Below are 68457 nucleotides of genomic sequence, written 5' to 3'. Positions count from 1 at the left end.
CATCCCAAAGTGCTGGGATTACAGGGATGAGCTACCATGCCTGAATCTCTTCCTTCAGTGGCGGATAATTGACCAGGCTGGAAACACTAGCCAGAGATACTGGTAAGAATTACTTCGGTTTAGTGTGGGAAGTTAAAAAATATTATTTCACAGACTCCCCCAAAGCCAGTGGCTGCACTCTTACCTTCTACATGAAATACATCCCCGCCTGAACAAAGGCACAGGACAGGAGGAGGGGAATAGGACTCCGCAAACTGGACACAGCATCATTCAGATCTGGACTCTGCTAAAATACAGACATCCCCACACAGTAGGCTCGTGTCATTCCTCCTACCACTTCTCCGTCCCCCTCCAGAAGGACTGCCACCTCTTTACAACAACCTCTGTCTTCCTTTCCTTTGGGCTTAGAGAAAGATCCAACCTTCCCCATCACTGTAAGGAGTTCTTTCTTCTGTGCCTTTTAGCTATCCCTGACCATACCAGGGAGGCCAATTCAATTCAATTATTTCTATTTTGTATCTATTATATGCATGATACTATGCTAGTCACTGTGCTAGGTGCTACAGAGAGGGACATAAATATGAATAAGACAAGATTCCTGTCCTCAAGGAATTTACAATCTAAAGAGCGTCTACTATATACTTTATTTATTTATTTATTATTTTTTGAGACATAGTTTTGCTCCATCGCCAGGCTGGAATGCAGTGGTGCAATCTCAGCTCGCTGTAACCTCCACCTCCAGGGTTCAAGCAATTCTCCTGCCTCAGCCTCCCAAGTAGCTGGGATTACAGGCGCCTGCTACCATGCCTGGCTAATTTTTGTATTTTTAATAGAGATGGGGTTTTGCCATGTTGGCCAAGCTGGTCTCAAACTCCTGACCTCAGGTGATCTGCCCACCTCAGCCTCCCAAAGTGCTGGGATTACAGGCGCCTGCCACCACGCCTGGCTAATTTTTGTATTTTTAGTAGAGACGGGGTTTTGCCATGTTGTCCAGGCTGGTCTCTAACTCCTGACCTCAGGTGATCCGCCCACCTCAGCCTCCCAAAGTGCTGGGATTACAGGCATGAGCCACCGTACCCAGCCTACTATATGCTTCATAAAGAATTAACTGCCCTTATTGTCAATCTTTCACTTCCATTCTTACTGGCTTCTTTGATCTGTGCTCAACTATGTGCAGACTGCTCTTTGGTCCTCTTCCGCTTTCCAGCTGTTGCTTCTCTTTTTCATTACCAGATTTTTTAGATGGTTGGTCTGTACTCGCCTTCCTTTCCTCATAATGTACTCCCTCTTTAACTCCACAAAAATCTAGCTTTTCTGCAAGTACTCAATTAAAACTATTTTCTTGAGAGTTACCAGTGACCTCCTCCTCCTTAGCCTCTTGGTAACTTTTGATGGATTATATTAAACTTTCTCTTTTAGACTCTATAATACAAACTTGGCTATTTGCCTACTTCTGCAGTCAAATCCTCCATTCCATTCATTAATTTCTCTTCCTCCCACTCACTACAGGCACAGTCACTGGCCTTCTGAGCTTGTGTGTACTGGCTTTGTTGAGCTCATTTACTTTCATAACTGTGACTTTGCACTTAGAACTCTAGCCCTGATCTAGTTCAGTGACCTTTAGGACACCCTCATAGAGCGGTTACCATAAACTCAGCTTGGCCATTACCAAATTAATAACTTCTGTCCTAAACCACTCTGGCCTCCCATAGTTCCCACTTTGGTCAACCATTTTCCCAGATATCCATGTGTAAAACCCATGAGTTATTTTAACTCTCTCCTCATTTATACCTAATATAAAATTATCACTGAAGCAAGGTATTTTTTTCATATTTATTTTTCTCCTCTCCATTCATAATGCCAGAATACAGATTGTTTCTGGAACAACGCAAATCTCATGAGTTGCTCTCCACTAAATTATTTATATCCTGCATACAACCTGATGAGTGGTTTATCTTTTTTTTTTTTTGAGACGGAGTCTCGCTCTGTCGCCCAGGCTGGAGTGCAGTGGCCGGATCTCAGCTCACTGCAAGCTCCGCCTCCCGGGTTTACGCCATTCTCCTGGCTCAGCCTCCCGAGTAGCTGGGACTACAGGTGCCCGCCACCTCGCCCGGCTAATTTTATTTTTTAGTAGAGACGGGGTTTCACCGGGTTAGCCAGGATGGTCTCGATCTCCTGACCTCGTGATCCGCCCGTCTCGGCCTCCCAAAGTGCTGGGATTACAGGCGTGAGCCACCGCGCCCGGCCGAGTGGTTTATCTTTTATGCTTTTTTTTTTTTTTTTTTTGAGACGGAGTTTCGCTCTTGTTGCCCAGGCTGGAGTGCAATGGTGCGATCTCGGCTCACTGCAACCTCCGCCTCCCAGGTTCAAGCAATTCTCCTGCCTCAGCCTCCCAAGTAGCTGGGATTACAGGCATGCGCCACCACACCCAGCTAATTCTGTATTTTTACTAGAGATAGGGTTTCTCCATGTTGGTCAGGGTGGTCTTGAACTCTCGACTTAAGGTGATCAGCTTGCCTCAGCCTCCAAAAGTGCTTGGATTACAGTTGTTAGCCACCACACCTGGCCAGTTTTTCCAAAATATCACTTTTCATCGTGTTTTTACTATAATGAAGAACTTACTAGGCTCCTTGTTGATTATGAGTCCAGACTTCAGCCTGACACTTGAGACGCTCTGAAATTTGACCCTATGTTGCCACATGTGAAATTACCAAGCAAATATTAGGAGCCTGGTAAATTTTTTATTTTTCTTAATTCCCACTGTTCCCTTCCATATACCCTCTCCTTCAATCATACCCTATTTGCTAAACATATTATGCTTATTCTATTCCCCACTCCTGTGCAGCTCTTTCACTCTTCTTTTTTTTTTAGAGTCTCGCTCTGTCGCCCAGGCTGGAGTGGAGTGGCGTGATCTCAGTTCACTGCAACCTCTGCCTCCCGGGTTCAAGCGATTCTCATGCCTCAGCTTCCCAAGTAGCTGGGATTATAGGCAGGCACCACCACACCTGGCTAACTTTTGTATTTTTAGTAGAGATGGGTGGTTTCACCATGTTGGCCCTTGAACTAGCCTTGAACTGCTGACCTCAAGTGATCCTACCACCTTGGCCTCCCAAAGGATTATAGGCGTAAGCCACTGCACCTGGCCTCTTTCACTCTTGGAATAACTATTCTTCCTCCTAATTGCTTCTGTCCTTTCATAACTACCCACCAATCAAAAGCTCATCTATTCTTCAAGGTGTATCTCAACCACAAATGCCTCTTGAAAGCTTTTCAGACAACTCTAGCCTGTACTAATCTCTCTCCTTACACTGGCTAAAGCACTGCCAGTATCTTCTGCTTTCAAATTTATATATAATTTAACATTGTAACATACCTTTTCATTTTGTTCTAAGTGTTTCGTAAATGTAAACTTGAATTTTATAAGTTCCTTGAGGATAGGAACATCATAGATTTCTTTTTGATCAGCATCAGTTACCTTAGCAGCCTTAGGCATAGATTACATACATATTGAATACTACTGAACTGAAATTTAACTGCACCGTATCTTCCCAGTGTTCTGTATACAGGGTTAGTATTAAGTCTCAGTGAAATATGGCCAAGTTGAGATGAACACCTACATTGAAGTACTAATTATTTGGTTCCCCCATCCACCAAAGCCTGGTATTCCAGGCCTCTGTTTACTCCACGTCACTAGGGATATCCTGTCTCCCCCCAGCCCCCAATCCCCAATCAACTCACTGGTTCCGTTGTTACTGGTTTCACAGTTACAGGCTTCGGATGGTCTGCACGTGCTGTTTCAAGACTAATGGTAGTCCCTACTGCCTCTGTTGTGTCCTTATCCAACCTGTTCTACCCTCAGTAGGATTTGGGAAACACAGAGTTATCATTTTTTCCATCCAACATCTTCATAGATTCTCTATTTAAAGTTCTCCCCTTCACCACCTCCACCCAGCCCAAGGACTTAAGCTCAGGGATTCCCCCCTCCCCTATACTTGCATAGATTTGTACCCATCTCATTCAAAAGTCCCTTGATGCCCCTCCTCAGTGTCTTAGCAAACTTACTGAGGACAATTTATAAAGTTCTGGCTTTTTTCTCCTCCCCAGATAGGTTAACAAATCTGTTTTGGGCCTACTACTTAGTTTCTCTTCATCAAACTCATTTTTATTTTTACTAATCAGATACATTTCAACATTGCCCAGTTTCTTTTCTTTTCTTTTCTTTTCTTTTTTTTTTCTTTTTTGAGATGGAGTCTGGCTCTGTTGCCCAGGCTGGAGTGCAGTGGAACAATCTTGGCTCACTGCATCCTCCATCTCCTGGTTTCAAGTGATTCTCCTACCTCACCCTTCTGAGTAGCTGGGATTATAGGTGTATGCTACCATGTCCAACTAATGTTTTTGTATTTTTAGTAGAGATGGGGTTTCACCATGTTGGCCAGGCTGGTCTCAAACTCTTGATCTCAAATGATTCACTTGCCTTGGCCTCCCAAAGTGCTGGGATTACAGGCGTCAGCCACCACGCCTGGCCAGTTTCTTTTTAATTGTTACTTATCCTAAACCTTTTAGATGTAGAGGTCACTCACCAGCCTGTCCTCTGACTCAAATATGGAGTAATCAATGGTGAAATCTGCACTAAAGTCATCTGCAGAGGAGAAAGAAAATCAGTAATAATTAGAGAAAAAGGTAACTCTAGATCTGGAAATGAAAAAGGAAGAAATTGCTCAGAATAGTTTAAGTTGTAACATTTATTGGTATAATCCAATTTTATTTAACTGTAATGTTAAAAATGACTGTGAGTATATGTATTTATATTTTCAATCTAGGTATCTAAAATAATTTACAAATTTGAAAAATTTTCAAGTTCTTCTTTTTTTAGAGTCAAGGTCTCACTCTGTTAACAGGCTAGAGTACAGTTAGTTCAATCATAGCTCACTGCCACCTCCAGCTCCTGAGCTCAAGTGATCCTCCCACCTCAGCCTCCAGAGTAGCTGGGACTACAGCCATGTGCCATCATGCCCAGCTAATTGAAAAAAAAAAAATTTTTTTTTTCTATAATGACAAGGTCTTGCTATGATTTCTAGGCTGGTCTTGAACTCCTGGGCTGAAGCAATCCTCCCATCTAAAAATCAGTCTTTTTTTTTTTTTTTTTTTTGAGATGGAGTCTCATTCTGTCACCCAGGCTGGAATACAGTGGCATGATCTCGGCTTACTACAACGTCCGGCCTCCCGGGTTCAAGTGATTCTCCTGCCTCAGCCTCTTGAATAACTGGGACTACAGGCAGGCGCCACCATGCCTGGCTAACTTTTGTATTTTTAGTAGAGACAGCGTTTCACCCTGTTGGTCAGGCTGGTCTTGAACTTCTGACCTCAGGTGATCCACCTGCCTCAGCCTCCCAAAGTGCTGGGATTACAGGCATGAGTCACTGTGCCCGGCCCATCATGAGCCTTGATAGGTTTTGTTCATAGCCAGATTTTTCTCTGACCCCATTGCTCTGCTGCAAAGTGAAGAGCAAAGTCTCAGAACTAAATATCCTGAAGCCTCTCTCCAGTTGGCTAAGAGCAAGAGCCTTTCACGTACTCACCATAACTGGGGGTGACTGTATAATAATAGACCACCTGATAATATTCCTCCTCTCCCACTCTTTCTTCATCCTCATATTCTTGTCCTATGGGGACAAGGACTATAGGTCAAGGGACATCTGGAACACCTTACTAACAAAAGGACACCTGGAATTGACCTCAGCACTCCCAACTTTCTCGCTTTCTCTCTCTTTCTTTCTTTCTTTCTTTCTCTCTCTCTCTCTCTCTCTTTCTTTCTTTCTTTCTTTCTCTTCCCCTCCAATAATCATACTCCCTTCCTGCCTGTGCACCCTTACACCCCTCTCAGTCTTCTGGGCTCCATATCTGTAATGAGGCCTGTTACTCTGTGCCCTTTCTTTTTTTTTTTGAGACGGAGTCTCACTCTGTTGCCCAGGCTGGAGTGCAGTGGCGCGATCTCGGCTCACTGCTCCACCTCCTGGGTTCACACCATTCTCCTGCCTCAGCCTCCCAAGTAGCTGGGACTACAGGCGTGCACCACTACGCCCGGCTAATTTTTTTGTATTTTTAGTAGAGACGGGGTTTCATCGTGTTGGCCAGGATAGTCTCCATCTCCTGACCTCGTGATCTACCCGCCTCGGCCTCCCAAAGTGCTGGGATTACAGGCGTGAGCCACTGCACCCGGCCACTCTGTGCCCTTTCAATCCAGGAACTCCTAATACAGAAAACGGTCCCCTTCACATACTATAAACCCAAAGGGAGAACCAAACCTAAAAAAGGTAGGAAGAGTAGAGACCAGGAATTAAAAACGCCAAATCTCCTATTTAGTATGTTCCAGATCTTATTGTATTTGTGAGAGATCTTTTCTTATCAGTATCTCTTACAAATAACACACACCCTTAGGCTTTGGATTTGAGCTTTAGTTCCAGCTTCACTGCTAACGGAATAACCCTGAACAATCCACTTAACATCCGCTTTCTTAAAATGAGTCAGCTGGACTAAATGACCCATCTCCTTTAGTTTTTCTTCCCTTTCAGAACTAAAAATATGTGGCTTTGATATGACTGGATCAAGAACTCCAGGCCTCCTGCTAAACACTTCCCTGAGCTCCTTGAATGCTTTCCCTTCAACTCCAAGCTAATGACACAAGAATCTAGAGGAAAAGGAAACAATGAGAGACACACCTGGCAGACTGGGGAACAAAGGAGGGAAGGAGCCAAGCTACTGTTGGGACCCTGTCCCTGAAGACAGCCAGTTTTCCACTACCCTAAAGGTCACCCCACTTCTGTGTCTTTACTAATAGCAGTTTTTTTTCCTCCAATTATCTGGGAAAGGAGATACCCTAACTACTAGTTTCAGACTGTGACACCTTCCAGTAATTCCTCCTTCACCCTTACTTTAGCCCCTCTCATCTTGTTCAACTTCCATGGAGATGGAGAACTGAGCTCAGTGTTGCTAGGGCCTCCTTGTATCTGGAGCTCCATCCTCCTTCTTTGACAAGACTCTGCTTTTTTTGCCCTTTCCTGGCTCTGCCTTCCAGATCTCCCCATTCTGCCCTCAACACCGGATCCTAGCACGATGAGAAAACTCTATTGCTTCCTATTGAAATGCACCTCTTACCCACTCCTCATTTTTTTTTCTCCCACCCCATTTATGGTAGAAGACCTGGCACAAAAGCTCACTGAGAGGAGTGGACTTACCCAGGATAAGTGGCACAGCAAGGATGGCTGCAAAGAGGACATCCATTCTGGATTCTGCACTATTGCTGTGAAAGTAAAAAAGGAAATTACAGAGTTTCCCACCAAACTTACCCCGCCTCCCCTCCTCCTCCAAAGCAGGGAAGGAGCTGCAGCAACTCTTCTCCTCCCAGGGGGCAGAACTCCCCGCCTACTGGCTGACTGACTAGATCTCCAGTTACTGCCGGTACCCCGCCAGAGCTGCCCAGATTGAGATGCAAAAGGGGTTTTGATACAAACATGTTTCTTAAGCTCCCCCTGCCCTAGATTAGATCCATTCAGGACTCCCACTGCCATTACCAAAAAATAAAAAAATAAAAATAAGCCTACCAAGAAGTTTCCCCTCTCCTGGCTTTCCTTCCTTCCTCCAAGGCCTCATAAAAAGCTCACCCTCCCTCTCACTGTCCCTGACTTACCATCACCACCCAGAGTTGCGTTTCTCTCTGAGGCTTCATCAGTCTTTTTTCATCACAGTGGAAATGTTCTGAGGAAGGAGTGAGCATTTTTCTAGACTTAAAAGAGTCCCTTTCTTCTGTCTGTCTTGAGCTATGGAGAATAGGAACAATATTTCCCCATCATTTTCTGATTTAAAGCACCTGCTGCATGGCTTCAGCTAAAAGTCTCTCAGCCCACGGTCAATTATTTCCTCTCTGGTAATACTGACCTCTTTGTTTTCTTTTGAGACAGAGTCTCGCTTTGTCACCCAGGTTGGAGTGCAGTGGCACGATCTCGGCTCACTGCAACCTCTGCCTCCCAGGTTCAAGTGATTCTCCTGCCTCAGCCTCCCCAGTAGCTGGGACTACACATGCATGCCACCATGTCCAGCTAAATTTTGTATTTTTAGTAGAGACAAAGTTTCACCATGTTGGCCCAGGCTGGTCTCGAACTCCTGACCTCAGGTGATCCACCCGTCTCAGCCTCCCAAAGTGGAATTATAGGCATGAGCCACCGTGCCCAGCCTCACCTCATCTCTTTCTCAACTTCCAGGATGCAAGTTGGGAGAAGGGAGGAAGCAGATAGTCTCTTTCCCTGCTACAGGTGCCACACCCTCCCTCCCACATTCGGTCACTTGGTGTGTTCCCTTCATTCAGTCCTACAGGAGTAGAGTTTTTATCCTTTCCTCTGCTTTTATGTTTCCCATGTTCATTCAATTCAGAAACCCTTAGCAACGTATGTGCTAGGCACAGTGTGCTAGGCCTAGTCTGATAGGCACTGAGAGCTTACAGGCAAGGGAATAAGAAAAGACAGTTTTGCTTTGTTCTTAAGGGAAGTTAATAAGTATCTGCTCAACATCTACTATGAGTCAGGCACTGTGCAAGTGTCTGTGGAACCACCCATGAACAAGATAGGTTTAGAGCCTGGTCAGAAGATGCTGTGATAACACACAATGGAGAGATGAAGCTGGTCACAGTGGCTCATGCCTGTAATCCCAGCACTTTGGGAGGCCTAGGCGGACGGATCACCTGAGGTCAGGAGATCAGGAGATCAGCCTGGCCAACATGGTGAAACCTTGTCTCTCCTAAAAATACAAAAATTAGCTGGGTGTGGTGGCGGGCGCCAGTAATCCCAGGTACTAGGGAGGCTGAGGCAAGAGAATCACTTGAACCTTGGAGGCAGAGGTTGCAGTGAGCCGAGATCATACCACTGTACTCCAGTCTGAGTGACAGAGTGAGATTCCATCTCAAAAAAAAGACATGAGAAGAATTGTCTCATTGTTATCGACCTGACTCTGCCTGCTGGGCTCAGAAGCAGGACATACTGGAATCTTGAACACAGGCCATGATAATGCTACCCTCTTAATCTTATTAGGGAATAATTTGCCTTGTGACTTTCCATGTAAATCTTTTCCTTCTTTTTTTTCAGAGACAGAGTCTTGCTCTTTCGCCCAGGTTTGAGTGCAGTGGTGTGATCTCAGCTCACTGTAATCTCCACCTCCCAGGTTCGAGCTACTCTCATGGCTCAGCTTCCTGAGTAGCTGGGACTACAGATGCACACCACCACTCCTGGCTAATTTTTTGTATTTTTATTAGAGACGGGGTTCCACCATGCTGGCCAGGCTAGTCTCAAACTCCTGACCTCAAGTGATCCAGCCGCCTTGGCCTCCAAAAGTGCTGGAATTACAGGCATGAGCCACTGTGACCAGCCTCTGTGTAAATCTATACAATCTATTCCTCAGCTCCTTTCCAGAATTTCCTGGAAGACATGTAAAACACGTATGTGAGTGTGCACATATGGATTAAATCATAAATCACTTCCAGGAAGGAAAGCAAGTTTGGTTATCTTTAAACAATTTCTGTGGGGTTTTTTTTTGTACTTTGGTTATGCTTTCAAAAACGATATTCCAGATTCCTTCCCTCTTTTCCATCCTCAGATTCCTTTGCCTAACATCTTCCCTAAGGACTAACGTCTACCCATTCAAATGAGATTACAATACTCTCCTCTCCTACTTTAACTTTCTTTTTCTTTCTTGAGACAGAACCTCACTCCATTGTCCAGGCTGTAGTGCAGTGGCGCAGTCGCAGCTCACTGCCACCTCTGCCTCTCCGGTTCAAGCTATTCTTGTCCCGCAGCCTCCCGAGTAGTTGGGATTACAGGCACGCGCCACCACACCTGGCTAATTTTTGCATTTTTAGGAGAAATGGGGTTTCGCCATGTTGGCCAGGCTGGTCTCAAACTCCTGGCCTCCCAAAGTGCTGGGATTACAGGGGTGAGGCACCGCGCCCAGCCTACTTTAACATTCATTCACTCTAATATACAACCCCTCTCTCCAACCTGAGGAAAACGCACCACTGAGGTTCATTTTTCAGAAAATAAACAGAGGAAGTATGACATAAAAGGAACTTGGGGCGGGGGTGGGGCGGGGGTGTCGTTTTCCTTCAACCCCATCGCTCTAATTGCTTTTAAACTCCCGGACTCTTTCAAAATGCCTTCCTAACATTTCTCTCCAGGCTCCTTTTGCTTCTCTCCGATTCTCTTGTCATTACAGATGAAGGCTTCATTACAGATGAAGGATATACTGTATTCCATGTTTATTATACTAGCCTGTTCGAAGAGCTCTACTTTTTAATGTAATCTTCATCCCTTAGGCAGCAGCTCTAGCCCATTTCCTCTCATTCAAGTAAGAACAATACCCGTCCCTATCTCCCTGCGCCCCATCCTGTGCTCTCTTTGTATTTGTCCCTTAGATTCAAACAGGATCTACCCCCGCTGCAGCCCTTCAAGAAGAGGTATGATTGCTACCACTTTTCCCCACAAAGTGACGAAAAGAAACAGCGACGGAGGCGCAACCGAACCCAGGAATCTGTGTCTTTACTGGTCCATTCCCGGCCCACCCCCATTAACCGGCTCGAGCCACTCCCAGGACGAAGTCAAGGCCTCGGAAGACGACTACAACTCCCAGCAGGTCGAGCTGCTCCGCCCGCGCCGATTCTCCATTGGCCTTCCGGGGGTGGGGATTAGATGGGAGGTGGCCGTGGGGCTGCGACAGGGATTTGTCCCCTCTTCGGCTTCCGTAGAGGAAGTCCCGCGGACCTTCATTTGGGGTTTTGGTTCCCCCCCCTTCCCCTTCCCTGGGGTCCGGGGGTGACATTGCACCGCGCCCCTCGTGGGGTCGCGTTGCCACCCCACGCGGACTCCCCAGCTGGCACGCCTCTCCCATTTGCCTGTCCTGGTCAGGCCCCCACCCCCCTCCCACCTGCCCAGCCATGGGGGCTGCGGTGTTTTTCGGCTGCACTTTCGTCGCGTTCGGCCCGGCCTTCGCGCTTTTCTTGATCACTGTGGCTGGGGATCCACTTCGCGTTATCATCCTGGTCGCAGGGTGAGTAGGGGGTCCGGGAGACGCGGAAGAGCGTCGAAGAGAGAGGTGCGGAAAGGGCTGGAGGAACTGGGGCGAGCCTGGGAGTCTGAATTGGGGACAATAAATCGGAGGTGAAGTTTGGGCGGAGGTGAAGGGTTGGGTCTGGGAGATTTGCCTTTTCCCGCAGTTGGTTTCCACCTTCCAAGGATCTCACAGATTCTTCCTATATTCCTCCCAGCGACGTCAGAGAAGGCCCAAGGCCGAGACTCGTGAAGGGGCTGTGCTGACCTAGGCTGGCCGAGTCAGGTGCCTTAGGGGAGGATCCAGGAATGGATACCTCGCCCTTCTGTGCTCGCACACTCTGGCTCTCATCGCTCTGAAGACTCTTTAATTAGATTTCTCCCCTTTCCTCTGCGTTCACGTTTCTACAGATGAGTCTCTTGGTGGAAACAGTTACCCTACCTGGTCCATGTCTCCCTAACCATCCGGAAGGCTAACTTCCACCCTTCAAGCACCTTGGCTGGTTTGCCTCCTTGATTTCTCTGGCAACCCTTACCATTGCTTGTCTCACTGTCCCTGTCTTTTCTCAGGGCATTTTTCTGGCTGGTCTCCCTGCTCCTGGCCTCTGTGGTCTGGTTCATCTTGGTCCATGTGACCGACCGGTCAGATGCCCGGCTCCAATACGGCCTCCTGATTTTTGGTGCTGCTGTCTCTGTCCTTCTACAGGAGGTGTTCCGCTTTGCCTACTACAAGCTGCTTAAGTAAGATGATGGAGTGGTCTGGAGGGGAGAGGGGCAGAGAACTGCACTGTGGGAAGTGGGGCAGCCCCTGGGTGCTGGTTTGGAAGAGGAGGCACTAAGGGAGGACATTAGAGGGAAAGGAGCATCCCTGCCCTCCCTCATGTTTCCCCTACCCCACCTCACCCCAGGAAGGCAGATGAGGGGTTAGCATCGCTGAGTGAGGACGGAAGATCACCCATCTCCATCCGCCAGATGGCCTATGGTGAGCCAAGGGAGAGGGACTGGAGGAGGGAGTTGGACAGCCCCCTCCTCTAGGGAAGTCTCTACCCACATGTTCTACGTGGCTTCTTATTTTCCTTCATCCATCACTTCCAAAGAAGTTGGTCTGGAGGGAGAGTAGGCATGAAAGAATTGTAACCGGGAATGGGGAGGCATCAGTGGTGAACAGGCGATAGTGTGATCTCTGACATTGATGAGATCCTCCCTTCCCCCAGTTTCTGGTCTCTCCTTCGGTATCATCAGTGGTGTCTTCTCTGTTATCAATATTTTGGCTGATGCACTTGGGCCAGGTGTGGTTGGGATCCATGGAGACTCACCCTATTACTTCCTGACTTCAGGTAAGATCCAGCTTCTATCTAGCCTTCACCCCCCATCCATCCTTGTCCCTGATCTGATTTATTGGCCTTCCCTGGGAGACTTCTTTGGCTCAACATCTCAGGAGGCTGGGAGAAGATCAGGGATGTATCTCCTCCCCGTCTCCCTCCCTGCAGCCTTTCTGACAGCAGCCATTATCCTGCTCCATACCTTTTGGGGAGTTGTGTTCTTTGATGCCTGTGAGAGGAGACGGTACTGGGCTTTGGGCCTGGTGGTTGGGAGTCACCTACTGACATCGGGACTGGTGAGTTGGAGACGGGCTTAAGTTAGGGAGAAAAGCATTGAATGGTGAGTGGGATGTCGGAGAAAGGGTATCCTCACTTCTAAACATTTTTAACTTACCTGGGAGGAGGCGGAAAGGTGAGTCTTTTGAGGTCTCTCACCTCAGCATCAGTTCTAGCACCTGCTCTGGGGAGGAGGTTGAATGCATTAGTCAAACTGTAATGCAGAGGGCCTGAGGTGATCAGGAGCGGCAGAAACCTTTGAGTTTCTGAGGAGCTGAAAATCAAAAGTCCCCTTAACCACAAGATGTTGGTGCTCTGAAGGGAAAGACTGGGGAATTTGAGAGAGATGTCTGGGAGTCAAAGGTACAGAGAGAATATGGGGATTAGGTCAGGGGAGAATCTAATCTCTTTCCTACTCTTACCCTCCTTCCTAGACATTCCTGAACCCCTGGTATGAGGCCAGCCTGCTGCCAATCTATGCAGTCACTGTTTCCATGGGGCTCTGGGCCTTCATCACAGCTGGAGGGTCCCTCCGAAGTATTCAGCGCAGCCTCTTGTGTAAGGACTGACTACCTGGACTGATCGCCTGACAGATCCCACCTGCCTGTCCACTGCCCATGACTGAGCCCAGCCCCAGCCCGGGTCCATTGCCCACGTTCTCTGTCTCCTTCTCGTCGGTCTACCCCACCACCTCCAGGGTTTTGCTTTGTCCTTTTGTGACCGTTAGTCTCTCAGCTTTACCAGGAGCAGCCTGGGTTCAGCCAGTCAGTGACTGGTGGGTTTGAATCTGCACTTATCCCCACCACCTGGGGACCCCCTTGTTGTCCAGGACTCCCCCTGTGTCAGTGCTCTGCTCTCACCCTGCCCAAGACTCACCTCCCTTCCCCTCTGCAGGCCGACGGCAGGAGGACAGTCGGGTGATGGTGTATTCTGCCCTGCGCATCCCACCCGAGGACTGAGGGAACCTAGGGGGGACCCCTGGGCCTGGGGTGCCCTCCTGATGTCCTCGCCCTGTATTTCTCCATCTCCAGTTCTGGACAGTGCAGGTTGCCAAGAAAAGGGACCTAGTTTAGCCATTGCCCTGGAGATGAAATTAATGGAGGCTCAAGGGTAGATGAGCTCTGAGTTTCTCAGTACTCCCTCCCCAGACTGGACATCTTGGTCTTTTTCTCAGGCCTGAGGGGAACCATTTTTGGTGTGATCAAATACCCTAAACTGCCTTTTTTTCTTTTTTGAGGTGGGGGAAGGGAGGAGGTATGTTGGAACTCTTCTAACCTCCTTGAGCTAAATTTTCTCTCCTCGAGTTGCTCCTTATTCCTGGGCTCATTTCTGTACCTTTCTCCTTGGTCCCAGACCTTGAGGGAAAGGAAGGAAGTGCATGTTTGGGAACTGGCATTACTGGAACTAATGGTTTTAACCTCCTTAACCACCAGCATCCCTCCTCTCCCCAAGGTGAAGTGGAGGGTGCTGTGGTGAGCTGACCGCTCCAGAGCTGCAGTGCCACTGGAGGAGTCAGAATACCATAACATCGTAGGGAAGGAGGGCAGATTTTTTTGTAGTTTTTAATTGGGGTGTGGGAGGCATGGGGAGGTTTTCTATAAACTGTATCATTTTCTGCTGAGGGTGGAGTGTCCCATCCTTTTAATCAAGGTGATTGTGATTTTTGACTAATAAAAAAGAATTTGTAATTGTGGGGGAACTTGGCTTTTAAGGGAGGGGATAGCATGTTAATTGAGATTTCTGCCCTCTCAGATCTCTTGTCCAGCCACTTTCCTAACCTGTCAACCACTGATCTCCAAGCATAGCCTTGGTGCAAGGGCAGAAATCTGGGCTAGTGGTTTAACATGTCTGAAACTTTGGGTTAAGTGTTTTCCCAGAAGCTAATCTTTCCGTCCAGGGGTGGGATAAAAGGAGTTAATCACCCATGCTTCTTTTCCCCATCCTTTGCCCATCTTTACCACCTGAGGGATTCAGGAACTTGCCCACCCTCAAGAGCCTCAAAGGATAGGCCAGAATTAAAGTCAGAAACTTTAATTTCCAAATATATTGATCAAAAATATACAACTTCAGCAGCAACTCTTTATCCTAAGGAGAGATCCTGCAGTATATCTAGGGAAAGGGCCATAAAAGTGAGGGGGTAGCGGACTTTGGGATATATCCCTGCAACTAAACAGAGTTTGTTCTCTGCATTAACAACACAGGGATTTCCTCATTTCCTACATGTTTGGAGAGGCTGAAGGCTCTGCAGTTCTTCCTCGAATGACAGCCTGGGTCCATTCCTCTCTGTAGGAGATGTCCAGGGGAAGGAGGACGTCTGCCTACTACTTCTACAGTGTTTCTGGCCAGACCCTACACTCCGTTTTAGAGACTTCCCGATAGGCATTAGGGGAAGTCATCCACATCCACGGTATCTGAGAGGGAATTTATGCCTCAGTCGTGGCTCGTGCTGAGGTGAAGACCACAGTCTTTCGGTTTTCCAGCCTCTTCTTCCTGGAAAGGGGAATGGCTCGTGAGAATGACTGCTATCTAAGTGAAGCAGATTAGAGGTGGAATAGGAGAATGATTTTTAATAGAAAAGAGGGCTGGGCGAGGTGTTTCACGCCTGTAATCCCAGCGCTTTGGGAGGCTGAGGCAGGCGAATCACTTGAGGTCAGGAGTTGGAGACCAGCCTGGGCAACATAGTGAAAACCCGTCTCTGCTAAAAATACAAAAATTAGCCGAGCATGGTGGCACATGCCAGTAGTCCCAGCTACTCAGGAGGCTAAGGTGGGAGGACCACTTGAGTCCAGTAGGTGGAGGTTGCAGTGAGCTGTGATAAAGCCATGCACTCCAGCCTGGACAACACTGAGAACCTGTCTCAAAAATTGGGTGACTCACGCCTGTGATCCCAGTACTTGGGGAGGCCGAGGCAGGCGGATCACCTGAGGTCAGGAGTTTGAGACCACCCTGGCCAATATGGTGAAACCTTGTCTCTACTAAAAATACAAAAATGAGCTGGGTGTGATGGTGCGTGCCTTTAGTCCCAGCTACTCAAGAGGCTGAGGCAGGAGAACTGCTTGAACCCAGGAGGCAGAGGTTGCAGTGAGCTGAGATTGCACACCACTGCACTCCAGACTGGGTAACAGAGCAAGACTCCATCTCCCAAAAAAAGGAAGAAAGAAAGGACTGGAGGAATGGAAAGTAGGACCTCACCGAATCTTTCTAGCAATGAAATAAACAGCCAGGAGAAGGCAGAGACAGCCAACCAAGATTCCTACACCTAGACTCAGCATTTCACCTGGGGGAGATAAAGGTAAAAGGTGTCAGCCTAGGACTAACAGAGATTCTGACCCTTTCCCCCACTCGGTGAGGATGCCTCCCCTCCCCCCAATATCTTATAAGGCTGCCTTACCTGTGGTATACAAGGATCCCGCTGTAAGAGAAGAAAGTGGGTCAGTGGGACTTCAGATCCCCATCCCAGCTGGGAGCAGCACTCTCTGCTGCTATGCCTGGGAGAATCACCCAGGCACCCTGGGGTGGGGGTTGGTTCCCAGTCCAAGCAAGTCCCGGAAACCCCTCTCCTATTAGCCTTTTCTTCCCATTGGCTCCCTAGTTCCTGCCATTGTGTTCCCCTCAGTTTCCCATCTCTTCGGAGCCGTGCAGAATCACCTTGGCTGAAAGAAGCAAAGACCATGCGCTGATTGAGAGGCTGAGGGGCTCGGTAGTTCTGTACCAGAAGCTTAGAGGGCTCCTCTTCCGTGGAGAACAATGTCCCCTGAAGCTTTTCCAGCTGAGGAGCAGAAGCGTGGGAGAGGTGTCACTTTGGGGAGTGGGAAGGGGTCTGAAGTTACAACTGTGTCTCGCTTCACCTCATTTCTCTACCACTTACCTGTTCCATTGAAATTTGGGACCTTCTATAGAAGACTGTCCAGAGCACACTCTGGTAGCAAGGGGGAGTTGTGAGCGAGCCATTGTAGCGGAAGTACTGCCCCAGCTGTGGGGGGAGCAGCTCTCTTAGGTTGAAGGGAGGCACCGAGGTCTTCTGATCTGGGGAGAACAGACTGGGACTCATCTTCCTTGTAGTGTGTCCTAGCTTACCTAGATAGGGCTCCCAGATGCAGAATTCCTTGGCTGTAAGTAATTCCCTCATCCCAAGGCTTTTTAGGATATTTTTTGAAAGTTTTTTGAAAGTCTAATCTTACTTCCTGCTATAGGTTTTTAAGGCTCACCTTTATGACTGATTTCATGCAAGTGACTCAGAATGTGTTCATAAGCTATATTCTTAGTCTCACCCACCTGGAAGAGGAGGAAAGGGAGAGAGTTTGGAATGAGTCCATGTTTGGAATAAGAAATTTATGTACAGAATAAATGGTCAGGGTGGGCTGCTGCCTGCCATAGGAGGGAGGCCAGCAACAGAAATAGGTGTGAGGGTTGCAGAGGAAGTGGAGAGAAACCTGGAAGGGACTGGGGGCTACTGACCTCAATTAGGATGCCCAGGACAGCCAGGCCCTGAGGCCTCTGAGCAGCCTCACTCAAGCTGTCATAGGAATCAGAGTCATAATGTACAATGTGGAGCTGAAGGAATCAAGAGGGAATTGAATCATGGGATGTCCCCACCCCCTTCAAGGCCTTGATACTAGCTGCCACCGTTCCCCTGCTGTCCCCGGCAGGCACTAAGTCTGTCCCTCAAAGATTGGCCTTATCCCCCCAGCATGACTTTTCCTAAGGTCCAGATCCTTTCCCCAGGACCAACCATCCCTGTTACTTTGAGTCCCAGCTCTTTGTTCCCTGGTACCTCTGCAACTGTGGCTTCACTGTTGATCTGGTGTTCTGACCCCCCTGGGGATCCTTTCTGACCCCAGTGCAGGTGGAGCTGGGCAGCTACGTATTTTCGGGGAAGTCCACCCAGATACAGGGTAGAGGGCAGAGAGAGTTGCACTGTGAGGAAAAGAGCAAACTAGGATTGGTGGAGGAATGTGGATACATTCCCACTCCTGGGTTGCTACCACTTCTTGGGAGACTTGGCCCTCTTCCAGTTTTCTCCCCCAGTAGCACCCAGTTCCTCCCACAGGCCAGTGCTTTTCTAGCATATCTTCCTTTTTCTTGGTTCAAGTCAGTGCAATGATACTAACCTACCTATTGAGCTTGATTGTAAACATTTTGATTCCCGCCTTGGCTACAGGATCCTGATCCCTATTCTCATATCTCCAAATTCATGGACAAAGGTTTTTGAGAATTTGCAGGTTAGGAGAATGCTGCTTTCCTCTGAGTCCTGAGCTTATTTGTTTGTTTATTTATGTCAGATGGGTAATGTGCCGACATCATAACAAGGTTCGAGGGTGGCACATCTTACGCATGCTCATGAACACCCCATCATCACGCTCATGAACTACAAAAGGATCTGACTCTTAAGATCTGAGCTGGAGCCTACAACTCCTTGGAGCCTGTGCTTTTACCTGTGTGGCCATTGTTGTGCAGGTCCAAAGGCTCGGTGCCAGGCTGGTCATATCCGTGGGGCTGCAGAGCAGGCAACTCAGGGTCAAATGTCACACTGTCTGTCTGAATATCGATAGGCGACTGGGCATTGTTTCCACACTCAGGGTAAGAGGCTGACCAATGGTCCTGACCGTGTGGGCCTGGTGGGGGTTACCAAAGACATTGGTCCTGTCCTCCAGCTGTAGCCACCCTTCAGCACCCCCCCGTCTTTGACCCTTCCCCTAACCAAGCCATACATCTGGGTGGAGGTAGAAATGGACTTCCCTCCACTCAGGTTAAGACCCCAGTTGTACAGGGATGGGTGAGGTAGGAGTCCCGTTGAATCTCACGCTGCAGTTCCCCTTCCCTATCCAGAGGCAGTGATGATTCCCCAACTATCCTGATGAATGGGGAGTGGTAGCTCTTTTACTTACCTGTATTTTGAGGACAAGAAAGCTGAATGGGGGGAGAGAGGATGCATAGAAAACCTGAATGCCCTGAGAGATGGGATTAGAGAGTAGGAGTAGAAAAATGGGAGAAATAAAATGATCCTAGGTAGGCCAGGCACAGTGGCTCATGTCTGTAAGCCCAGCACTTTGGGAGGCCGAGGCAGGTGGATCGCTTGAGGTCAGGAGTTTGAGACCAGCCTGGCCAACATGGTGAAACCCTGTCTGTACTAAAAATACAAAAATTAGCCAAACATGGTGGCGGGCACTTGTAATTCCAGCTACTCGAGAGGCTGAGGCAGGAGAATAACTTAAACCCGGGAGGTGGAGTTTGCAGTGAGCCCAGATTGCACCACTGCACTCCAGCCTGGGCAACACAGCAAGACTCTGTCTCAAAAAAAAAAAAAAAAAAAAAAGATCTTAGAGAGATAGGGTCTCCTGGAGGCCCCCTATCAAGTGGCCGTGGGATTCAGATATCTTGACTTTTCATCATTCATTTCTTGCTCTCACACTGACCGTTTATCACGGACTCTGGAGTTCACTTAAGTCATTAATCAGTAGTTCATAGGAACTGAGTTCCACCTCCCCCAGGGTCACAAACTATCCTGCCAGCCTCTTCCTTACCCCTGATCTCCAACTGTGTCCCAATTTCAGAGGCAGGTTAGGGGTAGGATGGATTAGGATAGACAGAGCCAGAAGGAGACCTGGCAGCTAAGCTCAGAGTTCCCACCCAGCTTCCTTTCCACCCCAGCTCCCTCCCTCCTACATGATTTACTGAGGACTTAACTAGCTTTTCTGCCAAATCAGGAGATGTAGGATTTGATGATTAGAGCAGGATCTAGGAGCCATATATGCGAAACTCAAGGCAGGAGGAGATCCAGAAGGGAGGAGCTAGGGTGAGAAGCTAAAGGAAGTCTCCTCCCACCCGCACAGTGTGTCTTCTTGCCAGGTGAGGTCCCAGTGTGAAGGGGTTGTCGGGAGGCCGCAAGATCTGCTCACCCTCATATGTCCAGTGTTGACCTGCAAGGCAGAATAGTTTGGGTTACAGCCAGCGCAGCCTGAGGCGGAGCCTTGTCCTCCACGCTGCCCTCCCTCCAGCATTCTGTACTGCTCCACCTCCCTCTCTGCTGTCTCTCCTCCCTCTGCTTCAGCACTCTCCAAAGGAAGCCCTGAAACTGGACACCTCTGTGGAAAGGTCGGGGGGGGGGGGGGGCTATTTAAAATCACTAGCCAGTCTGTGCTGGTGCCCGCCGAGTAAAAGGGGAGGAGGAAGGAAAAGAGGTAAAGCCCAGAGACTAAAATTAACCTGGATCCAAATGTACGATTGGCCCAACCCTTACTTTTCTCTAACCTGTGCCAAGTCAATCTAACACTTAGAAGATTGGGATGGGTGGGGTGAGGGTGTGGGCAGAGGTTTTGAAGGATAGGGACTAGAAAGTGGGGAGGGGAAAGGAGTTCAGAGTGTGTGTTGGGGGGTGCTACTGAGGGGAGAAGGGGGGATTATTCCTTTGCTTTGCAAAATTGCGTGAATAAAGGCACTGAGCTGTAAAATCATATGTAAATTATTCCCTTCTGGTCCCATTAGCTCTAGAGGAAACTCCTCATCACCAGGAGGCTCTGCTCCCTACATTCCGAGATGGTTAGGGAAGGGCAGGAGTCAGGGCAGGGTCTACTGTAGATTGAGGGTGGTGGGTGGGCACAGGCGGCCAGGCTGGCAGGGACAGGATGAAAGTGAAGCATTGTGTGTAGAGACGAGAGCTGCCAGCTGGGTCACATGCCAGGTCTCGTGCAGCCCTGTCTGACTCAAAGGCTGAGGGTCTGCAGGTCCAGCCCCTCCATACAGCCAAACTGCCTCAAGAAGAAAACGAAGGCCTTCATGGTTTATGCTGCAATATTCATACTACTAGAAACTCTGGAGAAAAATCCTAAATTCCTTCCTCTTTCTCTCTCTCTTATTCCCTTAAATTTCTCAAACTTGTGAGTTGTCCTGCTCTTATCCTCGACCTATTCTGCTGGCCCAAGGGAGAGCTGGAGGCAGCCTCTCATTTACCGTCTTTGTAGGACTCCCCAACAACTCGAACTCCCTGGTCTGTAAGGTGCCTGTCCACCTCTGGTCAGAGCCTCAACCACTTATTATGTCTCTTCCTCCTCTTTCTCTATTTTTTTCTTTCTCCTCAGATGAGATTTGTGACTCTCCATTTGGCTGCCCACCTGCCCCCATCCTCTCTGCATTTGCCTTCTGCTCTCTGGACACCCCCTCACCCTGCTCTTTCCACAAACCTCAGTTACACACCTAGTATGTGCTGGATACTGTGCTAGGCACAGGAAACACAAGAATGAGGTCTAGGAGTTCCTGGGGACACTCCTGGAGGCTTCGGCCTGTTCTCCCAAGAATCCCTCCTCATCTCCTGGGAGCTCCTGAAAGTCCTTTGTAAAGCGTCAAACAAATGTTGACTCTTACTGCCACTTTCAGAGGATAACCGGGGAGTTAGTCGCTCCACAGAATGAAGAGGGAATCTTGGCCAAAAGGGGATGAATTGGAGATCAGGGTCTGAGTTGGGCAGGAAGTATTCTTCCCCCTACCCCCATCTATCCTCTTTTCACTCCAGGCCTCTTTGACTCCCTATTTGGAGGAGTTTGTAAATCAAGAAGTCCAGGAGTCCTGCCTGGGATCAGGGCAGTGGGGGAAAGAGCTCTGGAGAAAATCCGTAGCCTGCAAGAAATTCCAGCACTTGCGTATGTACACACCTAGTTCTCCCCGACCTCCAATAACAGCAAGGCTGGAGAGACAAAAGGTAAAGAAGGAAAGTGGTCTCCTCCACACCCCGCTCTTTTTTCCTCATCTCTGAGCCTATTATTCCTGCTTCTAGCCTTCCTTTCACACCTCTCCTCCCTGCATTCGGCACACCTGGCGACATGTGAACATCAGTACAAATCCACACACAGACATTTAGTTGTACCTACCCCCATCTGCAGCCAGGATCCAAATCACCTCCAGCAGGAGGGCGGAGAACAACATAGTGTCCCAGGAAGGGGTGCAGGGGACTGGGAATTTGAGGACTAGAGGACTAGGACAGGCAGAGAGAGAGGGAGAGAGAGAGAGAGCGCTCCTGGCGTGAGTGTATTTATCTCTGCTTCTCTTGCTGTTTCTGTCTCTGTGGGCTTCCAGGGGATTTGGTGTTCAGTAGGGTACCATGGGTTTCTGGATCCCCAGGACAAATCTCTTGCTGCCTCTTTCTCTGCCCTCTCTCTTTATCTCCCTCTGCGGTCTCCACTCCACTAGCTGGCCAGCGACTTTACAACTGCCTCCTGCTTTTAAGGTGGCTCTGGACGGGTGTATGTGGGGAAAGGGGGGCTGTCTGGGCTGCTGGTGAACAGCTCCTTAAATAGCCAATTAGGCATGCAGGATGGCCCCACTCGGAGCTGGAGCGCGGCAAGTTTCACCGGAGCCCTTGCCCTGGCTCAGGAGCCCAGCTAGGGTGAGCTCTTTCTTCCTCTGCTAGTCACAGATGCTGCTTAGACAGGTGTTCCCTGGAGCAGGCGGGGTCAAGGAAGGGGTTTTGGGGTTCAACTCAGCCCCCTCAAGAGGACACTATTTTCATCCCTCCGCCTGGCTTTACCTCTGAGGAGCAGCTCCCTGGGTGGTATGGGGCAGGTGGCGGAGGTACCTGTTCCCAATTCCCTGCAGAATCTGAGCTGCCCTGGAATGGAAAGAGTCCAGAATTAGGAGATATATAACAAGAAGGTATTGGGGACTCAGGGTGCAGGCGAGGGGTGGAGGAAGTCAAGAACTAAAACCTGAGTTGTGTCCTGAGTTCTAAGGAAGAGAAGTAAGGCGAGGAGAACTCATCTGGAGCAATCTCTTCTGTGCCTGTCACCACCCCCTTCCCACGGTGAGGCCTGGGTCCACGTGCCTGTGTGGCCTGGGGTGGGGGGAGCGTTGTTTGCTGGATAAAGCCCATTTGTGTGCCCAGTGGGGGAGGGGTGTAGCAGCACCATGGAGAGACAGCGGCTGTAACTGCCAGACCCAGCCACCTCCCTCTCCAGGGAGCCCAGATCTAGGGCGGCTTTTGTCACTGAAGAGGACACTGACCTCCGGCAGAGAGGCCAGGGCAGGAGGAAAGAAGGACAGACTTTGGGAACAATCACTACCACCATCAGAAAAAGGCGGTCTCCAGAGAAAGAGAGGGGAGGGACCGGAGAGACCATGTGATCCAGATGGAAGAGGGGCCCAGGGTCTTCCCTCCAGCCCAACAAAGGGCTGAGGCAGGACATGTGGCACTGAATGAAACCTGCCACCAAGGAGCTGCGCCAGTGGAGTATGGAGGCTGCGCGTCTCAGGAATGTGAGCTGATGTTTGCTCCCCACGGGACTGGAAATCCCGATTGGAATGTACATCCTAAATCCCTTGTTAGAGAATGTGAAACCCGCAGATGCTTTCAAGCCAGATATTGAAACCTCTTTCTTCTCCATGCCCTTCACCAGAGGCACCAGCCAGGAGGATGCACCCATTTGAAGCTCCTTCTGCCTTCCTTGCTCCTGCGGAGTAGCAATAAATAGCCAAACAAAGGGAGCAGAAGCTAAATAAGGGAGCAGGATAAAAGCCAAATGAACAGAATAATGCATGTGCTGGATCATCAGCTCCTGCAGAGACAGGAGCTCACTGTGCCTTTCTGTCCCCCGTGATTGATCTGCAAAGCAAAGCCATTTTGCTGATGTCATTTCCCTTCTTCTCCTACCACCCTCTGAATTATTTGTCCCCTTCAGGAAAGTTTTATGTTTTGAGGTTCCCCAAAGCCCCATCCATCCCACCTAAGAAGAGTAAAGGCTTGAAGTATAAATTAGACTTCCCGGGAATCAGGGTACTTAACACAAAGAAACAAAAAAAGAAAGCAGAGACATCTTGGTATGAGAAAAGAGATTTAGTAGGAAAGAAGAGGTCTGAACAGAATGACCTCCACCGGGACCGAGTTCCCGTGGAGCACTGAGCTGAGATTCCGATTCCCAAGGCAGATAGTGTGTCTTGCCAGGCGCCACCTCCTGGCTCGTCTATGAATTTTTAAATTTTAATATAAGATGTTTTGTGTATGGTTCCTTCTGTGAGGTATTTCACTGCTGCTGGGCTTTGGGATTTTGCCTACACAACTGAACATTGTTTCACAAAGATATCTTAGCCCGGAATCAACACTTCCCTGATCTTTGGTAAGCAACGCATCCAGGTGCTTATGCTTCCCAGATGACAAAGGCCCTCCTTTCTAGGACAGAGGGAGCCAGGAGGCGAGCGCCGTCCTCCAGGCACTAGACTTTATCTTGATCTTTGGCTTTACTGTGGATATTTCTGTTGTCGCTTTCTAGCTGTGTTGAATGTGGAGTAGGTGTCAAGAGGACCCTTATATGTAAGTTAAAAAAAAAAAAAAAGTGACACAGCTCCCTCTCCCCATCCGGTCTCCGTTTCCACTCAAACTCTGGCACCTTTGTTTTAGTTCTGACCTCACTCTCAAGCCCTTTTCTTGCTTGCATTGGCTAAAACCCTTAAAACCAAAACCTAGCATCCCACTGCCTTCTGGCGCCATCTCCTGTCCTTGTAGATAATACTGAAACTTGACTGAAGTCAGGCGCAGTGGCTCACGCCTGTAATGCCAGCACTTTGGCAGGCCGAGGCAGGTGGGCCAGGAGTTCCAGACCAGCCTGGCCAACATAGCAAAACCCGGTCTCTACTAAATATACAAAAATTAGCCGGGTGTGGTGGTGCATGCCTGTAATCCCAGCTACGCAGGAGCCTGAGGCAGGAGATTTGCTTGAACTCTGGAGCAGGAGGTTGTAGTGGGCTGAGATTGCTCCACTGCACTCCAGCCTAGGTGACAGAGTGAGACTCTGTCTCAAAAAAAAAAAAAAAAAAAAAAAAAAAATTAAGTAATTTTGGAAAAATGACCCTTTGGATTATTTTCTTAGTTTTCCAGTTCACATTACACAACAGATGCAGTATGAGAATCTTGTAAATTGAGGACCAGTAAAAGTTTGTGGTCTGAAAATTTGCAAGTCATTTAATTATAAATAAGTTACAATATTTCAGTTGTAATTTTGTGTCATACAGTGATTCCATGAACAGAACACTGCCTGGTACATAAGTGTTTGCTGATTGAATGAATCTAGTAATTGCAACAGTTATTTACTTTCTTTCACAGAATTTTAGAACAGAAGGGCCCTCAGGCATCATTCTAAACCCTTTGTTATACCCTGTAAAACTGAGTTTTGAGAGATTTAGGGATTCAGCCATGGTTAGTCAGATAGCTGCTAGGCTAAACCAGAACAAGGACACAGGCACCAGTGAGCTTTCTCCTACACCATTGGTTCTCAAATGTCAAAGTGCATCAGAATCACCTGGAAAGTTTTTTAAACTTGGAAAACTAATTAAAAATACAGATTTCTGACCAGGTGCAGTGGCTCATGTCTGTAATCCCAGCACTTTGAGAGGCTGGGGCGGGCGGATCACCTGAGTTCAGGAATTTGAGACCAGCCTGGCCAACCACTGCACTCCAAACTGAGTGACGAGAGCAAAACTCTATCTCAAAGATAAAATAAAATAAAGAAATACAAATTTCTGCACCTCACCCCCATAGTACCTGATTCTGTAGTTCTGGGTATGTCCAAATTTCTTTTTCTCTTTCTTTTTCTCTTTCTCTTTCTCTCTCTCTCTCCTTTTTTTTTTTTTTTTGACAAAGTCTCGGCCAGGTGTGGTGGTTCATGCCTGTAATCCCAGCACTTTGGGAGGCCGAGGCGGGCAGATCACGAGGTCAAGAGATCGAGACTATCCTGGCCAACCAACATGGTGAAACCCCATCTCTACAAAAAATACAAAAATTAGCTGGGCGTAGTGGCGCATACATGTAGTCCCAGCTACTTGGGAGGCTGAGGCAGGAGAACCGCTTGAACCTGGGAAGCAGAGGTTACAATGAGCCAAGATTGTGCCATTGCACTGCAGCCTGGGCAACAGAACGAGACTCTGTCTTGTTTTTTTTTTTTTTTTTGAGAAGGCTCACTGTAACCTCTGCTTCCCAGGTTCAAGTGATTCTTCTGCCTCAGCCTCCCAAGTAGCTGGGATTACAGGCATTTGCCACCACGCCTGGCTAATTTGGTATTTTTAGTAGAGATGGAGTTTCTCCATGTTGATGAGGCTAGTCTTGAACTCCCTACCTCAGGTAATCTGCCTGCCTCAGCCTCCCAAAGTGCTGGGATTACAGGCATGAGCCACCATGCCCAGCCTCTCTCTCTCTTTTTTTTTTTTGGAAACAGGGTCTCACTCTGTTGCTTAGGCTGGAGTGCAGTGGCAGAATCATAGCTCACTTCAGCCTCAAACTCAAGTGATCCTCTTCTCAGCCTCCAAAGTAGCTAGGACTACATGTGCATGCCACCATGACTGGTAGGTTTTAAAATTTTTCTTATTTTTTCTAGAGACAAGATTTTGTCATGTTGCCCAGGCTGGTCTCGAACTCCTGGGCTCAAGTGATTTGCTCAGCTCGGCCTCCCAAAGTGCTGAGATTATAAGCATGAGCCACCACAGCCACCTCTTTCTAGTCACCATGAATAAAAACACTATAAATACTTGAGTATAGGTCTTTGAGCAGACATATGTTTTTATTGTTCTTAAGTAAATACGTAGGAGTGGGAATAAATAGATACTGAGTACTGGATTGTACGGGAAGCGTATGTTAAGCTTTGTAAAAAAAAACTGCCGGGCTGTTTTTCTTTTACTTTCTTTTCTTTTTTTTTTTTTTTGAGACGGAGTCTCGCTCTGTCGCCCAGGCTGGAGTGCAGTGGCCGGATCTCAGCTCACTGCAAGCTCCGCCTCCCGGGTTCACGCCATTCTCCTGCCTCGGCCTCCCGTGTAGCTGGGACTACAGGCGCCCACCACCGCGCCCAGCTAATTTTTTTTTTTTTTTTTTGTATTTTTAGTAGAGACGGGGTTTCACCGTGTTAGCCAGGATGATCTCGATCTCCTGACCTTGTGATCCGCCCGTCTCCGCCTCCCAAAGTGCTCGGATTACAGGCTTGAGCCACCGCGCCCGGCCCTACTTTCTTTTCTTCTTTTGAGATGGCATAGCTCTGTTGTCCAGGTTGGAGTGCAGTGGCATGATCTTGGCTCACTGCAGCCTTTCCTTCCTGGGCCCAAGCCATCCTCCCACCTCAGCCTCCCAAGCCTCTGAGGCTATAGGTTCATGCCACCGCACCCAGCTAATTTAAATTTTTTTGTAGAGACAAGGTTTTACCATATTGCCTAGGTTGGTCTTGAACTCCTGGGCTCAAGTGATTCTCCCGCCTCGGCCTCCCAGAGTGTTAGAATTACAGGCATGAGCCACCATGCCTGGCCTCTTTTATTTTATTATTTATTTATTTATTTTTTGAGACAGAGTCTGGCTCTGTTGCCCAGGCTGGAGTGCAGTGGCGTGATCTTGGCTCACTGCAACCTCTGCCTCCTAGGTTCAAGTGATTCTTCTGTCTCAGCCTCCCAAGTAGCTGGAACTATAGGCACGTGCCACCATGCCTGGCTAATTTTTGCATCTTTAGTAGAGACAGAGTTTCACCATATTGGCCAGGCTGGTCTCGAACCCCTGACCTCAGGATCCACCTGCCTCAGCCTCCCAAAGTGCTGGGATTACAGGTGTGAGCCACTGTAATAGGCCACTGCACCCAGCCTATTTTATTTTTTTTAAATAGAGATGGGGTCTTGCCATGTTGCCCAGGCTGGTCTCATCTCCTAGGTTCAAGCGATTCTCCTGCCTAGGCCTTCCAAAGTGTTGGGATTACCAGTGTGAGCCGTTGCACCTGATCCCCAGACTGTTTTTCATAGTGCTTATACAGTTCTTCTTTCCCATCAGCAATGTATGAGTTCCAATCGTCCTCATCTTTGTAAGCACTTGATCCTGTCCGTTAAAAAAAAAAAAAAGTATGGCTGGACACAGTGGCTCACGCCTGTAATCCCAGCACTTCGGGAGGCCAAGGTGGGTGCATCACGAGGTCAGGAGTTCGAGACCAGTTCAGGTGTTTTGTGGAAGCAATTGGCTTGATCGAGCTAAAATTAAATGGAAACACAAATACAACATTGGCAAAAAAACTAAACTGTATCAATAAATAAACAGAGAAATATACCTATTGAAACATGACAGAAGAGTATAGCAAGGTCCTGTCAACAGATATTGTACATTGAATAAATTTGAATTTGGCATGCTAAATTTCTATATAACAAGATATAGCCAGGTGTAGTGGCTCACACCTATAGCCTCAACACTTCAGGAGGCTGAGGTGGGAGCATAGCTTGAGCCCAAGGAATTTGAGGCTGTAGTGAGCCATGATCGCACTACTGCACCCTAACCTGGGTGACAGAGCAAGAAAGACCCTGTCTCTAAACCCAAAAAACCAAATCAAACAAAAACAAATAAAAAAAGTTAAACAAACAATATACCTATATTCTTATCTTTCACCACAGAATAAAAAAAGTTGATATCAGTTTAAAGACTGCTGGTCCACTCAATATGTTTCATTGTGTTTGTGGAAGGTCCACAAGTCAGTGGTTAGCTACTTCACTTATTATTGTTATTATTTTTTGAGACGGAGTCTTGCTCTGTTGCCCAGGCTGGAGTGCAGTGGCGTGATCTCAGCTCACTGCAACCTTCCCCTCCCGGGTTCAAGTGATTCTCCTGCTTTAGCCTCCCAAGCAGGTGGAATTACTGGCTCCCCCAACCAAGACCAACTAATTTTTGTATTTTCAGTAGGGATAGGGTTTTGCCATGTTGGCCAGGTGGTCTCAAACTCCTGACCTCAGGTGATCCACCCACCTCGGCCTCAGAAAGTGCTGGGATTACAGGCGTGAGCCACTGTGCATGGCCTATTTTTAAATTTAATTTTTATTTTTATCAAAGTAGAACAAGTACATAGTTTAAAAAGTCAAATAGATCAACATAGGTTATAATTAAACATTCTATTCTTCCCACATCTAATTCTTACTTCCCAGAGATAATTGCTGCAACTTTTTAACTTCCTCCTAGTATTCACCTCAAATTTCCGAAAACATGTTTATACTGCTATGTCTTGATTATTTAAAGTTTTAGGTATTTGTGAAAGCTAAAGCAATTCCATTTTGGATGCTAATCCACCATGTTGGCTTCTGATTAACCCCAGTTCTGGGAAGGCCTCTAAGATTTTAAGTTTACCTATTGTTCCTGGTGTAAGAGAAGGTATTACCACACATTCTGCCCTTGGCTCAAACAACCTTGATGTTATCATATCTACACATCCCTTCTAAATCACCCTTTCCCTGCAGTATAGAAGCCCCAGGTCTGGGGGTAATGGAGCAGGAAACCACCATCTCATCTCACTATTGCCCAAGACACACACATAGCCTCTGTTCATAAGTCTCCATTAAATGTTTATTTCTAAGAAACTGGACTTGTCAGCCTCTTTCTTTGGCCTCTCAGCTTCCTTGGACATTTGAAACGGGTTTGCATAGGCCCGCCCACTGCCACAGTATTATCTATTAACTTCCAACCATAAAAGATGAAGAGTTACTTCTTTTACATAATACTTCCTTCCCAAAACACACTTCTCCTGCCCCCAGCCCCTTGGAAATAACTATTATATCATACTATTAGTTAAATTAACATTTAAGTTATCATCAATATTTACTCACAGTTTAGCCAAGAAGTGTATTATATTTCCTTTCTTGTATAACTTTTAATTTCCTTCAAATTAATAATGGCCTTATTTTTTCTTTTGTTTTAGTTTTCTAGTTGCTTATTCATCTCCAAATTCACTGTTGCAAATCTAACTCTTATTTCATTATGTTCCAACATGTCAGATATTCATTCTGTCTTAACATTTTTTTTTTTTTTTTCAACAGAGTCTCGCTCTGTCGCCCAGGCTGGAGTGCAGTGGTGCGATCTCGGCTCACTGGAAGCTCCGCCTCCCGGGTTCAAGGCATTCTCCGGCCTCAGCCTCCCAAGTAGCTGGGACTACAGGCGCCCGCCACCTCGCCCGGCTAATTTTGTTTTGTGTATTTTAGTAGAGACGGAGTTTCATGGTGTTAGCCAGGATGGCCTCGATCTCCTGACCTCATGATCCACCCGCCTCGGCCTCCCAAAGTGCTAGGATTACAGGCGTGAGCCACCGCGTCCGGCCTGTCATACATTTTTTAAAGAAATATTCCTCTTGGGGCTGGGCGTGGTGGCTCACGCCTGTAACCCCAGCACTTTGGGAGGCCAAGGCGGGCGGATCACGAGGTCAGGAGATAGAGACCATCCTGGCTAACACGGTGAAACCCCGTCTCTACTAAAAATACAAAAAATTAGCCGGGCACGCTGGCGGGCGCCTGTAGTCCCAGCTACCCGGGAGGCTGAGGCAGGAGAATGCCGTGAACCCGGGAGGCAGAGCTTGCAGTGAGCTGAGATCCAGCCACTGCACTCCAGACTGGGTGACAGAGCGAGACTCCGTCTCAAAAAAAAAAAAAAAAGAAAAAAAGAAAAAGAAATATTCCTCTTGGAACCCTTTATCCTCCAGTTCTGAGTTCAACTGGCTCTTCTCCCTGGAAGCTTTTTAGTAACTTTCCTTTCTCCTGGGTGTTACATAATTTCATGATAATGTATATTGGGTGTTTTTTTTTTTTTTGCGGGGGCGGGAGGCAGGGTTTTGAGAGAGTATCCCTCTGTTGCCCAGGCTGGAGTGCAGTGGTGCAATTTTGGTTCAGTGCAACCTCCACCTCCCGGGTTCAAGCAATTCTCGTGCCTTAGCCTCATGAGTAGCTGGGATTACAAGTGCGGGTCACCAATTTCAGCTAATATTTGTATTTTTAATAGAGATGGGATTTCACCATATTGGCCAGGCTGGTCTCAAACTCCTGATCTCAGGTGATCTGCCCATCTTGGCCTCCCAAAGTGCTGGGACTACAGGTGTGAGCCACTGCACCTGGCTTCATCTTTTTTTTTTTTTTTTTTTTTTTTTTTGTCAGAGCAGGAGAATTTGAAGTTGTTCTTATTTATTGGAAAGGCACTCAGTGGTCTTACTTGTCTAAAAGCTTAGGCCTTTGAACTCTGAGACATTTTCTCATATTATGTCTTTGACGATTTTGTTCTCTATCTCTGGAACTCCTATTAATTGTGTAGTGAATCAAGCCGGGCATGGTGGTTCACACCTGTAATCCCAGCACTTTGGGAGGCCGAGGTGGGTAGATCACGAGGTCAGGAGATCAAGACCAGCTTAGCCAACATGGTGAAGCCCTGTCTCTACTAAAAATACAAAAATTAGCCAGGCGTGGTGGTGCACGCTTGTAATTCCAGCTACTCAGGAGGCTGAGGCAGGAGAATTGCTTGAACCTGGGAGGCAGAGGTTGCAGTGAACTGAGATCGTGCCACTGCACTCCAGCCTGGGTGACCCAGCAAGACTCTGTCTCGGAAAAAAAAAAAAAAAGAATTGTATGGTGACTCTTGTAGAGTGATCACTAATACCCTTAACTTTTCTTTTTTCCATCTCTTTGCTTTTTGTTCGACTTTTAGGGAGATTTTCTCAACTTTAATTTCCAATTTTTTCATTTAATTATTAATTTCTGTATTCATATTCTTATTTATTTTAATTTATTTTATTTTTGAGACGGAGTCTCACTTTGTCACCCAGGCTAGAATGCAGTGGCGTGATCTCGGCTTACTGCAACCTCTGCCTCCTAGGTTCAAGCGATTCTCCTGTTTCAGCCTCTCTAGTAGCTGAGATTAGAGGTGCCTGCCACCATGCCTGGCTAATTTTTGTATTTTTAGTAGAGACAGGGATTCACCATGTTGTCCAGGCTGGTCTCGAACTCCTGACCTCAAGTGTTCCATCTGCCTCAGCCTCCCAAAGTGCTAGGATTACAGGTGTGAGCCACTGTACCCAGCCCTGCATTCATACAGTTAATTTTCATAGGCTTCTATCAATATTATTTTATTTTATTATTTTATTTTTTTTGAGACGGAGTCTCGCTCTGTTGCCCAGGCTGGAGTGCAGTGGCTGGATCTCAGCTCACCGCAAGCTCCGCCTCCTGGGTTTATGCCATTCTCCCGCCTCAGCCTCCTGAGTAGCTGGGACTACAGGCGCCCGCCACCTCGCCCAGCTAGTTTTTTGTATTTTTTAGTAGAGACGGGGTTTCACCATGTTAGCCAGGGTGGTCTCGATCTCCTGACCTCGTGATCCGCCCATCTCAGCCTCCCAAAGTGCTGGGATTACAGGCTTGAGCCACCGCGCCCGGCTCAGTATTATTTTAATATCAGTTTCTTTTTAAATGAATACATTATTTTTCATGATATTAACTTAGTTTTATTGTTGTTGTTTCCTTCTGCTCCCTGCCCTGTCTCTTATTTCCTCTGAGTTCCTTTTTCAAATTTGTTTATCTTTGTTTTCTGCTTTTATGTGGAAGTTCTTTCTAAAATATTTGGTTATACTTGTCTATCCATTCACATTTAAGAGTGAGGCACTTAAAAGGTACGTGTAATATGTCTGCAAGCTTATTGACTAGTAGGCTGCATAGTGAGGGGATGGAACGGGGATGTGGCCATTTCCTACCATTTGTCAGTGTTGCTGACCTGGTGTCCTAGCTGGTCAGTTTCTCCAGGAAGGAAAACTCTTACTTTTTACCTGAAGGTATACACAATTGTAAGATGAATGAAGGAGAGAAAAGAGTTGGTTTTGCGGGTAGGGTCTCACTGTTTGAAATGCAGATTTTCACTTCTGCTGGTTTTCAAGACATCTGACTTGGCCTTAGTTATGCCTTGTGACTCTGAGTTTAGAGTAACTTTATTTTGACCTCTGTAGGCTAGAGTTGGGCAGCGGATTCAGCTGCTTTTAATACAGCCTTCAACCAGTCTTCTGTTTTAGCCCTACTCTCACCCTCATTATCAAGGGTTCTTAGTACCTCCAAATTCAGAATCTTTGAAGGTTCTACAGTGTAAATCAGTCTCTTAATGTCCTGCAGGCAGTTAGGTTTTGATATTCTCCTTTCTGCTAATATATATATATTTTTTTTGAGGCAGAGTCTCACTCTGTTGCCCAGGCTGTAGTGCAGTGGCATGATCTCTGCTCACTGCAACCTCTGCCTCCAGGGTTCAAGTGATTCTCCTGCCTCAGCCTCCCAAGCAGCTGGGAGTACAGGTGCGTGCCACCATATCTGGCTAATTTTTGTAGTTTTGTAGAGATGGGGTTTCATCATGTTGGCCAAGTTGGTCTTGAACTCCTGACCTCAGGTAATTCGCCTGCCTGGGCCTCCCAAAGTGCTGGGATTACAGGCGTAAGCCACCACTCCCGGCCCTGCTAAGATAATTATTGGGGGTCTCTGAAGGGAACCCCAATAAGAGCATTCCTTCTTTGTTCTAAGGTCCTGAACACATTGAGAAATCAAGCAAAAAATAAATACAGAGGTCAACATATCACCTTTATTATTGCTTGAGACCAGACTCGAGGATGTGGGTTAGTATGGGAGTCAATGAGCCTGCTAACTGGCCGGGTGTAGCTCACACCTGTAATCCCAGCACTTTGGGAGGCCGCATCACCTGAGGTCAGGAGTTCAAGACCAGCCTTCCTGACATGGAAAAACCCCATCTGTATTGAAAAAAAAATACAAAAATTAGCTGAGTGTGGTGGTGGGTGCCTGTAATACCAGCTACTTGAGAGTTCACGCCACTGCACTCCAGCCTGGGCAACAGAGTGAAACTCGGTCTCAAAAAAAAAAAAAAGCCAGGCGTGGTGGCTCACGCTTGTAATCCCAATACTTTGGGAGGCCAAGGTAGGCTGATCACCTGAGGTCGGGAGTTCAAGACCAGCCTGACCAACATGGAGAAACTCCCATCTTTACTAAAAATACAAAATTAGCTGGGTATGGTGACGCATGCCTGGAATTCCAGCTACTTGGGAGGCCGAGGTAGGAGAATCACTTGAACCTGGGAGGCAGAGGTTGCAGTGAGCCAAGATGGTGCCATTGCACTGCAGCCTGGGCAACAAGAGCGAAACTCTGTCTCAAAAAAAAAAAAAAAAAAAGAGCCTGCTAACTGTATCCCAGGATCAGGCAGCCTGGGCAGATCTCAGCATGGAGGAAAAAGGCAGAAAATGTGTTCTGATGGGCGGGCTCCTCTTTCCAAGAGCAAGAGGATAGAACTGAGTGGAACAGTCCTTTAAGAGTGGATGAACACTCAAGCCTGTAATCCCAACACTTTGGGAGGCTGAGACGGGCGGATCATGAGGTCAGGAGATCGAGATCATCCTGGCTAACACGGTGAAACCCCGTCTCTACTAAAAAATACAAAAAAAACTAGGCGGGCGAGGTGGCGGGCGCCTGTAGTCCCAGCTACTCGGGAGGCTGAGGCAGGAGAATGGCATGAACCCGGGAGGCGGAGCTTGCAGTGAGCCGAGATGGGGCCACTGCACTCCAGCCTGGGCGACAGAGCAAGACTTGGTATCAAAAAAAAAAAAAAAACCAAAAAAGAGTGGATGAACAAAGGGCTGAAAAAGGCCCACTTACATGAATTAAGTCTCTTCATAAGAAGGAAAACCGGCCGGGCGTGATGTCTCACGCCTGTAATCCCAGCACTTTGGGAGGCTGAGGCAGGCAGATCACAAGGTCAGGAAATTGAGACCATCCTAGCTAACACAGTTAAACCCCATTTCTTTTCTTTTCTCTTTTCTTTTTTCTTCTCTTTTCTCTTTTCCCTTTCCTTTCCTTTCCTTTCCTTTCCTTTCCTTTCCTTTCCTTTCCTTTCCTTTCCTTTTCTTTTCTTTTCTTTTCTTTTCTTTTCCTCCCCTCCCCTCCCTTCCCCTCCTCTATCCTCTCCTCTCTTCTCCTCTCGAGACCTATTTTCACTCTTGTTGTCCAGACTGGAGTACAATGTGGCTCACTGCAACTTCTGCCTCCCCGGTTCAAGCAATTCTCCTGCCTCAGCCTCCTGAGTAGGTGCGATTACAGATACCTGCCACCATGCCTGGCTAATTTTTTGTATTTTAGTAGAGATGGGTTTTCACCATGTTGGCCAGGCTGGTCATGAACTCCTGACCTCAGGTGATCCGCCTGCCTCAGCCTCCCAAAGTGCTGGGATTACAGGCGTGAGACACTGCGCCCAGCCAGTTAAACCCCATTTCTACTAAAAATACAAAAAATTAGCTGGGCATGGTGCTGTGTGCCTATAGTCCCAGATATTCAGGAGGCTGAGGCAGGAGAATTGCTTGAACCCGGGAGGCGGAGGCTGCAGTGATCTGAGATCGCGCCACTGCCCTCCATGCTGGGCAACAGAACATGACTCTGTCTCAAAAAAAAAAAAAAAAAAAAAAAAGAAGGAAAACCTCAGAAGTAAAGAAGCATATCTGAATTACATTTTTCATCAGCTTTACAGATTCCAAAATTTTGTTGAGGTCTCTCCTCAGTTATCTTCTTGCTCATTCTCTTTGTCCTTCTGCATTTAGATCTTATTCTTTCAAAGTCATTTTAGTAAGATTTGGGAGGAAATACAGGTATATATAGATATTAAATTCTCCATATTTAACCTTAAGTTTCCAGTTTTTATTTATTTACTGAGTGCAGTGGCAAAATGACAGCTCACTCTAGCCTCAACCTCCTGGGCTCAAGCGATCCTCCCACCCCAGCCTCCTGAGTAGCTGGGACCAACGTGGGCACCACCACGGCCAGCTAATTTTTTATTTTTTGTAGATACAAGGTCTCGCCATGTTGCCCAGGCTGGTCTTGAACTCCTGAAGCAATCCTCCTCAGCCTTCCAAAGTGAGATTACAGGTGTGAGCCCTATGCTTGGCCTTTTTTTTTTTTTTTTGAGATGGAGTTTCGCTCTTGTTGCCCAGGTTGCAGTACAATGGCATGATCTCGGCTCACTGTAACCTCCGCCTCCCAGGTTCAAGCGATTCTCCTACCTCAGCCTCCTGAGTAGCTAGGATTATAGGCGCCTGCTGCCACACCCAGCTAATTTTTATATTTTTTTAGTAGAGACAGGGTTTCACCATGTTGGCCAGGCTGGTTGCGAACTCCTGACCTCAGGTGATCCACCTGCCTCGACCTCTGAAAATGCTGGGATTACAGGTGTGAGCCACCGCGCCCACCTTTTTTTTTTTTTTTTTTTTAATAGAGACAGGATCTTGTTATATTGCACAGGCTGGTTTAGAGCTTCTGGGCTCAAGCAATCCTCTGCCTCCGCCTTCTAACGTGCTGTGATTACAGGTGTCAGCCACTGGGCCTAGCCTCAAGTTATTTTTTGAAGGTTACCTTGTTACCAAAATTACAAATTTGGCCAGGCACCGTGGCTCATGCCTGTAATCTCAACACTTTTGGAGGCCGAGGTGGGTGGATCATTTGAGGTCAGGAGTTCGAGACCAGCCTTGCCAACATAGGGAAACCCTGTCGCTACTAAAAATACAAAAATTAGCTGAGCATGCTGGCACATGCCTGTAATCCCAGCTATTTGGGAGGTTAAGGCAGGAGAATCACTTGAACCTGGGAGTCAGAGATTGCAGTGAGCTAAGATTGCCCCATTGCACTCTAGCCTAGGCAACAAGACCAAAACACCATCTCAAAAACAAAATATAAAAATTAGCCGGGCGTGATGGTGCACTCCTGTAATCCCAGCTACTCAGGAGGCTGAGGCAGGAAAATTGCTTGAACCCGTAGGTGGAGGTTGTAGTGAGCCAATATCATGCCATTGTTCTCCAGCCTGGGCAACAGAATTACTGTATTTATCCAGTAGCACAGATGACAAAGAGTTGCCTTAAGATAAATTTTTAATTTTTTTTTTTTTTATATGGAGCCTCTCTCTTTGTTGCCCAGGCTGAAGTGCAGTGGGCAAACTCAGCTCACTGCAACCTCCACCTCCCAAGTTCAAGCGATTCTCCTGCCTCAGCCTCCTGAGTAGCTGGGATTACAGGCATGTGCCGCCACGCCCAGCTAATTTTTGTGTTTTTAGTAGAGACGGGGTCTCGATCTCCTGACCTCGTGATCCATCTGCCTCAGACTCCCAAAGTGCTGGGATTACAGGCGTGAGCCACTGCGCCCGGCCAAAATCTTTAAATCATATCTATTTGAATTGCAATATGGATTTGTTTCTAGGAGACTTACTCTTCTAATTTTGTTTGACTTTGGCTAATGTTAGAACTTGTTTACACTCACTCCCTTAGCATGTAGAGAGGTGATTCAAACTGGGAAAGCTCAACCTAGAATTTTATTTTTGCAGATATTCTACAGAATTTTGTATTCATGTGGCAGTAATCGAGAGTTTACTGTAACAATATGCAATCTTCTCTCTTCACCATTTACTGACAATCTCTACAGAGAAGAGGATCCCAAATTAAAGAAAAAACTTGAAAAATCCTGGAAAATATAGGATAGTTTGATCATTTTATAGTTTTCATGCTCAATCAGAATATTTTCTAAAAATTATTTGATAAAGATATTCGACAAAGGTTTAATAGATTAATCAAGTTTACTAGGCTGGTTGCAGTGGCTCACGCCTGTAATCTCAGCACTTTGGGAGGCCTAGGTGGGAGGATCACTTGAGCTCACGAGTTCCAGACCAGCCTGGACAACGTGGTGAAACTCTGTCTCTACTGAAAATACAAAAAAAAAAACAAAAACAAAAAAACCCAAAACTAACCGGGCGTGGTGGTGCATGCCTATAGTCCCAGCTACTTGGGGAGCTGAGGTGGGAGAATAATTTGAGCCTGGTATGTATAGGTTGCAATCAGCTGAGATCCCACCACTGCACTCCAACCTGGGTGATAGAGCCAGACCCTGTCTCAAAAAAAAAAAAAAAGTTTACTTATTAGTCATCCTGGAGTTTTTGTATCTCAATGGGAGTCATAAGATTTTTTTTTTTTTTTTTGAGACAGAGTCTCGCTCTGTCGCCCAGGCTGGAGTGCAGTGGCCGGATCTCAGCTCACTGCAAGCTCCGCCCCCCGGGTTTACGCCATTCTCCTGCCTCAGCCTCCCGAGTAGCTGGGACTACAGGCGCCCGCCACCTCGCCCGGCTAGTTTTTTTGTATTTTTTAGTAGAGACGGGGTTTCACCGTATTAGCCAGGATGGTCTCGATCTCCTGACCTCGTGATCCGCCCGTCTCAGCCTCCCAAAGTGCTGGGATTACAGGCTTGAGCCACCGCGCCCGGCCGGGAGTCATAAGATTGAGTATCTATTTGTGGCATTTTGAGCATCAATAGGTAATAAGAATGATATTTTAGGGAGCAGAACTTTTTGTGCACCCATGAATTAAACAGGATTATATTGGTCACCTTTGGAAAAACAGTTGAACTTCGAAAAAGAGGAAATAGAGGAAATGAATTTGAGTTTCATATTTACAAATTACTAATCACTACCTCTTGTTTTAGTTATCTTCTAGTTATCTATTGTTGTTACTGTTTACTTATTAATAACTAATAAACTACCTTAAAAATGAGTAGTTTAAAACAACAACTATGCTTTATGTATTCAAGATTCTTTTGCTGTTGTTGTTGTTTGTTTGAGACAGGGTCTTACTCTGTCACCCAGGCTGAGTGCAGTGGCATGATCTTGGCTCATTGCAGCCTGGACCTTCATGGCTTAAGTGGTTCTCCTACCTCAGCCTCCCAAGTAACTGAGATGACAGGTGTATGCCACGACACCTGGCTAATTTTTTGTACTTTTTGTAGAGATGGATTTTTGCCATGTTGCCTACGGTGGTCTCAAACGTTTGTGCTCAAACAATCTGCCTGCCTCTGCCTCCCAAAGTGTTAGGATTATAGGCGTGAGCCACCACATCTGGCCTTACTCAAGATTCTTTTTTTTTTTTTTGAGACGGAGTTTTGCTCGTGTTGCCCAGGCTGGAGTGCAATGGTGTGATCTGGGCTCACTGCAACCTCCACCTCCCGGATTCAAGCGATTCTCCTGTCTCAGCCTCCTGAATAGCTGGGATTACAGGCGTTCGCCACCACGCCGGGCTAATTTTTGTATTTTTAGTAGAGACAGGGTTTCACCATGTTGGTCAGGCTGGTCTCGAACTCCTGACATCGTGATCTAGCCACCCTGGCCTCCCAAAGTGCAAGGATTATAGGCGTGAGCCCCCACATCTGGACTTACTCAAGATTCTTTAGGCCAGGTGTGATGGCTCACGCCTGTAATCCCAGTGCTTTGGGAGGCCGAGGCAGGTGGATCACCTGAGGTTGGGAGTTTGAGACCAGCCTGACCAACATGGAGAAACCCCGTCTCTACTAAAAAAAAAATACAAAATTAGCTGGGCATGGTGGTGCATGCCTGAAATCCCAGTTACTCAGGAGCCTGAGGCAGGAGAATTACTTGAACTCAGGAGGCAGGGATTGTAGTGAGCAAAGATCATGCCATTGTACTCCGGCCTGGGCAACAAGAGCAAAACTCTGTCTCAAAGAAAAAGAAAAAAAGAAAAAAAAAAAGAGAAAGATTCTTGAATTCGGCCAGAGCATAGTGGAATAGCCTGTCTCCTCCACATGGTGTTGACTGGGTAGCTCAACAAAAGGCTGGAGGATCCAAGTCAACTTCACTTGCATGGCTGGGGCCTGCACTGGTTGGCTGGGACAGCTGGAGGATGTCTGGGCTCTCTATCCCTTCATAATCTCTCATTTCCCAGGGCTCTGTCTACAATGAAAGATACATGGCCACTTTCTCCAATAGAGTAGTTAGACTTCTTTATACAAGAAATGGCTTCCCAAAGAGCAAAACAGAAACTGCCAGGTCTCTTAAGGAATAGGCCCAGAACTGGCACAGTGCTATTTCCACTACATTCTATTGGTGAAAGCAAGTCACAAGACTAGCCCAGATTCAAGGGAAAAAGAAACAGACTCCACCTCCTGATGGGAGGAGTGTGGTGTGTGCACAGGGATGGGAGAAACTGTTGATGACTATTTTTCTACTTTTGCAGACAATTTACCACACCACTTAACCTCATAAAATTCAGTTTTGTTTTGTTTTTGTAAAAGTAACTCACTTTAGATCTAGAGATAGAATATAAATATATAGACATATATCCCCTAACTCTAAGGTCCTGTACAAATATAAAAACCTACATTGCCTTAAAAGGTGTTGATCTGGAAATTTCTCAAAGCATATTAGCACAGTGGGCATCTAGAATTATTGGTGTTCTCTGGGTATTGATCATCTCTCCTGGAAATAAGGAGAGCAGGAGTGACCCTGCTGGGTGGTTTTCTGGGACAGGATTTCTCAGTGGTACGAGTAGGAATGATTTCTGGTGGTTCCAAGTGAGTTTAAACTCTGGAGAAAATGCATTAGTTGCACTGGCCTACCTTTATTTATCTTTAAACTGCAAATTAACTAGTTTGGAAAAGAGAAAGTTAAAAAGTTAAGAGAACAGCAGAACAGCAGTCTGTAGTTATTCTTTTTTTTTTTTAGACAGAGTCTCGCTCTGTCACTCAGGCTGGAGTACAATGGCGCAGTCTTGGCCCACTACAACCTCTGACTCCCTGGTTCAAGCGTTTCTCCTGCCTCAGCCTCCCAAGTAGCTGGGATTATGTGTGTGTAGTGTGTGCCACCACACCCAGCTAATTTTTGTAGTTTTAGTAGAGACAGGATTTCATCATGTTGGCCAGGGTGATTTCGATCTCCTGACCTTGTGATCTGCCTGCCTCGACCTCCCACAGTGCTGGGATTACAGGCGTGAGCCACTGTACCTGGCTTATAGTTATTCTTAACTCCTACTCCATCACCTATTCCCCAAGAAAGCATCAACCAAATTATTTCCTAATAGAAGTATGAATTTAAAGGCCAGACACGGTGGCTCACGCCTGTAATCCCAGCACTTTGGGAGGCCAAGGTGGGCAGATCACGAGGTTGGGAGATCGAGACCATCCTGGACAACATGGTGAAACCCCATCTCTACTAAAAATACAAAAATTACCCGGGCGTGGTGTCGTGTGCCTGTAATCTCATCTACTTGGGAGGCTGCGGCAGGAGAATTGCTTGAACCAGGGAGTCAGAGGTTGTAGTGGGCCGAGATTGTGCCACTGTACTCCAGCCTGGCGACAGAGCAAGACTCCGTCAACAAAAAAAAAAAAAAAAGAAAAAGAAATATGAATTTAAATTAGTAGCTGAGACTTATTTGAGGTATGATCAATTATTAAACCTGTCTTAAATACCCACTCTGTGCTCAACACTGTGCCCACTCCTATGAGTGATGCCAGAGAAAGCCAAGTTACTGACTTAATTTCCCTCTAGGAAATTCCAATCTAGTTGGGAGCAATCAGAATTAAATAACATATATGAGTGCCTCACACCTGTAATCCCAGCACTTTGGGAGGCCGAAGTAGGCGGATCACCTGAGGTCAGGAGTTCAAGACCAGCCTGGCCAACATGGTGAAACTCCATCTCTACTAAAAATACAAAACTTAGCCAGGCGTGGTGGTGCACAGCTGTAGTCCCAGCTACTCAGGAGGCTGAGGCAGGAGAGTTGCTTGAGCCCAGGAGGTGGAGGTTGCAGTGAGCCAGGATCTCACCACTTAATTCCAGCCTGGGTGACAGAGTGAGCTCTGTCTCAAAAAAATGAAAACACACACACACACACACACACACACAAACATAAATGAGATGTTGCAAGGCATCATAGGGTAAATGCTAAATGAGTAGAACATTTAATAAGTGCTGAGAACATTTAACAAGTGGAGGGAAACTTGTTTAAGGTAGAAAATAGCATAAGCAAAACTAAAAGGATCTGAATGACTATCACCTGTCATTACAGAACAAAAAGGATATCAGTGAGATTTTGTTTGTTTTTTATTTATTTTATTTTATTTGAGACAGAGTCTCGCTCTGTCGCCCAGGCTGGAGTGTAGTGGCCGGATCTCAGCTCACTGCAAGCTCCGCCTCCCGGGTTCACGCCATTCTCCTGCCTCAGCCTCCCAAGTAAGCTGGGACTACAGGCGCCTGCCACCTCGCCCGGCTAGTTTTTTTGTATTTTTTTTAGTAGAGACGGGGTTTCACCATGTTAGCCAGGATGGTCTCGATCTCCTGACCTCGTGATCCGCCCGTCTCGGCCTCCCAAAGTGCTGGGATTACAGGCTTGAGCCACCGCGCCCGGCCTGTTTTTTATTTTCTTTTTGAGATGGAGTCTAGCTCTGTCACCCAGGCTGGAGTGCAATGGCGCAATCTTGGCTCACCACAACCTCTGCCTCCTGGGTTCAAGCGATTCTCCTGTTTCAGCCTCCCAAGTAGCTGGGATTACAGGCGTCCACCACCATGCCTGGCTAATTTTTTTGTATTTTTGGTAGAGACGAGGTCCACCATGTTGGACAGGCTAGTTTCGAACTCCTGACCTCAAGTGATCTGCCCGCTTTGGCCTCCCAAAGTGCTAGGATTACAGGTGTAAGCCACTGTGCCCAGCCCACTAGTGAGATTTGATCAGAAAAATGTGTGCTAGGAAGTTGTTCTAATTACTATTACTACCCTAACAACACCGGATTTAGATATTTAAACGAATAATGATTATTTTATTATTTCTGGTGATTTCTGTGGCACAGGAGTTTGGGAAAGGCTGAGCTGGCTGGTTCTGACTCATGATCTCTCCTGAGGTCAGACGGTGGCTGCAGCTGGAATGGTGGTTGAAGAAGCTGGGGGCTGGCTGGGCACCTCTCACTCTCTTTACGTAGTCTCAAGGCTTCTCCAGGTGATTGCCTTTATAGGTTAGTTTGGGCTTTCTCAGAGGGTAGGTATTTGGAGAGAGCCACTGTCATATGTCCCCAGGAAGCAGACTGAGATGTCGGGACATTTGTTGTTGAGTGATACTGGGACCATTACCTGTGGAAGGGAGGAGAAAGAAGCAGGATTAAGTAGAGAGAGAAACTGAATGGCAATGCTGTCCTAACGAAGGCCTCAGCTGACCCTGACAGCTCAGCTGTGCTCTGGAGCTAGGATGACCCTTCTGAGTTTGTCTAAATCTGGGCAAAAGGGCAGGCTGGTCCTTTACATCTCTGTGTTAATCACTCACTGGATTCAGGCTTCCCCAAAAGGAGGTATAACCTTGAGTGAGGTAATCTTGAGCCAAGGCAATCCCCTACAAGGGCTGACAGTTTAGGGTCATCTTCCGGTAGTACTCCCAGTAGCTACAGGAACAAGTTCCTCATTCCTGAAGGAAAAGCTGGGTGGTACATCACAGTGTCCACCACAGTTCTAACACCATCTGTGGCTTTCCATAGAGGGACTCAGCCATTTTGTATGGACCTGGCAGAGAGGAAGCTGGGGGAATAAATGTCCAACCTCACGTTCCTCCTGACTTGATTTCCTAGCAGGACCAAGTCCAGGAAGCCATAGGACTTCACGCAGTCCATATAGGTTCTGCCTTACAGAACAGTGTGGAGAAGAGTGAAGAGTAGATCTAGAAGTGCAAACAATATATTCAGCAGCAGTAGATGAGCTTGGTTTTTGAATGTTAAAGGCATGTTGAATTTAATAGTATCCTGAGGGGCCAGGTGCGGTGGCTCACACCTGTAATCCCAGCACTTTGGGAGGCCCAGGCGGGTGGAACACGAGGTCAGGAGATCGAGACCATCCTGGCTAACATGATGAAACCCTGTCTCTACTAAAAATACAAAAAATTGGCCGGGCGAGGTGGCGGGCGCCTGTAGTCCCAGCTACTTGGGATGCTGAGGCAGGAGAATAGCATGAACCCGGGAGGTGGAGCTTGCAGTGAGCTGAGATCAGGCCACTGCACTCCAGCCTGGGAGAGAGCAAGACTGCATCTCAAAAAAAAAAAAAAAAAAAAAAAAAATTATATCTATATATAATAATAATAATAATATACCGATGGAGCTTTCTTACTGGTAGATTAAAGGAGTTTCTGAATCACTCTCTCACCTGCTCCACTTAACTAGGTTACTTTTTTTTTTTTTTTGAGACAGAATCTTGCTTTGTCGCCCAGGCTGGAGTTCAATAGCATGATCTTGGCTCACTGGAACCTCCACTTCCTGAGTTCAAGTGATTCTTGTGCCTCAGCCTCCCAGATAGCTGGGATTATAGATAGGCATGTGACAACACACCCGGCTAATTTTTGTATTTTTAGTAGAGATGGGGTTTCACCATGTTGGCCAGGCTGGTCTCAAACTCCTGGCCTCAAGTGGTTTGCCCACCTTGGCCTCCCAAAATGCTGGGATTACAGGCGAGAGACACCGTGTCCACCTTAACTTGGTTACTTAACCTCACTTTTCATTTTGCCATTTAAACCTTACCTAATTACTTCAGCTTAAAGAGTGATCTGATCTGGTACATGAGTTTGGCTTTTGCTTTTCTCCTGACTAAATTTCACTCTTTTTTTTTTTTTTTTTTTTTTTTTTCTTTGAGACAAAGTCTTGCTCTGTCGACCAGGCTGGAGTGCAGTGGCACCATCTCGGCTCACTGCAAGCTCCGCCTCCCGGGTTCACGGCATTCTCCTGCCTCAGCCTCCCGGGTAGCTGGGACTACAGGCGCCCGCCACCGTGCCCAGCTCATTTTTTTGTACTTTTAGTAGAGACGGGGTTTCACCGTGTTAGCCAGGATGGTCTCGATCTCCTGACCTCGTGATCCACCCGCCTCTGCCTCCCAGAGTGCTGGGATTACAGGCATGAGCCACCGCGCCCTGCCCTATGGTGTACTTTCTGTAGCCACTATTCAATGGTAAAATGAGTTCGTGGCCTTTCTTCAGATTATTTCCAGGATACAATTTAACCCCAATCTTCATCTTTTATTTGAAACCCTACCATCTGACATCAGTAATAATTTCTTCCATCTCTTCTTTGGCTTCCATACATTTTTTTCCTTCTTTACCTACTCCTCAGTTTCCTTGAGGACTTTGGTAGACAATCCCTCCCTCCTCTCTTTTCCCCTTCAACCTTGTTTTGCTCTCCTTTGCCTGAGAGTCCTTGGACATTTTATTTAATTTTTTTTTTGAGACAGAGTCTCACTTTGTAGCCCAGGTTGGAGTGCGGTGGCGCCATCTTGGCTCACTGTGTCGCTCAGGCTCATTGCAATCTCCCACTCCTGGGTTTAAGCGATTCTAGCGCCTCAGCCTCCCGAGAAGCTGGGATTACGCGTCCGGCTACTTTTTGTATTTTTAGTAGAGACAGGGGTTTCACCATGTTGGCCAGGCTGGTCTCGAACTCCTGACCTCAGGTGACCACCTGCCTCGCCCTCCTAAAGTGCTGGGATTACAGGCATGACCCACCGTGCCCGGCCAGTATGTACATTTTAAATGTAATCGTCTTTGAGGAGCAGTGTTTCTCTGTTGGGAGTGGAGTAGGGAAGGTGGAGTTGTGAGGATTCTGTTGGAAAGCCAAAGATCTCTAACCTTAGAAACAGGAAAAATAGCAACCAGTTCTGCGAGGTATGGGACTAATTCCCCCACTTCCCACCTGCTTCCCCATATCATTTGGAATTTATTTGGTTATTTATCCTGAGAATGATGTAAGGGAATAAGAATGATAGAATTTAAGCAAGAGCTAAGAAAAAAGACCCTCAAGACAAAATTTTAAAAGATAATTCTTTTTTTTTTTTTTTGAGACAGAGTTTGGCTTTTGTTGCTCAGCTTGGCGTGCAATAGCATGATTTCGGTTCACTGCAAACTCTGCCTCCCAGATTAAAGCAATTCTCCTGTCTCAGCCTCTGGAGTAGCTGGTTTTACAGGCGCCCGCCATCACACCCGGCTAACATTTTGTATTTTTTGTAGAGACGAGGTTTCACCATATTAGTCAGGCTGGTCTCGAACTCCTGACCTCAGGTGATCCCACCGCCTTGGCCTTCCAAAGTGCTGGGATTACAGGTGTGAGCGACCACACCCGGCTAAAAGATAATTCTTATCTCACTCTTTAATATTCCATCCCACATAGACAAACTGGTTTTTTTTTTTTTTTCGTTCTTCTGTCTTGAACACTAAATTTTAATCCCCTGATGGGGTGCACTGTTCCTGGAGGTACTGTAATACCAGGTGGATGCGTTAAGTGAACAAGAAAGCTCCTATTGCGTCTTGCTGCTCCCAAAATCCATTTAATATATTGGACTCGGATAGAAAATATATCAGATATTAAACTGTTAAGAACAGATCCTACACTTGATCTTAGCCAAAAGGCAGAGAAGAAGCGATAAACACTTTTAAAAGCACACTTTACTTACAGATTTCCATGGAAACCAACCAAAGGGAAATTAGAGAGGCATTGCTGTGCCATTTCTATGCTAATTAATGTCTGATTTTCATTAGGCCAGCGTTGTTTTTCCTCCAAGTTCTTAGTGTTTATGAACTCAGTAACAATTCCTCCAGGATAGTTTTATTTAAATATTACTAACTTACATACTTCACCCAACTGCTTTCAAAATTGTTGTCTTTTATGGTGTTAAACTACCATCTTTAAAATCTTGGCTCTGGCTCTGCATCACGGAAGGTCAGTCTCTGTGAAAAGCCTGACCCCAGCAGGACAATGCCACCAAGGCATCTTTTTAATGTGATGCGCACGTTGCCGTACACCTTGGCTGCAAAGCAGAGGCTGTGCTTTTAAAACGGCCAAGAGCCAGTGCATGCCGTGTGGTGAATTATCAGTATCGCAACTTGGGCACGGAAGGATGCTTTCTCCCTCTTTAACACTAACAACCGAATAAAAAAACCAAAAACTAAAAACCAAATCCAACAGACAACAAAACCTTCCGAGTGCCTAGGGAAAGCGCGCCAACTACATAAAGAAAAGTAGGGGGGGTACTGGGATTCAAAATCATTTCTCCGGGACGTACACCCTCCTGGACCTATCAAAATTAACTGCGCCCTTGATCGTAGCCAATAGATACGGAGTTTCTGGTCCAGGTCCTCCCTGAAGACTGATAGACATTTACCTAGCCCAATGGAATAACGTGACGCTGAAGAATCAACCAATACGTTTGGGAGGTGGGTGGAGTGTAGGCCAGGGGGTTGGCGGTGCCGTGTCATGGAGGCTCAGTCTCTGAGCAGCCATTGAAGGGGAAGGAACTGCGGGTGTGTGTGTGTGTGTGTGTATGTGTGTGTGTATGTGTGTGCGCGCGTGCGTGCGTGTGAGTGCGCGCGCTAGTGTGTGGACAAGGAGGTGGGGGCAGCTGAGTTAGAGTCCCAACTCTTGGACTCCATTTGCTATTCTCTTCTTTCTCCCCCACACCTATCTGGTGGTAGTGGGCGTTTATATTTGCGTTCCTTTTCATTCATTTCTAAATCTCTTAAAAATTTTGGGTTGGGGGTATTGGGAAAGGCAGGAAAGGGAAAAGAAGGAGAGTAGTAGCTGAAGAGCAAGAGGAGGACATGGAGATGAAGAAGAAGATTAACCTGGAGTTAAGGAACAGAGCCCCGGAGGAGGTGAGATGACTCAGCCCCCACCCCTTCCCCATCAGTCCTGTATTCTGAGGATCGGATTTCTGGTGGTCCTGGGTGGGTGTGCGGGGATGGAGTAATAAGTTAGCCCCCGCCCCCCCGGTTTAGGGTTGGGGAAATGTTTAATTTTAAGTTTTAAATCATTAAAATCTTCTACTTAAAATGGCGAAGGATTGAAGTTTCTAGGGGCGTTTTTGTGTGTGCATGGGGGCTTAGCTCCTTTCGGCTTTCATCGAGTCGGGCGTCCTGGCCTCGTGGGGGCGGGAAGCGGGCTGGTGGGGGCGCTCTGCCGCTTCGCTCCCGGCGCTCCTCCTCCTGGGGGCCAGCGGCGTGGGCGCGACCCCCCAGTCCCACTCGGCCCCTGCCGCAGCCATCGGCGCCTGAGAAGTTAGTCCAACTTTTCTGCAGTGCAGCCAACTCATGTATTTTGGAGGGTGGGCTCCCCCGGCCTCGAGGCCCTGGGCGTCCGACGTCGCGACGGGCGCAGACTGGGGTCGCTTTCAGGGTCCGCGCACTGTCTGCTCCGGCGGCGCCCACTCCTCCGGGAAGCCGCGCGCGCCGCCCTCCGCCCTCCGCCCGGCGAAATCTGGGTCAGCGGCGGGTTCTCTGACCGCGGGCGAGTTTGGGGAGTCGTCGCAGTGACCGGAGGTGGTGAGGGGACGGGAGGCGTAATCCGCTTCTTCCCCCGCCGTGTAACGATATGTGGCACGTCGTGTGGCCGCAAGTCTGAATTTGATCCCTGGAGACGGTTTCACAAAACTCAACATAAGGGACGTAGTAGTTTCGTGCTTTAAAGATGGGCTCGCCGAAACGAAATGATGCGCTCTCACTGCTGTTGCCTTAAAGAGACGGGGTTGGGAGGGGCCACATGAGGCGGGGTCGCGGTCAACTTTTCGGGGGTCGGGCAGGAGGCGTTTCCGCCTCCTTTTCGTGGTTGCCTCCTCGGCCTCACCTACCCAGGGCGAAGGCGCGAGGGCAACGCGGGTTGGGAGGCGACCGCCTTTTTCCTTGGGGAGTCCCCGCCCGGTGTGGGGTTTCCCGTCAGTCGGAGCGGCAGGTCGCGAGAGCAGGGCCGGTGGCCAGCGGGGAGCCTCGCAGAGGAAAGCATCTGTCTTGCTGAAAGAAGCCCTAGAATTGGAATGTAAGGGAGTTGTCTGTACCTGGATCGACCGATCGATAGAAGGATATAACGGGGGTGGTGTCTGTGCAGACTGGCATAGAGGATGAGCAGGGTCTGTCTGGGCTTTCGCGTCCGGCGTGTGGAGTGGCAACTAAGACTTTTTTTTTTTTTTTTTTCTAAGGCGCCTGTTTTCTGAAATTGGCAGGGGCCAGGGAGGGGAAACAGTAGCTTGCTATCAGGGTCATCCCGGAGAGATCTTGAAGTTTCTAGAACTTATTCTTAGGGGCTTCAGGGAAAAAACAAAATCAAACTTTAAAAGCTGTCTCTCACAAGCACACGTTTAGAATACTTTTTGGTGGCTTGGGTTGGAAAATTGAATCCCGCCCCCGCCTCCCCCGCCAGGATTCTTTCACTTAGTGATTGTAGTAATTTCTTTGCCAGTTTTGGGAGTGCAGGACGTTGCCTTTTTTCAGCTTCTTCCTCTGTGTTGTAATAACGGTCTCTTACATTTGTATAGACAGTTTACAAAGCACTTTTCCCGTTTGTTATTTGCTTTCCTCCTTACACATTTGTAAGGTGGATTGTGTTATTCTAGAATCCAAATTAGCAGACGGAGTCTCAGGGCAGTGAAATGATTTATACAAGTGGAGGAATTGGTTTTCTGACACCAAATCTAGTAGCCCCCACTCCTCAACTAAGTGGGGAGTGTGAAGACGAACCAATTCACAGCCCTGCGACAAACCAAGTGTGACTCTAGGCAAGCCATTCTTGTTCTCTGGGCCATAGTTTCCACTTCTCCAAAACGGAGCTCAAGATGCTCTCTCTGGCAACAGAAATAATTATGTCAAAATCGTATTCAAATAGAGAAGGTGGCATTCCTTGTTGCCAAATTTTAGCCCTTGGATACCTCAAACAGGTTTTCATATTGGGTATAGAGAACCAGGATCTTCGGCCTTTCCCTTAAAGATTAAGTCCATTCAAGCCCACACCAGGAAGTTTGTTACTACAAACTCTTACCTAATAGGGAATTCAGCCCCACTCCTTGAGGAATGGGGAAAAGTGCACAGAAATGCTATTATACCAGAGTGGTAGGAAGAAATAACATTTTGTTAAGAATGTATTGTTTTGGGTGATACTGTTTGGCCTGGATGTGAGAACCAATAATACCCTCTGGGCTGTTCCCAGAGGAGCTTTCTAACATTTCTTCATAAAGGGTAAGGAGGTTTTTTTGAGTTATGATGGTATTTATCAACCAAAGAGAAGGGGTTTTAAACTGAAAAAGTGATTAAATAGTTTCTTCTCTTTGTAGGTTTTTTTTTTTGAGATAGAGTCTTGATCTGTTGCCCAAGGTGGAGTGCAGTGGTGCCGCCTTGGCTCACTGCAACCTCCGCCGCCCGGGTTCAAGTGATTCTCCTGTCTCAGCCTCCCAAGCAGCTGGGATTACAGGTGCCCACCATCACCCCTGGCTGAGTTTTGTATTTTTAGTAGGGACAGGGTTTCACTGTGTTGGCCAGGCTTATTTTGAACTCCTAACCTCAAGTGATCCACCTGCCTCAGCTTTCCAAAGTGCTGGGATGACAGGCGTGAGCACCTGCGCCTGGCGCTCTTTGTAGGTTTTGGAGCAGCTCACTTGAATCTTTTCCTGGTAGCTCAGGTACCCGCTCCTTGCATAAATATATTCTCTGATGTTGAGGGTCCTCCTTATCAGGGTCAGAAACAGGTTTCACATGGGAATTTCTTCAACGTTTGTTTCTTATGTATCAGTGATTTGAAACAGGCATTGAACTTTAGTCCCAGTTTAAATTGAAAAAATGGCCAGGCAAGGTGGCTCATCCCTGTAATCCCAGCACTTTGGGAGGCTGAGGGGGAGGATCACCTGAGGTCAGGAGTTCAGGACCAGCCTGGCCAACATGGCGAAACCCTGTTTCTACTAAAAATACAAAAAAATTAGCCGGGAGTGGTGACATGCACCTGTAATCCCAGCTACTTGAGAGGCTGAGACAGAAGAATTGCTTGGAACCAGGAGTTGGAGGTTGCAGTGAGCTGAGATCATGCCATTGCACTCCAGGCTGGGTAACAGAACAACACTCCATCTAAAAAAAAAAAAAAAAAAAAAAAAAAGAAGGAAAAAAGAAACTAAAAAGATTATAGTGATGACTTTAGATTGTATATCAGTTTTGGGGGGAAATGAAAAGGATCTGTGTAAGGGGATTGCTGGGGTTTTTGTTGTGTTGTGTTTTGTTTTAACTGATGGGCAATCAAACTGGAGATTGGTGGTTTTAATAGTTACATTTCCAAAGTGTCACGACCCAGGTCTCTACCTAAACAGATTACAAACTAAAGAATCATTAATTAATGTTTTCCCTCTTACAGGTGACAGAGTTAGTGCTTGATAATTGCCTGTGTGTAAATGGAGAAATTGAAGGCCTGAATGATACTTTCAAAGAACTAGAATTTCTGAGTATGGCTAATGTGGAACTAAGTTCACTGGCCCGGCTTCCCAGCTTAAATAAACTTCGAAAAGTAAGTTGGCATTTAGGTGAAGCATCATGATTTAAATGTCATGGCTGTTATGTCTAGTGTTTGGCCAAATGGAATGGCCATTCTGCTTGCTAATTAGAAGTTTTTAAGTTTCTAGAGATAAGAAAAAGTTATATAGGATTTTGAGAATCAGCTCTAATACTGCTTTTAAAAATTTATTTACTTACTTATTTTTAAGACAGGGTCTTACTCTGTCGCCCAGGCTGCAGTGCCGTGGTGTGATCTTGGCTCATTGCAACCTCTGCCTCCGGGGCTCAAGCATCCTTCCACCTCAGCCTCCCGAGTAGCTGAGGCTACAGGCATGTGCCACCACACCTGGCTAAGTTTTGTATTTTTTGCAGAGACAAGGTTTCACCATGTTGTCCAGACTGGTTTCAAATTCCTGGGCTCCAGTCATTCTCCTGCCTCAGCCTCCCACGGTGCTGGGATTAGAGGAGTTAGCCTCTGTGCCTGGCCTAGAAATTTAAATCTAATAGTGGAATTGCCTTATAATATGAATTTGTATTTAAGATATACCAAATATTTTTCTCTACATCATGAAATCCAAATGTAGTACAACTAGAATCCAAGCTGGGTTAAGAGCCCATTATGTAGGTGTTCTAATACATTATTTGGCAGATGTAGAAAGGAATTTGGAAATTAATGATCTGTAGTGATAATTTCTTGAAGCCAGAGAGAATGACAATTTTTTTTTCTTCAAATTGATATACTTTATGATACCAATATCATAAAGCATGCCATATGTTATTGATATGCCAGGTGTGGTGGCTCACGCCTGTAATCCCAGCACTTTGGGAGGCCGACGTGGGTGGATCACCTGAGGTCAGGAGTTCGAGACCAGCCTGGCCAACATGGTGAAACCCCATCTCTACTAAAAATACAAAAATTAGCTGGGTGTGGTGGCAAGTGCCTGTAATCCCAGCTACTTGGGAGGCTGAGGCAGGAGAATTTGCTTGAACCCAGGAGGCAGAGGTTGCAGTGAGTGGAAATTGCACCACTGCACTCCAGCCTGAGTAACAGAGTGATACTTCGTTTAAAAAAAAAAGCTTTGATATGATACCTTTACCATTCTTTGTTTTTTTCCTATGTTGAATGTATAGTTGGAGCTTAGTGATAACATAATTTCTGGAGGCTTGGAAGTCCTGGCAGAGAAATGTCCAAATCTTACCTACCTCAATCTGAGTGGAAACAAAATAAAAGATCTCAGTACAGTAGAAGCTCTGGTAAGTGGAACGGTTTTGTCTCTGGACTTGCTTTTTTTGGTTAAATTTTCTGAGATTTGTTTGTGTCTATTAATTTCTATTTAACTCTTAAAACTTATGAATTTTTTGTATGTTATGATCTAGGCAGTTACTGATTTCGTTTCTTTTAGACTAAAATATTCAGATGAAATTTTAAATCAATGGGAAATTTATTTTATCATCAACTTCAGAAGTTGACTATCTGGTTTTAAAATTTCCAGGTGTTTTTTTTTTTTTTTAACCTTTTATTCTTTTTCCTTACTTATTATGGTTTTGAATTATTTTATTATTTGCCCCCTTCTTTCCTGGTATGAGGGAAGGAAAAGAAAAAGTGACACGCTGAAAATTATTGCTCTGATTTTGAAAAAAGATTGGAGGCTGGGCACAGTGGTTTATGTCTGTAATCCCAGCACTTTGGGAGGCAGAGGTGGGAGGATCGCTTGAGTCCAGGAGTTTGAGACCAACCTGGGCAACATAGTGAGACCCTGTCTCTACAAAAATAAAAATAAAAAAAATCAGCCAGGTGAGCTGGCTGTGCTTGATACAATAACCCTTCATTATAAAACTCAAAAAATACAAAAATCATTCTCAATTTCAAATGTATATTTTCTGAATCATAAATTAAAAAGAAATGATGTGGTTGGGCACGGTGGCTCGCACCTGTAATCCCAGCACTTTGGGAGGCCAAGGTGGGCAGATCATGAGGTCAGGAGATTGAGACCATCATGGCCAACATGGTAAAACCCCATCTCTACTAAAAATACAAAAATTAGGCTGGGCGCGGTGGCTCACGCCTGTAATCCTAGCACTTTGGGAGGCCGAGGCGGGCAGATCACCTGAGGTTGGGAGTTTGAGACCAGCCCAACCAACGTGGAGAAACCCCCTCTCTACTAAAAATACAAAATTAGCTGCACGTGGAGGCGCATGCCTGTAATCCCAGTGACTGGGGAGGCTGAGGCAGGAGAATTGAACCCAGGAGGCGGAGGTTGTGGTGAGCTGAGATCGTGCCATTGCACTCCAGCCTGGGCAACAAGAGCAAAAAGTCCGTCTCAAAAAAACAAAACAAAACAAAAACACAAAAATTAGCTGGGCATGGTGGTGCATGCCTGTAGTCCCAGCTACTCTGGAGGCTGAGGCAAGAGAATCACTTGAACCCGGGAGGCGGAGGTTGCAGTGAGCGGAGATCGCGGCACGGAATTACAGCTGGCAACAGAGCTAGACTCCGTCTCATAAACAAAAACAAAAACAAAAACAAAACAAAACAAAAAACATGGTATTTTAAATCTTGAATGTAAGTTTTAACTTTACTTTTCCAGCAAAATCTTAAAAATTTGAAAAGTCTTGACCTGTTTAACTGTGAGATCACAAACCTGGAAGATTATAGAGAAAGTATTTTTGAACTGCTGCAGCAAATCACATACTTAGATGGATTTGATCAGGAGGATAATGAAGCACCGGACTCTGAAGAGGAGGATGATGAGGGTAATCATTCTTAATACTCATAAGTGTGTCATTATTATAGCCTCTGCTCTAGCTGTGCAAATTAGATTGGGCCTGGAAATTTAGGTTTGAAAAAAAAAATCCACAAGAAGATACTAGTAAGACAAGAAAAAAATTTAAAAACCCGTAGCTTTAGCCAGTATTTCTTCTTTTATATTTCCTATGGTTTCAGGGAATTTAATGACTATTATAACATGAAGCTCTGTGAAATTTTATATCTGTAGAAAGTTGTACACCCAGTAAAAGTGGGAACCTCTTAAATAGTATTTTTTTTTAAAAAAAGAACCACTTGTAATAGCCAAAAAGTAGAAACAACTGAAGTATCTATCAACTGATGAACGGAATTTTTTTTTTTTGAGACAGAGTTTTGCTCTTATTGCCCAGGCTAGAGTGTGGTGGTGCAATCTCGGCTCACTGCAACCTCTGCCTTCTGTTTTCAAGCAATTATCCTGCCTGGACCTCCCAAATTGCTGGGATTACAGGCACCCGCCACCACTCCCAGCTAATGTTTTTGTAGTTTTAGTAGAGACAGGGTTTCACCATGTTGGTCAGGCTGGTCTCGAACTGCTGACCTTGTGATCCACCCACCTCGGCCTCCCAAAGTGCTGGGATTAAAGCCAGCGTGAGCCACCGGGCCCCGGCCCAATGAACAGATTTTAAAAATGTGATTTATCTATACAGTACAATATTATTCCACCATAAATATGAATGAAGTACTGATGCATGCTACATGAATGAATCTTGAAAATGTTCTAAGTGAAAGAAGAGAGACACAAAAGGCCATGTATTGATTGACTTCATTTATATGGAAAGTTCATGGGAAGCCATGGCAGGAGAATTGCTGGAACCTGGGAGGCAGAGGTTACAGTGAGCTGAGATCATGTCACTGCACTGTAGCCTGGGCGACAAAGTTAGACTCTGTCTCAAAAACAAAACAAAAAACTGAACAAAAAACCATATATATATGGTTCAGAATAGGCAGAAACTTCAGGATAGGCAAATCCATTGAGACAGAAAGTAGATTATTGGTTGCTCTATGCTGGGAGAGAGGAAAATGGGAGAGTGACTGCATATGGGTATGGGATTTCTTTTTGAGGGAAGAAAAATATTCTAGAATTAGATTGTGAATATACAGTTTTAGAAAAGTGGATGACTAACAGATCAGATGACAGAATAGCTGTTAGTAATGGGATACTGCTCGTTATTATTGAGTGAAAACTCCTTCATTGTAAGAAGAAATTTGATGGATAAACACTGTTATAAAATGATGAAATGATAGATAAGCAGTTTTTTTTTTTTTAATTTTAGATTAAGGGGGTACGTGTGCAAGTTTGTTCCATGGGTGTATTGCATGATACTGAGGTTTGGTCTTCTACTGATCCTGTCACCCAACTAGTGAACATAGTGCCTAATAGTTAGTTCTTCAGCCACCCTCTTTCCCCTCTTTTGAAGTTTCCAGTGTCTGTTCCCATCTTTATGTCCCTGTGTCCCCAGTGTTTAACTCCTGCTTGTAAGTGTGAACATGCAGTATTTGGTTTTTTGTTTCTGCATTAATTCACTTAGGATGATGGCCCCCAGCTGTATCTATGTTGCTGCAAAGGACATTATTTGATTCTTTCTTTTTTTTTTTTTTTTTTTTTTGAGACGGAGTCTCGCTCTGTCGCCCAGGCTAGAGTGCAGTGGCCGGATCTCAGCTCACTGCAAGCTCCGCCTCCCGGGTTCACGCCATTCTCCTGCCTCAGCCTGCCGAGTAGCTGGGACTACAGGCGCCCGCCACCTCGCCCGGCTAGTTTTTTGTATTTTTAGTAGAGACGGGGTTTCACCGTGTTAGCCAGGATGGTCTCGAACTCCTGACCTCGTGATCCACCCGTCTCGGCCTCCCAAAGTGCTGGGATTACAGGCTTGAGCCACCGCGCCCGGCACTGATTCTTTCTTTATGGCTGTGTAGTATTCCATCATGTGTATGTTGTACATTTTCTTTATCCAGTCCGTCATTGATGGGCACCTAGGTTGGTTCCATGTCTTTGGTATTGTGTATTGTGAATAGTGCTGTGGTGAGCATACAAATGCATGTGTCTTTTTGGTAGAATGATTTACTTTCCTTTGGGTATATACCCAGTAATGGGATTGCTGGGTTGAATGGTAGTTGTATTTTGAGTTCTTTGAGAAATTTCCAAACTGCTTTTCACAGTGGCTGAACTAATTTATATTCCCACCAACAGTGTATAAGCATTCCCTTTTCTCTGCAGCCTCTCCAACATCTCACAAGCAAGTTTTGAAGTGTTCACAAAGTAAAACAAACTTTAGTGCATGCAATGTTTTCATGAGACTCTATATATATGTTGGATACTAGTATTTAGAAGCCATACTTCTCGCATATGGTTTGTAGGAATAACTAGGAATGTTGTAAAACAGAAATCTTAAAAAAAAAAAAAGTATCTCTCTGAGTTACTTTCCACCTATCGGCTTACAAGTTTGAAGTGATTGGACAAGGGTAAAAAGCATCAGCATCCTAGGAAGAAACATTTGCTCAGTCAATTTACTCATCTTTAAATGATTTTTTTAAAGATGGAGATGAAGATGATGAAGAGGAAGAGGAAAATGAAGCTGGTCCACCAGAAGAATATGAGGAAGAGGAGGAGGAAGAGGAAGATGAGGATGAGGATGAAGATGAAGATGAAGATGAAGCAGGTTCAGAGTTGGGAGAGGGAGAAGAGGAAGTGGGCCTCTCATACTTAATGAAAGAAGAAATTCAGGTGAATACACGCTTCTTATCTGCACTGAAAATTAATTTCTAGGCATAGGACCAAATACTATATAAAGTATGTTTTGTAGCAGTCTGAGAGTTGTTTCTAAGTTGTGGGTGTGCATATATGTCTAACCGCCTGTCTTTTTTTTCATTGTCCTCCACCCCAAACTATATCCAGGTAATCATAAACACCTATTGGCTGGGCGTAGTGGCTCAAGCCTGTAATCCCAGCACTTTGGGAGGCCGAGACGGGTGGATCACGAGGTCAGCAGATCGAGACCATCCTGGCTAACATGGTGAAACCCCGTCTCTACAAAAAAATACAAAAAACTAGCTAGGCGAGGTGGTGGGCGCCTGTAGTCCCAGCTACTCGGGAGGCTGAGGCAGGAGAATGGCGTAACCCCGGGAGGCGGAGCTTGCAGTGAGCTGAGATCTGGCCACTGCACTCCAGCCCGTGCGACAGAGCAAGACTCCGTCTCAAAAAAAAAAAAAAAAAACCTATTGATTTTACCTCCCAGATAACTTTCAAATCTGTTATAGCCTCAATGGCATGGTATGGTGGAAACATTTTACAAATGTCTGTGAACCTCAGTTTTCTGCATTTATAAAACAGATTAGGCCGGGCATGGTGGCTCACACCTGTAATCTCAGCACTTTGGGAGGCCGAGGCAGGTGGATGACAAGGTCAGGAGTTTGAGACCAGCCTGGCCAACATGGGTGGGGAAACCCCATATCTACTAAAAATACAAAAATTAGCTCGGCATGATGGCACACATCTGTAGTCCCAGCTACTCGTGAGGCTGAGGCCAGAGAATCACTTGAACCCAGGAGGCAGAGATTACAGTGAGCTGAGATCGTGCCACTGCGCTCCAACTCGGGCAACAGAGCCAGACTCTGTCTCAAAACAAAAAACAAAAAAAACAGGTTATATCAATCTCATAGGATTAAGGATTTAACAAGATAATCTATGTAAAGAATATAGTCCCTGGCACATTATAGGCACTCAAGAAAACTTAAGTTTCTTTCTCCTAATTATCTCTTGCTTATACTTTTGTAGTAACTTTCTAAATAGTCTCTCTGAATACAGCATCACCACTTAGGAGTATTCTCCACAGTGCTGCCTGTTTAATCTAATGCAAATGTGATTATACACCAGTCTTCTTGAAACCCTTTAATGTTTCCCTCTTGCCCCCAAGACATACAAGCCCTTTCATTTCTGGCCTTTGCTCCTTCTTCTTCTTCTTTTTTTTTTTTTGGACACAGTCTCACTCTTGCCTAGGCTGGAGTGCAGTGGTACAATCTTGACTCACTGCAACCTCTGCCTCCCAGGCTCAAGCAGTCCTCTCACCTCAGCTTCCCAAGTAGCTGGGACTACAGGCACACGCCACCACGCCTGGCTAATTTTTGTATTTTTTGTAGAGACAGGGTTTCACCATGTTGGCCAGGCTGGTCTTGAACTCCTGACCTCAAATGGTCCACCCACCTTGGCATCCCACAGTGCTGGGATTACAGGTGTGAGCCACCATGCTCGGCCCCTGCTTCCTTCTCCAGCTTCATCTCCCTTGATTCCAAATTAAATGATCACACCAAGCTATTTTACCTTTATGGCTGTTTATGAATACGTTGTTCATGCTTTCTGAAATGAGCCTCTGATGAACTTTTTGTTTTTTGCCGAGGGAAGCTTGTGAAGTGCATTGATTTTATTTACAACTCCATGGAATTTTACATATGCATATACTTATGTAACCACCACCCAAATCATGCTTTGTGAACTCTTATCTTTACAAACCCAACTCTCCAATTGACTCACCACTGAAGCTTTCTGTATTTTTTCTTAGGCAGTCACTTCTCCATGTGTTACCTCTGAATCATGATCAGGCTTCTATTGCCTAGAGACACTTGTAAAATCATTCGGCCACTTTCTGCTAAGCGGTGAGCTCCTTAAAGGGAGTGCCACTCACCTTTGGATCTCAGCATCTAGTACACTGACTAGCCCATGGGAAATGTCAGTTGACTAGAACAAGTTATCTGTAGCCCCTAGGAGTTTAGGTTAGTTATTTTCTCCTAATGTTAAATTGAAGTTTATTTGAAAAACTCATAATTTAAAGTATTTTTTTATTATTAAAAATAACATATCTTATTTAGACTGGGAATTGTTAACATTTGTTCTAACGAGTTTTGCATTGGTTAGATACATAATATCAACAATCAATGATACATATTTTCTGATGAAACTAGTATGGAAAAAATAGGATATATATTCGTTTGGGGTCTTGGTGAGTTAGGAGCTATATATATAATGAAGAACAGAAATTTAAGTGTTCTTTTTTTTGTTTTTCGTTTTTGAGACGGAGTTTTGCTCTTGTAGCCCAGGCTGGAGTGCAATGGCGCGATCTCGGTTCCCTGCCACCTCTGCCTCCTGGGTTCAAGCGATTCTCCTGCCTCACCCTCCTGAGTAGCTGGGATTACAGGTGCCTGCCACTACACCGGCTAATTTTTTGTATTTTTAGTAGAGACAGGGTTTCACTGTGTTGGCCAGGGTGGTCTTGAACTCCTGACCTCAGGTAATCCGCCCACCTCAGCCTCCCAAAGTGCTGGGATTACAGGTGAGCCGCTGCACCTGGCCCCACCTCTTCTTTTTTTAATGAACAAATTCTGCAACAAAAGCCACATTCAATCTTCCCCTTTTTTTCTTGTCTTTCCTTCTTCAGTTTAGTCTGCAGTTTTTCCTGATTTTCATTGTGTTCTTTTTTATGCTTTTTGCAATCTCATCTATTCCTTTTACTCCTTATAGTTTACTGGTATTCTGGTATGGAGATGCTTCGTTTCAACTGATTGTATAAGAATGATTTCTGATACAAGAATTAGGCAGTTGGCCAGGTGTGGTGGGTCACACCTGTAATCCCAGCATTTGGGGAGGCTGAGGCAGGCGGATCACCTGAGGTTGGGAGTTTGAGACCAGCCTGACCAACATGGAGAAACCCCGTCTCCACTAAAAATACAAAATTAGCCAGGTGTGGTGGCGCATGCCTATAATCCCAGCTACTCGGGAGGCCAGGGCAGGAGAATCGCTTGAACCCAGGAGGCGGAGTTTGCCGTGAGCCGAGGTCACGCCATTGCACTTAAGCCTGGGCAACAAGAGCGAAACTCCATTTCAAAAAAAAAAAAAACTTAGAGATTTAGTTAGAATTTTTTTTTTTTTTGAGATGAAGCCTCAGCTCTTGTTTACCAGGCTGGAGTGCAATGGCGCCATCTCACCTCACTGCAACCTCCGCCTGCCAGGTTCATGCGATTCTTCTGTGTCAACCTCCTGAGTAGCTAGGATTACAGGCGCCTGCCACCATGCCTGGCTAATTTTTGTATTTTTAGTAGAGATGGGGTTTCACCATGTTGGCCACGCTGGTCTTGAACTCCTGACCTCGGGTCATCTGCCCTCCTCGGCCTCCCAAAGTGCTGGGATTACAGGCATGAGCCACCACACCTGGCTCTTTAGTTAGGTTTTAAAAAGGACCTTTATAAGAATGGCAGAGGTTGTCAAAACACAGAATAACCAAGTTTCTTTGCTTTTGTTGGAATATATTACAAGAAAGAGTGAAAAATCCATACGATTTTTTAATTCTCAACTGAATATTTGAATTTCAAGGATGAAGAAGATGATGATGACTATGTTGAAGAAGGGGAAGAAGAGGAAGAGGAGGGTGAGTTACATTAGCCATAAACAAATTCTAAAATTAAAGACATAGTTATTTTTTATATACTTCATTTATATTTCATACACTTTAAAGAATGAGCCTATAAATGTAAATTTTTACTGATCCCTTTGATTTTGCTTTATCATAGAGTGCCTTCAAAGTTATAAAAGTTTTTTTTTTTAAGAGTAGTTGTCTTAGGGCACTCATTAATTTATAACTCACAAATAAACAGCTTATAACATTTATTTTAAAAGCAAATGAAGAGATGAATGGAACTTTGAGCTGAATTTATTATTTTTATAGAGTGTCATTTTAGAGAGAGTGAAGCCTTATCTTACAAGAGAGGAGCAGTTGAACTCCAGATAATTAATGCTGTTTTTAGATTTGTTTTCTAGGCCTTTAAAAATTTATATATATATGTATATATTTTTAAACAGAGTCTTACTTTGTTACCCAGGCTGGAGGCTGGAGTGCAGTGGTGCAATCGCAGCTCACTGCAGTCTCAATCTTCTTGGGCTCAGGTGATCCCCCCGTCTCAGCCTCCCAAGTAGCTGGGACTACAGGCACACACCGTCACACCTGGCTAATTTTTGTATTTTTTTTTGTAGAGATGGGGTTTCGCCATATTGCCCAGGCTGTGTTGAACTCTGGGTTCAAGCGATCTGCCCACCCCAGCCTCCCAAAGTGCTGGGATTGTAGATGTGAGCCACCATGGCCAAACAGTATTTTTATTTTATTTATTTTATTTTATTTTTATTTTATTATTTTATTTTATTTTATTTTATTTTATTTTATTGTTTTGAGACAGGGTCTCTGTCAGCAGTGAGTGCAGTGGGGCAATCATAGCTCACTGCAGCCTCGACTTCCCAGGCTTAAGCAATCCTCCCACCTCAGCCTCTTCCAAAGTAGCTGAGACTACAGGTGCACACCACCACACCTTGCTAATTTTTGTATTTTTTGTATAGATGGGGTCTCACTGTTGCCTGGGCTGGTCTTGAACTCCTGGGCCCAACTGATCCTCTTGCCTTGGCCTCCCAAAGTGCTAGGATTATAGATGTGAACCACTGCACTCAGCCTCAAAATAATTTTTAAAATTTACTAACACTTGCATTGATGTCAAGCCCTTAGTTTCTTATGTACTTCATGATATGGCCACAAGGGTGCATAGCAAACTATAATGATTATGGATTTCTAAGCCTGTTAAGTCTGTTTTCAACCTACTCAAATTTAAAGAAATTCAAAGAGGAAACTTGAAGTATAATTTCCTTCCTTCCCTCCCTCCCTCTCTCCCTTCCTTTCGTCCTCTCTTCGCCTGCCCTCCCTCCCTCTTTTGAGACAGTCTCCCTCTGTCACCCAGACTGGAGTGCAGTGGCGTAGTCTTGGCTCATTGCAGCCTCTGCCTCCCGGGTTCAAACGATTCTCCTGCCCCAGCCTCCCAAGTGGCTGGGACTACAGGTGCCTGCACCACACCCAGCTAATTTTTATATTTTTAGTAGAGATGGGAGTTTCACACTATTGGCCAGGCTGGTCTCCAACTCCTGACCTGAAGTGACCCGCCTGGCTCGGCCTCCCAAAGTATTGGGATTACTGGCGTGAGCCATCTTGCCTGGCCAATTTTCTTCTGCCATTAACTTTTTTTTTTTTTGAGACAAAGTTTTGGGCGGTTGCCCAGGCTGGAGTGCAGTGGCACGATCTTGGCTCACTGGAACCTCCGCCTTCTAGGTTCATGCAATTCTTCCTCAGCCTCTCCAGTAGCTGGGATTATAGGCACCTGCCATCACACCTGGCTAATTTTTTGCATTTTTAGTAGAGATGGGGTTTCACCTTGTTGGCCAAACCTCAAGTGATCCACCCACCTCGGCCTCCCAAAGTGCTGGGATTACAGGTGTGAGCCACCGTGTTAGGCCCTGCCATTAACTTTTCACTAAGATTCAAAACTTTGTAATGTAACCAATCCTCATTTGTTAAAATTAAGCATTTTGCATTTTTCCTTCCACTCATTAAGAAGAAGAAGGTCTTCGAGGGGAGAAGAGGAAAAGAGATGCTGAAGATGATGGAGAGGAAGATGACTAGATCATTCTAAGACCACACTCTCTAATGTTTCTGGGTGTGCAATAGAGTGATCACATCTTTATTTCTTCATGTACGATAGCTATCCCTACAGAAGATAATGTGTAACTTTTTATAGGAAAAGTGTGGTTTTACTATTTTTGCCTTATCATTCCAAATAAGAACTAGTCTGTTAATGATCATATTATATGTAGAGAAAAATTTTCATTGACTCCCATTGTGGAATTCCCTAGCAATTTATTTAGACTTAATTTTTTAAATTCAAGCTTACTGTATTAGTCATTTTTAGCCCATAATTAAAACATCACTTTTACACAGGTGTAGTATGGTGCATTTCATTCCTTATTTATAAATTAACTGAAATTACAGTTTGCTATAATATAAAATGACAATAGTCTCTTGAGTGGTAAGTTGGTTATTCTTTTAGAGGTAATCCAGGGATCTTTAGTTTGAAGGCAGTTACTTTTTTTTTTTGACTAAGAGTGTTTGGTTGCTTTTTTGTCACAGGTAACTTGGAAAATAGAAGCAGAATAGTAAAGGTTCTATTCAGCAACATAGTTCATGGATTTTGTGGAGGTTCTATTCAGTAATAGGGTTCATGGATTTAGTGGTGACTGATAAGATTTTATTTTTGAAGGAAAAATTGCTTATACTAAGTCCAGAGACATGCAGGTGAGCCCTTTTGTCAGGCTGCAAATCATGACATGCCGATGGTTGTTTATTTTGTTTTGTTTTTAGGTGTGCATTCTTTTTCCTCTTAGCAATTCCTTTATGATCACCTTCCCTTCTTGTTTCACTCCCTCTTGCTCTCTCAAAAGAAAGTTGGGAAACTTGTGAAACCCAGGAAAACTGTTAGTCTTATACCTCAACTACCTTTTAGTCCTGTCTGGGTTTTAAATAAATGAAGTGGAAGAAATTGAGTATTTTCTGACATAAGAATATATTATCAATACAGTTTTATGCAGTAAGCTCTGCTTACCATAAATGTTTCTTGGTTCATAACATCTAAGACAACATTAGTAGGATGAAGAAAGAAAAGCAGGGGTGCTTTTTGGAAGCAGTGTTCGTGTTTCTTAAAAGTCAGAACAATTGCCTGTTGATAATTAATAAGACATTAAAGTCAAATTTTAAAGTTGGCTTCTCAAATGATTTGGATACCACTCTGCAAAGTATTTCTAACCTTTAATTCCCAGTTTTGAAGCATTACCAGATATAATAATAGCATTAATTGGAATGTACTAGGCAGCTGGAAAAGTATTTGAAACTAAATCGACATTAAAATTAAGATTTGTTTTCAAGTGGATGTCTATTCAAAGTAGAAAAATATTTGGGATAAGTGTGTGTTTCCTTACATGGCTACTAAATAAAATGAGTATACAACTATATCTCCTCTTTTGCTATTGAGGCTCCATGTTCAAAGCAATGGCTTTTTAAATCTTGGCTATCTAAAATTTTTTCCCTTTGTTTTGAATATTTGTAAGTTTTAAAAAAGTTAGTGTCAGCAAATTAATTGAAGTTATGCTTCTATACTGGGACATATTTAAATACTGAGTATAGTACTGCTGCTACTGCTTCTACAATGTAAAATGTATGACTTGGTGTTTTAAAGTAAAAATTATGATGTTACTTGTGGAGAAACTAAAAAAGTTACACAATTGACTGAAATAAAATACTTGGGATAAGTTTAGTGAGGGGATTGGAATCCCCAAAAAACTAACATTTTTCTTCTGCTTTTAAAAATTGAAATTCCCTATTTTAGTTCCTAACAATTCTCGTTACATACTATGCCAGATTACAAAATACTTATTTTTAAAATGAAATCTATATATTGACTTTCTTATCAATCATCTTACTGTGCAATCAGAATTAGAGTACTTTGGTTTGAAAACAACACTTAGAGCCTCCAGATAACTTTTAAGACTTATTTAGCTTTGTGGGTGGTATTTTCATGCAAATAAGTAAGGGTGGGTTTTATATTTTGTAGAAGTTTTTGGTCCTATTTTAATGCTCTTTGTATGGCAGTATGTATATAGTGTGTTAAGTTCCTCAAGAATCTCCTTAAAAACTTTGAAGTTAATACTTTTGTGCAACTGTGTTTTGAATAAAGCCATGACAGTGTTAAAAACAAACAAAAAAATTTGCAGTACTCCTGATTATTCTTTTATTGTTTCTGACTGTTCCCTGTTTTTTTCTGTGAGTGCTGTAACTTAAAGTTTTAAAACTGAATTGCTTCAAATAAATTGAAGATTTGTTATAATGATTAGTTTCAGTGTATAACATTCACTTTTTCAACAATACCATTAGCAGCTTTGAAGGTCTTTTTAAAAACTAACAGCTTGAAAGTTAATTCATTTAAATACTTGGATGTGCTATGAGGCATTACAATTTATTTATTTATTTTTTGAGACGGAATCTTACTCTGTCACCAGGCTGGAGTGCAATGGCGCGATCTCGACTCACTGCAACCTCTGCCTTCTGGGTTCAAGCGATTCCCCTGCCTTAGCCTCCTGAGTAGCTGGGACTACAGGCATGCGCCACTATGCCTGGCTAATATTTTTGTATTTTAGTAGAGACAGGGTTTTACCATGTTGGCCAAGATGGTCTCGATCTCCTGACCTCATGATCCGCCTACCTCGGCCTCCCAAAGTGCTGGGATTACAGGCATGAGCCACTGCTCCCAGCTGGCATTACAATTTAATAGTTTAACCATCATCTTCTTTATTAACTTTTTTTTTTTTTTTTTGAGACAGAGTTTCACTTTCATTGCCCAGGCTGGAGTGCAGTGGCGCCATCTTGGCTCGCCGCAACTTCCGCTTCCTGGGTTCAAGAGATTCTCCTGCCTCAGCCTCCCGAGTAGTTGGGATTACAGGCATGCGCTACCATGCCCAGCTAATTTTGTATTTTTAGTAGAGATGGAGTTTCGCTTTGTTGGTCAGGCTGGTCTCGAACTCCCTGACCTTAGGTGATCCACCAGCCTCAGTCTTCCAAAGTGTTGGGATTACAGGTGTGAGCCACCACACCTGGCCTTCTTTATTAACTTTTTTTCCAAAAGGCAGAAAAAAAATCTGGATTCTCTTAATTTTCCTTTTGGGGTTACAAACTGAACCAGTACTTTTTGCAGTTTGATTTGAAGTAATAAGTTTATTACCTATACTTGTATTATCTGTGGTTTATTAAAATGATTATAAGACTATTGTATATCAATAGTTTTTCTAAAATGAATCCAAAGTTCTCCTATTATACTGCATGTTTATCTTCTGAATCTTGATAATATAAATGGAAATATACATAATACTTAAATGTTTATTAGAGCAAAATCAAACTTGAAACTGTTTTTTCTGCTCTCCCTTTTTTTGGTTTCCCTACGGTAAGTGATTTTTAAAATGTTTCATATGTAGACAACTGGAATTTTATAGTCAAGGCACAAGTATAATAATGTTTTCATGATTGCTTTACAGTTTAATATTGAAAAGGTATTTTAATTATTGAACTCTGCTTCCTGAGAGATGGAAAATATTGAAGTATTTTCAACTAAGGGTATTATTATTATTATTATTATTATTTTTTTTTTTTTGAGACGGAGTCTCGCTCTGTCACCCAGGCTGGAGTGCAGTGGCCAGATCTTGGCTCACTGCAAGCTCCGCCTCCCGGGTTTATGCCATTCTCCTGCCTCAGCCTCCCCAATAGCTGGGACTACGGGTGCCCGCCACCTCGCCCGGCTAGTTTTTTTGTATTTTTTAGTAGAGACGGGGTTTCACCGGGTTAGCCAGGATGGTCTCGATCTCCTGACCTCGTGATCTGCCCGTCTCGGCCTCCCAAAGTGCTGGGATTACAGGCTTGAGCCACCGCGCCTGGCCAACTAAGGGTATTATTTACTGAAATTAATATTTTTTTTGCAGGTATTATTGTTGTTAAAAAATTCAAAGCCTTTCACCTCTTGGTTACAGAGAATGGTAGAACCGCACAAAGTTTTTGATGAAGTTGTTAGATAATGAAGCAATTCAGTGAGAGATTGTGATTGAAGACACCTTTAAATATAGTTTGTTCTATATTTTAAAGAGAGGCTTTGGAATGTGACATGCTTTCAGTTGCTGAAAATTTCTCCTCTCTGGTTTCTAGTACTAGATGCAATGATATTCTGCAGCTGTTGCTTAATTATAGAATTCTACTACTGCATGCCTTTTTCATGTACTAATTCAGCCTAAGATTTGAGAACCTGGCATGGGTACTTCTACCTGAGGTAGTTACTTGTATTACTAACCCTAACTTGAAGGAGAATGGTTACACCACACAATGGAAATTACAAAATGAGTTGATCTCCAGGAGAATTGTTTTTTTTTTTTTTTGAGACTAGTCTTGCTCTGTCACCCATGCTGGAGTGCAGTGGCACGGTCTTGGCTCACTGCAACCTCTGCCTCCAGGGTTCAAGGGATTCTCTTGCCTCAGCCTCCTGAGTAGCTGGGATTACAGGCACATGCCACTATGCCCCACCTGGCTTTTTTTTATTTTTTATTTTTATTTTTAGTAGAAATGGGGTTTTACCATGTTGCCTAGGCTGGTCTTGAACTCCTTTCCTGAAGAAATCTGACCGTCTCGGCCTCCTAAAGTGCTGGGATTATGGGGATGAGCCACCGCACCCAACCTAAAATACTTTATTTCATACAATTCTAGTCACATTTTTGGATAGTAAGACCCTGAAGTAGGGTTATCCCATAATACCCTGGTGCCAGGTGCGGTGGCTGAGGCCTGTAATCCCAGCACTTTGGGAGGTGGAGGTGGGCAGATCACCTGAGGTTAGGAGTTCCAGACCAGCCTGGCCAACATGGCAAAAGCTCATCTCTACCAAAAATACAAAAATTAGCCAGGCATGGTGGGGCTCACCTGTAATCCCAGCTACTCCGGAGGCTGAGGCAGGAGAATCATTTGAACCCAGCAGGCAGAGGTTGCAGTGAGCCGAGACTGTGCCACTGTACTTCAGCCTGGGCAACAGAGCAAGACTCCGTCTTAAATAAATAAATAAATACTCCAAAACCCGGGTTAATAAAGAATCAGAAGCAGGTATGACCTTTTCTAACTTCATGAATATTTACAAGTAATTCAAATTTTTGTTTGGACTTGGTCACTTATAATATAGACACATCCATGTTAATGGTTAATACTGACACAAGCCACCAAATAGGCACACAGCTCTAGTGAAAACTACCTGTTGTAGCTTCAAGAAGTAACTTTGACACTGGAAACTTCTCCCTATTATCTTTTTTTTTTTTTTGAGAGTGAGTTTGACTCTTGTTGCCCAGGCTGGAATGCAACGGTGCGATCTAGGCTTACTGCAACCTCTGCCTCTCGGGTTCAAGCAATTTTCCTGCCTCAGCCTCCAGAGTGGCTGGGACTACAAGGCGTCCGCCACCTCGCCCAGCTAGTAGAGATGGGGTTTCACTTTGTCGACTACGCTGGTCTCAAAGTCCTGACCTCAGGTGATCCACCCACCTAGGCCTCCCAAAGTGCTGGGATTACAGGTGTGAGCCACCATGACTGGCCTCCTATTATATTAAAAAATTTTTTTAAAAATATTTTTTATGGCAGCATATTGATAATTTTTCTATTAAATAAACTGCACCATCTTGCTGATGACGAAGGCTACAATCTGTTTTCCACTTTGGTTGTGACTTTTCCTGGCTAGAGTCACTCCTCAGAATTAGCTCACAGGGGCTACAGGGTTTCTCCCACTTGGAGGGATTTTCTCCCTGAGTCCATTTCTCTTGGCACTAAGTAGACACCAACAGTGTAGTCAGTGGCTTTCAAAGCCATTTATATATAGAGAGCTGTGACTGCGGAATTCCGGGGTCCATAGAAGAATCTGTAAGTGTAATGGAAGGAACTGCAGTTGAAACTACTAGAGAACCAATGACAGCAGCACCAGAGGAAACCAAGGGAAGCAGCAGTCACTGTCCCTGCAAGTCTGCAGCGAAGCTCCTGTGAGTTCAGCGCTTTGAGCTGTGTTGCACTCTGCTCTACCACCGGTCACTTTTCTGAGAATATGCTGAGTTAAAAACGAACTCAATTTTGGAGTGTGGAGGATTTATTATCTGTGGGTAATTAGTTAAATCTTTCTGAAAAGGATTACGGGTGAGAAATTTTTTCAGTAAATTGGATAATTTTACCAACACTTTTTTTTTTTTTTTTTTTGAGACAGAGTCTTACTCTGTCGCCCAGGCTGGAATGCAGTGGCACGATCTCGGCTCACTGCAACCTCCGCCTTCCTGGTCCAAATGATTCTCCTGCCTCAGCCTCCTGAGTAGCTGGGATTACAGGTGCGTGCCACCATGCCCAGCTAATTTTTGTATTTTTAGTAGAGATGGGGTTTCACCATGTTGGCCAGGCTGATCTCGAACTCCTGACCTTGTGATCCGCCCGCCTCAGCCTCCCAAAGTGATAGGGTTACAGGCGTGAGCCACCGTGCCTGGCCTGCCAACAAGTATTTTCACCAAGCCATGTATATTGGGGGTATGTGACATGAACCACTGCTAAGCTTCCTGGGCTGTAGCATTCAGTACGTGAAGGATTAGAGCTCCAGAACTCAGCCTCATCCATTTTGCTTTT

At 45.5% G+C, this 68457-nt stretch overlaps 4 protein-coding genes and 2 non-coding genes across 9 annotated transcripts in view; 2 read left to right on the top strand and 4 right to left on the bottom strand.

Annotated features, from left to right (window-relative positions):
* The window catches only part of C1H1orf54 (chromosome 1 C1orf54 homolog), an 8868-nt gene extending 1049 nt beyond the window's left edge, over window positions 1-7819 (bottom strand). Inside the window, exons 1-6 of one of the 3 annotated variants that reach the window (XM_023213581.1) lie at window positions 7688-7819; window positions 7236-7300; window positions 5580-5663; window positions 4581-4639; window positions 3739-3849; window positions 185-283 (exon numbers count right to left, since the gene is read on the bottom strand). In XM_023213581.1, the coding sequence (XP_023069349.1) occupies window positions 188-283; window positions 3739-3849; window positions 4581-4639; window positions 5580-5663; window positions 7236-7281 (396 nt within the window). In that variant the 5' untranslated portion in view covers window positions 7282-7300; window positions 7688-7819 and the 3' untranslated portion in view covers window positions 185-187. Of the gene's footprint in view, window positions 1-184; window positions 287-3738; window positions 3850-4580; window positions 4640-5579; window positions 5664-7235; window positions 7301-7687 lie in introns of all 3 variants that reach the window. The other 2 variants (XM_023213580.1, XM_023213582.1) reach the window with 2 other exon arrangements.
* Window positions 7820-10489: 2670 nt separating this feature from the next.
* Window positions 10490-14373, top strand: APH1A (aph-1 homolog A, gamma-secretase subunit). Its single transcript, XM_023213578.2, has 7 exons — window positions 10490-11088; window positions 11658-11828; window positions 11996-12069; window positions 12302-12424; window positions 12578-12705; window positions 13120-13243; window positions 13580-14373. Exons 1-7 carry the CDS (start codon window positions 10976-10978, stop codon window positions 13642-13644), a joined length of 798 nt encoding a protein of 265 aa, XP_023069346.2. The 5' UTR covers window positions 10490-10975; the 3' UTR covers window positions 13645-14373.
* A 327-nt stretch (window positions 14374-14700) lies between these two features.
* Window positions 14701-21942, bottom strand: CA14 (carbonic anhydrase 14). Its single transcript, XM_023213579.3, has 11 exons — window positions 21550-21942; window positions 19585-19605; window positions 18121-18300; window positions 17460-17602; window positions 17144-17239; window positions 16894-16960; window positions 16554-16711; window positions 16334-16454; window positions 16077-16097; window positions 15878-15962; window positions 14701-15175 (listed from the first exon to the last, which is right to left on the bottom strand). Exons 1-11 carry the CDS (start codon window positions 21602-21604, stop codon window positions 15109-15111), a joined length of 1014 nt encoding a protein of 337 aa, XP_023069347.1. The 5' UTR covers window positions 21605-21942; the 3' UTR covers window positions 14701-15108.
* Window positions 17962-18065, bottom strand: LOC111544048. The gene has a single exon (XR_002732027.1). It is a non-coding gene; the product is annotated as a small nucleolar RNA U13 (small nucleolar RNA).
* A 23567-nt stretch (window positions 21943-45509) lies between the features above and the next one.
* Window positions 45510-45699, bottom strand: LOC111544019. Its single transcript, XR_002732004.1, has one exon. It is a non-coding gene; the product is annotated as a U2 spliceosomal RNA (small nuclear RNA).
* A 793-nt stretch (window positions 45700-46492) lies between these two features.
* On the top strand, window positions 46493-64120 carry ANP32E (acidic nuclear phosphoprotein 32 family member E). Of its 2 annotated transcripts, XM_023213575.2 has the most exons (7): window positions 46493-46929; window positions 50438-50587; window positions 51706-51828; window positions 53163-53328; window positions 55915-56102; window positions 59739-59793; window positions 61793-64120. In XM_023213575.2, the coding sequence occupies exons 1-7, from the start codon at window positions 46876-46878 to the stop codon at window positions 61858-61860; spliced, it is 804 nt and encodes a 267-aa protein (XP_023069343.1). In that variant the 5' UTR covers window positions 46493-46875; the 3' UTR covers window positions 61861-64120. The 2 variants fall into 2 exon arrangements, with proteins under 2 accessions (XP_023069343.1, XP_023069345.1); XM_023213577.1 differs by lacking the exons at window positions 53163-53328; window positions 59739-59793; window positions 61793-64120 and having other exon boundaries at window positions 55915-56085.
* The last annotated feature ends 4337 nt before the right edge of the window (window positions 64121-68457 follow it).

This window comes from Piliocolobus tephrosceles, chromosome 1 (genome assembly GCF_002776525.5).
Source record: "Piliocolobus tephrosceles isolate RC106 chromosome 1, ASM277652v3, whole genome shotgun sequence".
Classification (NCBI taxonomy): domain Eukaryota; kingdom Metazoa; phylum Chordata; class Mammalia; order Primates; family Cercopithecidae; genus Piliocolobus; species Piliocolobus tephrosceles.
Note: the sequence above shows the minus strand (reverse complement) of the source record. Positions and strands in the feature narration are given on the sequence as shown.

What these genes read in the sequence shown, in the direction of transcription:
- CA14 (XM_023213579.3), bottom strand. Translation starts at nt 21,604, where the DNA reads ATGTTGTTCTCCGCCCTCCTGCTGGAGGTGATTTGGATCCTGGCTGCA. An exon ending in GTGAAGCCACAGTTGCAGAG is followed by an intron (nt 17,240 to 17,459) that starts GTACCAGGGAAC and finishes TGATTCCTTCAG; the next exon opens with CTCCACATTGTACATTATGA. An exon ending in TCCTGGGCATCCTAATTGAG is followed by an intron (nt 16,961 to 17,143) that starts GTCAGTAGCCCC and finishes CTCCTCTTCCAG; the next exon opens with GTGGGTGAGACTAAGAATAT.
- ANP32E (XM_023213575.2), top strand. Translation starts at nt 46,876, where the DNA reads ATGGAGATGAAGAAGAAGATTAACCTGGAGTTAAGGAACAGAGCCCCG. An exon ending in GCTTAAATAAACTTCGAAAA is followed by an intron (nt 50,588 to 51,705) that starts GTAAGTTGGCAT and finishes TTGAATGTATAG; the next exon opens with TTGGAGCTTAGTGATAACAT. An exon ending in TGAAGAGGAGGATGATGAGG is followed by an intron (nt 53,329 to 55,914) that starts GTAATCATTCTT and finishes ATTTTTTTAAAG; the next exon opens with ATGGAGATGAAGATGATGAA.
- APH1A (XM_023213578.2), top strand. Translation starts at nt 10,976, where the DNA reads ATGGGGGCTGCGGTGTTTTTCGGCTGCACTTTCGTCGCGTTCGGCCCG. An exon ending in CTATTACTTCCTGACTTCAG is followed by an intron (nt 12,425 to 12,577) that starts GTAAGATCCAGC and finishes CCCTCCCTGCAG; the next exon opens with CCTTTCTGACAGCAGCCATT. An exon ending in ACCTACTGACATCGGGACTG is followed by an intron (nt 12,706 to 13,119) that starts GTGAGTTGGAGA and finishes CCTCCTTCCTAG; the next exon opens with ACATTCCTGAACCCCTGGTA.